At 33.9% G+C, this 72,089-nt stretch overlaps 1 protein-coding gene, 2 long non-coding RNA genes and 1 other non-coding gene across 4 annotated transcripts; 1 reads left to right on the forward strand and 3 right to left on the reverse strand.

The window, feature by feature from the left end:
• Positions 1-1,495: 1,495 nt before the first annotated feature.
• LOC140049413 (uncharacterized) lies at positions 1,496-19,083 on the reverse strand. The gene is made up of 11 exons (XM_072094292.1): positions 19,023-19,083; positions 18,729-18,800; positions 18,375-18,440; positions 16,682-16,816; positions 16,376-16,444; positions 15,951-16,025; positions 15,753-15,824; positions 15,570-15,629; positions 5,435-5,613; positions 3,593-5,296; positions 1,496-3,463 (listed from the first exon to the last, which is right to left on the reverse strand). The coding sequence occupies exons 4-11, from the start codon at positions 16,699-16,701 to the stop codon at positions 3,339-3,341; spliced, it is 2,304 nt and encodes a 767-aa protein (XP_071950393.1). The 5' UTR covers positions 16,702-16,816; positions 18,375-18,440; positions 18,729-18,800; positions 19,023-19,083; the 3' UTR covers positions 1,496-3,338.
• On the forward strand, positions 14,514-14,585 carry Trnad-auc (transfer RNA aspartic acid (anticodon AUC)). Its single transcript has one exon. It is a non-coding gene; the product is annotated as a tRNA-Asp (tRNA).
• Positions 19,084-27,421: 8,338 nt separating the features above from the next.
• Positions 27,422-37,238, reverse strand: LOC140049423 (uncharacterized). Its single transcript, XR_011845252.1, has 5 exons — positions 37,189-37,238; positions 29,260-29,331; positions 28,447-28,515; positions 27,822-27,899; positions 27,422-27,481 (listed from the first exon to the last, which is right to left on the reverse strand). It is a non-coding gene; the product is annotated as an uncharacterized lncRNA (long non-coding RNA).
• A 244-nt stretch (positions 37,239-37,482) lies between these two features.
• On the reverse strand, positions 37,483-45,719 carry LOC140050379 (uncharacterized). Its single transcript, XR_011845390.1, has 3 exons — positions 45,491-45,719; positions 38,020-38,091; positions 37,483-37,540 (listed from the first exon to the last, which is right to left on the reverse strand). It is a non-coding gene; the product is annotated as an uncharacterized lncRNA (long non-coding RNA).
• Between the last annotated feature and the right edge of the window lie 26,370 nt (positions 45,720-72,089).

Genomic DNA, 72,089 nt, shown 5'->3' on the forward strand with positions numbered 1-72,089 from the left:
ATCACTATAAGTAACCTTCGGGTGAAGGGTAAACATATTAAAAAATAAAAACGCACGTGAAATTGCGTGTTAAAAAATTAAAAAGCTCAAAATTAAGTGTTGATCAATTAGAGCATGAATTAGGACATTTGCGTGTTTAAAAAATTACTGTGCAAAAACACGTTTTTGTGCGCGCGATTCTTAGAAAGCATAAACAATAAAATTTATTGTAGAAATCACATTCTACTCACAATCTTTAGTACATTCACTAAATGTGAGTACATTCAGTCCATCCAGTTGTACGCACGTGCACCAAATATCAAATTGATACGCCTCGTGCTGAGGGACTAGTGCCGTACCACTCCGAGAATGTTTCGCGATGATAGCTGATCTGCTGAACGGCGACACATTAATACTGATTACACAATAATTATGCCTGACGAATAGTTTCTTAGCTATGGTTTATTGAAGCAAATAATATGACACCAATTAATTTATGTTTAACAGTTTTTTTTTAATATATTTCCTCGCACGTAACCAGTAACATGATCTATACGATATATAGATATAATCTGAAGGGTTAGATTAATGTATTATTATCTTAGCTTAAGGGTATCAAATATTATGAGATTTTGGTATGTGATAAACTAGAAGCTAGTAAATTATGCATTATGTCATTAGTCCCGAAACGTCCACTAACATTCGCGACGACAGTGCTACCAAGCAAGGTTTACATGCGTATGTGATACAGAATCTAAAGTCGTCAACTGGACCTATAATTGACGAAATTGAGTTCAACGACTTTACCAAATATGCCCAACCAAACACAAATGCATGCGCACAATAAATGGCGTATTGGTCAACTACCACTCGGACAACTACCACCCAGGCAATTAGTATAACTATTCCCCTATGGCAACTACCCTCTAGGAGAACTACCATCTAGGATAACTACCCTCTAGGACAACTATCCATAGGATTATCAATTCTAGGACTACTACCCTCTATGCACCCTATGAAAACTACCCCTCTGCCTAGAACAACTACCCTCTAGGACATCTATAAACCCTAGGACAACTACCAAATACAAACGATAAAATAATTAGCCAGAAGAGAGAAGTTCAAAACGTTAAAAAAAATGGTGAAACCGTATTGGCGTTTTTATTACCAAAACCCTGGCTAAAACGTCAATCTACAATATTGTAAAGAAAAACCATAACATAATAAATAGTATAATTTCACTGAAGTCACGCAAAATAGTAATAATAACCGCTATAATTAATAAAAATATTTACATATTTTTAAGTTAAGGATTAAATAATTGCTTTAAAATATGTGTTGACGTTATTACTAGCAATGACTAAATATATTTAATACACCATAACATTTTAATGAAAATAATGAGAATAATCAGAACAGGTTTGTAAATAAACTTAAAAAAACGTTTCCTTTTAAAATAAATGTTAAATTATACTATTTTTTAAATATGCTAACAAAAAGTATATATAGGCCTTTGTTTAAAATAAATCGATATATTATAGATTTTTTGTCAAAGTTTTGTTGTTGTTTTGTTGTTGGTATTTTTAGTTAACTGTAATACACAAAATACAGTATGAAACATACACAGCATTTTAAAAAACTCCTTTCCACTAACAAACATTATAAAGTAGGTTTTTTTTTAGAAAATTACAGCTATGGCTAATACAAACACATATATAAATGTTTCAAGAATTACCGTTTAATTATAGAATGGTACAACTCTTATTAATGTGTATTACTCTTGAAAATAGTATAATTTACATGATGATGTTTCGTAAGTACAAGAATGATATCAATTTCTTTCTATAATCTGATTAATTGCCTGTGTTATAAGAAGGCATATATTTAGGTATACAATCAAAAAATAATGAAACATAATCACCATCATACAGTGTTATTACCTCATTGATACATATTAATATGTCTATACATGTACATACATACAAATACAAAATGCAATGGTATACAACAACGTTGTTTACCAAACGTATGGAGTGAGTGAGTGGCTGAGCGGTTAAGACAGTGGAACCGTAATTAAGTAGCCATAACATCGGCAGGGGTTCGAGGCTTACTCGCTCCATGGTTCATGTGGTAGAACGAGTCTTCTCGGATAAGGACTATAAACCGTAGGTCCAGTGTACACATAGCTCATGCGCACTTTAAAGAACCTAGTACATCTTTCGAAACGAGTAGGGGGTTACCCCGGTGTACTAGTCCACATAATCACAGCCACTGTGCAAATTGGGACTGGACCGTTTTGGGCCTGTTCGTAGGGGTTGAAAATACCAGCTTATTCCCGATTTCCGTTCGCGTGATCCATTTAACTTTTGCCTCAGGCTACAAAAAATTCGAGGCAAAATGTTCACCAAATTTGCAGGTTATTTAAGCGATAATCCAATTATACTCGGCCTTCGAGGATAATAAATCTCCGATAGAGGCAATGTGTCAAATTTTGCTGCCTAGGCCCGTCATTTCTCCTACGAAGCTCTTCCATACACGCTTCGAGAGCGATCGTCAGCTGGTGCTGTCCTTGTTGGTGTAGACCGCTTAGTAGGCCTAGCTGGTCGGTGGTGTTTCCGTCGTGTAACATTGGGCTCAAATTCTTCGTCAAGGAGTAAAATAATGGTCGTCAGTTGAAGGCATATTTCGGCAGGATTATCGGCGTTAAGAGGCATAAGGTTTGTCGCAAGGATAAAAGGTAGCAAGTAATTGTTATTGTAAAGAAAGATCGCGAGTAAAAAATATACAACACGAAACTAGAGTGCGAAAATGGGGTCGTAGGTTGTAAAGACAACTGACCTTAAAACGTAATTTCTGGTTTGTGATTCGTCGATTAAGCATTTAAGCGGTTAAATATTCCAAGTACGAACAACGCTTAACTGAGTTAGTAAGAAGTCGAATAAATAAAAAATTAAAAATTAAAAAAAAAGGTATCAACGTTTTGTTTTTATTGACATTCTTGTTTACACTAACATTTATTATTCCAACTGTGATTAACTATTTGCTAGCTACATTTGTTACCAAATACCATAATACCAGGTGAAACTTTCTACACTAGATTAATTGATCCGATGCGTACTGTCCAATATTTTAACTTAAAAACAAAATTTAAATTTATCAATATCACAAAAAAAAAACTGTCCAAAAATGGAATATATTTAATTCCTTATTCATCACTATCTTTAAAAAATATTGAAAATCCAAAGTTTGTTTTTTTTTATTTTTTATTTATTTCTAAATCAAACCAACAACAAAACCAAAACAAGAAATATAAGAACTAGAGTGATAATATAAATATTACCTTAATATAAAAACCAAAGCTATATTATAACATTATTTTCCTCAGTGTGTGATTCCTCATGGTCATCATCATCGATCTGAAGAAGCAGTGCCCCACTAATCTGACGTCGACAAAAGTCTGTTTTAAGTTTCTTCAAAAAATCAACTGAAAACGAGAGCAAACAAATAATTTAATAAAAAGTACCCAGAAACTATTTGTTTTATAAGCAATTGGCTAAATCTGGTGGTTTGATAGGCCTATATATTCATTATATACATTCGCTTAATTCCTTACCAATTACGATCAGCATGATAGAAACATTCAGCATAATTAGAATAACGGGAGTTATCTTGTGTAGCAAACCAATGACGTCATCTCCATTGACATTTTGATCCACGTTTACAATCGCCCCAATGGATAGATTGACAACGATAAAGACAAGAGTCAACAATTGAAATCTTTGCTCGGATTTCTCTTTCATTGGCTGAAGGTACAAATGCAATACAATAAAGATGACAGTAAAAAACAATGAGTATGACAAACTTGATGACACGTCATCTTTTAAGTTGGAAATGAGTGCCAACAGAGCCTTGTTGTACAGCTCAAATGATTCCCAAAACCAAAATGTGTGCTTGTATTGTCCACAAAAGAACCTCACACCAATCATCCGTCCTTGATCTTGGTTTTCTTCATGTTGATCACAATGTACATGTAGACAGTATAGCATAAGAACTATTACCAATGGGAAGCCAATGATGTATGTTAAAGAAACGTAAACAAGTGTTTTGTTGACTTCATATGTAGATCCATTATTTTGGTCAAGATCAATCGAGTAGTCTGACGTTAGTACTGTTTTATTGACATTACCATCTTCTGTAACGTTATATAAACGAATTGACCATGGTCCAACCGCCATGATGTCTGCACATGTATTTGCATATGTAAGGTAAAGAAGTAGCATTGACACAACGATACATTTGTCACGTGTGCGGCTCTTAGTTATTACCCCATGACACGTATGCCACGTATAAAACATAAGGTAAATAGCGGACATAGTTATTACTATGAAAACAGGTGTGCAAATAGCAACTTGAAGTGACGAATATGCATTCCAAGATTTAAGTAAACATCTTGGGCTTAGCATACTAATATATCTTATGACGTCAAAATACTCAAGTATTCTACCAGCAAATTCATAGCTTTTAGGCCAGTGAATTTCAGTTACTTCTGACAGTATACCTAAAACCTGATAGAAGTTTATAGAAATTTTTAAATATGTCACAAATGAATCTAGTTTTGTTTGTCGCTGGTGGTCGGTGTTCCTTTGTTGTAATCTCCAAATGAGACATATAACTCCAATCGTTACAAAAATAACACACATAAATATGACAACAGTTAGGAGAGGGCCTTGGCATTTGTGACATTCGTTAAATAACTGATAATATCCTTTTGAACATGCTGCACAAAGCCAACCAGTGTATCCTTTAGCACAAGTGTCATTTAATTCCAATCCAATGCTACAACTATTATTTCCTAGAGGACACAGGTGAATTTGTGGTAATGGACCTTTGTATACAGCATATTTTAGTTGGTTTGGATCGTCAATGGGAAAATTGTAGTTTTTTAAATTATTTATAAATGTGTTGTACGCCGACAAACAAGAACTTTTGTTTTGTTCTTCATCTACAATACAATCACCAGGAAAATCCCAGGACCACCAGTATCCACGTGTTAGATTCATATATCCTTCATTACACGTGACGCCCTCCGGACAAGGCATACATGGACCAAACCGATCAGTTCTATGGAACTTGTCGAGGCAATAACAAGCATTTAGATTAGCAAATGCACTTGTATTGGTTCCAGATGGACACGTCTGGCAATCCGCGATAGAAGCTGCTCCTGCATTTTCTGAAAAACTTCCAATAGGACATTGTTGACAGGTCTCTCTATAATCAATCTTTCCCATAACTCCGCGTTTTTCTTGATAGAAGCCACCTGCAACGACGAGATAATAATGTTTGCTAAATTTAAATAAATATGTCAAATGTAAATATTATTTGCTATTTAACTGAAAACAATTTGATGTCATTTAAAATGTTGGACATAAATTAATTAATAAATGCCATAAATTACCTGGAGGGCATTTTTTACATGATGTTTCACGTTTCGACATTATTTTGTATGTTCCCTTTTGGCATGGACTGCATATTCTCGTTTCTGAATTACACGTCATACCAGTACCCAGATAAATATACCTTAATATCTCTTCAGAAATGTCTACATTGATGTCTGTATCTTCAGTAACACAAATACTAGTAAACAATAAATTATAATAACAATAAGTTTTGCAAAAATTGTTGTCTTAGTATAAACATAGGTACTATAACTGATAAATTGCAAAAGTCCGCAGTGACTTGTCTAAATTTATATCTCATCAGGAGGAACTCAACGCACTTGGAGCATTTAAACTAAGAGATAGTTCACGTACATGTACGGCATACATTTGGCGTATATATTGCGTAGCATACGCCTTTATGTGAACTAAGCAGTATCGTTATTAACGCAATTACGCCACGGCGTTATTAATGACAGCTATATACCTATCTTAACGTACGCCAATAACTACAGCGAATCTTGAATAATTTTACCTTATTTCAAGATATTCATAATCAATTCATGTTTTACTGTTGTATTGTAAATGTTATTGCTGATATAAAAACAACTGAGCTATTTAGCTGCTCTCTGCTCTTCGATCTGAAAGCGCATGAAATGTTTAGGGTGAAATAAAACATTCACTTTTTTTCACAATGTATCCCACTTTATAATTTATTACAGATTAATTCAAAGTATTAAATAAAAGATTAATTAAACCCTGGTGGATAAAAAAAGATATTATGGAGTGGAGTACCATCAAGGTCATGCCCACAGATGGTTCTCGAATAACAGTAATTTCAGCGTAAAAAAAAAATGGCGATTTTCAAATTTACGCAATGCTTAGTTTGTCCTTCATATGAACGAATAAATGAACACGGTGATTTATGTAGTCAACCAAAATAAGCTCTTCATCAGTGCAAGTGAAGGAATTTGTATAACGTCATAGTATAAGAGCAGGCAAGTGCTCCCTGTGTCGACAGGAATCAAAGAAATAAAACAAAAGAAGACAGGATGGAGTCTGAATAAGAGTAGAAAACAAAGAAGGTAGCTTTGTAGAGATATAAACAATTTTTGAATGAAACTAAAAAACAGCTTAAATGGTGGTTAATATTGAAACTTAAATTTTGGTAGTCAATGGAATAATTTTACAGATCTGGGAGTATGTTCCTAATGTTAAGTCCAAAAGGTTTTGTGGTTTTAAGTTGTAATTCCCAGTGGTTATCTTTGTCTTTGTGAGTTTTGTCGCTCCATTCGACATCGTGGTCTATTGCAATAACTCTGAAATTTGCTATCGAGTGACCAGCTGAATTAAAATGTTCGGCTACAGGTTGATCAAGATTTAATGTTTTGATAGCTGATCTATGTTGTGTCATTCTCATGCGAAGAGTATTTTTTGTTTCTCCGACGTACTGTTTGCCACAAATATTACAGTATATGAGATAAATTACGTTTTTGGTTAGACTATTCGTCGTCGACACCACGAAGTGACACTAACCTCGTAATTGATAAAAACAGCGTTTCGGAAAAAACGCGATTGAAGAAACGAGATTCACAAAACACACGATTTCGTCCTCAAAAAAATGTCACTAAGAATTTTAATTTACATACATACAAAGCTAGACAATCCAGCTACCCATTACTTTTATTTAATTTTAATCACATTAATTAATTACCAAGTAAATTAAAGTTAAACTTTAGTGTCACTTCGTGAAACCGAAAAATTCATTTCCCTACGTAGTTTACGCTTACGAAGTGACACTAACGCAGTTAGAAATACGCGGTGAAATCGAATTTGCGTTTCACGAAGTGACACTAACGCAGTTAGTGTCACTTCGTGAAACGCAAATTCGATTTCACCGCGTATTTCTAGTGCGTTGGAAGTGACACTACTGTGTAATTCATAGCTTTCCAATGCAATGATCTTACATCATAACATTTATGCATGGTCCTTGATAAGTGAACACTATTATATATACATTACAAACATGCATGTCTCTTTTAAGCCATGCCTGCACTATCCGACTTGCTTCATCTTCCATTTCCATCAAATTTTTGCTCAAGAACCATAAGTCTTCCTTGTTTATTACATGGCCATCTCATAAGAGATGGCCATTTAATGTATTGTTTTCATTGATTTCCCTTTTGATTCTATTCATTTTTCCATTATTTTAGTTTGTTAGTTTTCATAAATTCTATTTATTTTCATTAAATTTTTAATTGTTGTATGTTATTGTCTTTTTAAATTCCATTTTTGTGAGGTTCTCTCTATTTAATGATCACCTTCGACTGGAAGAACCACCCTAGTAAAATATTGTTGAAATAAATAAAATCAACAATTTGATGTGCATATATGGACACTTTGGCATAATATCACTCCATATTTGGGCACATCAAATTTTTTTGTCAAACTAGTTTGATAGTGTAGAAAGGGATAGGTTATTTATAAATAAAACAACCACATCAAATAAATCTAAAAACATAGTTTGACCTACTTTAACACTTTTAATAAAAACATCAAATTACATAGACATATAAATAGGCCTATCTGGAATGTACAGTAAGCATAATGTACATCTTCATATTTTTTTCCATATTATTAAATATTATTTATTTTTTCAACATTGAACGATTAATAATTCAGTAATACAATTGGTACTTCAGCCAGTATTAATTTATATAAAAAATTATTCTCTATTGTTATAAATTATTTTAATGATTTATAACAATAGAGAATAATTTTTGTAAAAATATTGTATAAAGTATTTAAAAATACTTTATACAATATTTTTACAATACATTAGTTTTTTCTATTACCAGTATGTTTTTTAATTTATTCAATCCATTGTTCTGTGATGTAAACATCATCTAAAATGCTCATATAACATAAACACTTGCTACAGGCTGCCTACATACACCTCCCCCATTTGTAAACCTTGAACTTGATACCTTCTCCCTTAAATTGATGTAGATAGATTGCTTGTTGATCGAACAACAGCAACGTACATCAACAATGGTGTAACCTCCAATAGTAACGTACACCAACAATGACGTAACCTCCAACAGCTACGTACACCTACAATGGTGTAACCTCCAACAGCAACGTACACCAACAATGGTGTAACCTCCAATAGTAACGTACACCAACAATGGCGTAACCTCCAACAACAACGTACACCAACAATGGTGTAACCTCCAATAGCAACGTAACCACCAACAGTGGTGTAACCTCCGGCTCAACTATCCCTCCAATAGTAACACGACTAGTAGGCTGTACCCTCTGGCTCAACTATAACTCCAATAGCAACACAACCAGTAGGCTGTACCCTCTGGCTCAACTATAACTCCAATATTAACACAACCAGTAGGCTGTACCCTCTTGCTCAACTATAACTCCAATATTAACACTACCAGTCGGCTGTACCCTCTTGCTCAACTATAACTCCAATAGTAACACAACCAGTAGGCTGTACCTTCTGGCTCAACTATAACTCCAATAGTAACACAACCAGTAGGCTGTACCCTCTGGCTCCACTATAACTCTAATAGTAAAACAACCAGTAGGCTGTACCTTCTGGCTAAACTATAACTACAATAGTAACACAACCAGTAGGCTGTACCCTCTGGCTCAACTATAACTCCAAAAGTAACACAAAACGACGAAAAAAATCGCACTTACTCTTAACTGTTTTTATAATTCTCCTTTTTATTAGCCAAGTCTAGTTTTTCCCTTTAACAGTTTTGGTTTTGATCTCTCTAACTTTTCTACTTCTATTTCCACATCTGCTCTCCGCTATTCCTTTATTTCAACTCCCTGTATATCCGCCGCCCCCTATATTATTATCACCCCCTCCTAAAATGATCGGTCCCCAAAATAATCACACACAAAAAAACAAAGCAACATTATGTAAAACATAAACGGCGAGACTACCTAGCTACTTATTGTTCGTAACGTAAGGTTTGTGGAGGTACAGGCGTACTTCCCTGATCACCGGGCTCCTCTGGGGCAGTAAGCAACGGGCCTTCCTTAGGCATCTCGGGCCGTTGGATTTCTCCGTCCACTTCTTCTGGGACTCGACTGTTGGTGTCTCGGTACCTTCGGCGACGGCTTCCTGTGTCACCCGAACCAACGAACTCTCTTCTCCTGGGGGAATATCCCAGAGGGCAATCTCCTCACCCTCATATGGCTTCATTTGGTCCACATGTACGAACTTTGATTTCTTTCTCGGTCCTTCTTGAATCCGGTACACCACCTCAGATAGCTTCTTGATAATTAGGTATGTCCCATGCCACTTACATTGAAGTTTCGGTGATCTCCCTACAGTTTTTGCTCCAGACCCATGCTCCCATTTTCGGCCAGAAATAACGCTGGAACAATTTTCCTGTCGTTTTAACCACTCATAAGTGTCCACCAGTCTTTTCCCCATGGAGCTCTTCGAGAACAGGAGACCGCATTGATTCAGGAAGCACCAGTCGCCAGGTTATTCCTTTACCATCGTCGGATTCCCACCGGCGATATAACACATCATCTCTTACTTCCAACAAGTTCCAGTTCTGCCAGTAACTCTTCTTGTAATCAGCTTGTAACCCGGCGATCTCTTCGAACTTTGGTCGGGGCTCTCTTCTCTCTAGGAATCACATGACCCATCGAATGACATCATCTGTCATCTGGGACTGTTGGATGTCTGCGTTCTTCCACGTCGGCTGAAATTGGACTAGCCGTAATGAAGACCTTCCTCTGGCTTCTTCCATCTCCACTTCTACCGCCTTCCAGGCCAACTCTTTCTTACTCGCCATCGTCTCGTCAATTCCACACGACACACACGGTTTTCTGGACAGCCCATCTGCATTGCCATGTTTTTAACATGGGACGGTGGACGATCTTTATCTTTCGCATCGTTATCCAACTCCACTTGCCAGTATCCTAAAGCCAAGTCCAGTGTCGAAAACCATTTGGCACCCGAAAGCGCATCTAAGGAGTTGTTGATTCTAGGGATTGGGTAAGCGTCCTTGATCGTAACTGAGTTCAGCCACCGGGGAGACGTCTTGGAAGCTAGCTAATAAAGACGCCACCTGCATGTGGTATTGCGGCTCTAAAGCGGTCACGCTTTGGCCTAAAAAGTCCTCCAGGTGTTCTGGGAAAGATCGCTGTCGGGGCTCAGCATCCTCCGGATGAGGGGTACGAGTTTCAACCTGGTCTGAAGATACCGGATACAGCTTTCCGAATGTCGTCCCAGCGCGTAGTATCCTCTTTTTGACACCTGGAATAAAGATTCGTAGTGGTAGTGCCTCCTGCTTTGCATTCACTACCGTTCTCGCCATAATGAATCCTTGTCCAGCTAGCTCTTCTTCACGATATGGCTCTATCAGGCCTGTCTCCGTGTTGGTAGGTTGTGTCTGGATTCGTCTCAGGTTTATGTGTTCGTGCCCTGGCAAGATAACCGTAGTGTCTCGTACGATTATGTTAGGTGAGAATCGTGTCTCATCAGATCCTAGCAGTTCGATCACACCTCTCCACCCACCTTCAGTTGTAGCCTACAAAGGTCTAGTGCCGCTTCTGTGCCTAGTAGGTAATTCATCCCTAGTACTCCCGAGACTTTTAAATCTGCGAACACTACTTCCGTCACCCTAAAAGTGTGGCCAACTTGTAACCCTACCCAGGTACGTCCTATAGTGTTTAAACGAATGCCGTCCGCTTGTTGGCATTCTCGTAAATCTCGTCTGAACTCCGGTCGGCATTCCGTCGATATTTCGTAGTACGATCGGGATGATAGTACTGTATCCGATGCTCCAGCATCAACTAGTAGTGTTGTTCTCGTCCCGTTGACAGTGGCTCCTACGTATAGAACTTCGCTAGGGTGGTATTTGGAGTATTCTGGTTTTTTTTTTCAAGTTGGTTTACTGTTTGGGTGGAGGTGTGGTTTGTGGTTTGTGCGAAGGAGTAGCTCCTCTTTTTCTTTGGTTCACTGGGCCTTCGATCTCTTCCAGTCTCTTCTCGACCCCTTGAGTCGGCTGCTCTTCATTTCCCGAATCCGTCACTCTGTTTCGGCACTGTCTGGCGAGATGGCCCTTCTGTTGGCAATTATAACAGACACTCTTACGCACTCTCTCCTGTCTTTCATCTCTTGTTTCCCATGGTTTACCCCGCCTCCTCGTCGTCTGTTGTTCTGTCGAGTGGGGCAGCATGCGTACCTCTACCTGTGACATCCATCTCTCCATTCTTTCTTCAAAATCTTCCTGCCTTTGGTGAGGTTCGTTTGTGATCGGCCGTAGGTATTTCGGGGTGCTCGTGGGTGCCGTTGCTCTTCCAGCTTGAGGAAACTGTCCATGGATAGCGCTGCTCCAAGGGCATCATCCAGTGTGGCCGGAGACGCTTTGAAAATTCCTTCTCTAATCTCTGCTCTTCCCACGGTGTCACCAAGGTGTCTTTTTGCCAACCGTTCTACTCCTGCTTTCGGAAATTCCGGGTATGCCAGGTTGGATAACTCTCGGATGGCCTGCCCGAGCTCATGTAATGTCTCGTTGGGTTTCTGTCTCCTGAGTCTCAGTTCCATTATGAAGTTTTCTGTTTTCTTTTCTGGACCAAATCTGTGTTCCAAGGCCGCTATCAGTTAAACATAGGTTAACTCTCGCTCTGGGGCCACAGCCAGTACCTTCAAGGCAGGTCCTTTTAGGCTGGCTTTGAGGAATGCTCCGGCTTGTTCCGATCCTCAATCCATCCGTTCGCCTCCACGCAGTCGCAAAAGTGTTGGAGATAATCACTGCAAGGCGCCTTTCCTTCAAACCTATCTGGGTGTATGACTGGTTTCTGGCATCAGAGTTTCTTTCCAACCCTCTTCTGCATCGCTTCCGCTCCGTGTCAACGGCCAGGGTGGGGTAAAGGTGTCAACTTCGGTCGGCTGCGACCTTCTTTTTCCTGTCGACTTTCCAACAGGGGACCCTAATATCTCCAAACTATCGGCCTCCTCTGTCCTCTGTTCCAAACTATCTCTCGCTAAAGGTGCACGTCCGCTACCACCAGTATTTCTCCTCCAATACTGGAGCTTAACGGCTGCGCCAGGTCCATGTCCGTCACCTCGTTCTACAGTCGGTTTATCTCCTCTGAATAGCATCTAATGACTCTTGTAATTGTTCGATCGTGTGAGTAATTCCTTCCGCAACACGACCAATCCCACTGCTGCCACAAATGTAACGGAAATCTGTTCTTGGGTTTTTTCCCTTTGGGGAGGATCTGTGGATACCACGGTCCACTCGAATAAAACAAACAATCAATTACAATTTCTGGAGTGACCTCCTTTATTCTTTTATGATTCAAAATTATTGGTAACAACCGATTAAAATAATTAATTAGATTAGTTTTGCTATTACGCCGGACTTGAAACAACAGCGTAACCACCAGTAATGACGTAACCTCCAATAGCAACGTAACCACAAACAATGGCGTAACCTCCAACAGCAACGTACACCAACAATGGCGTAACCTCCTAGAAATTGCATTTTATTTGCCAGGAATTTGTATGATTTATTTCTTTTTTATTTTTAAATGCGCCTTGAGCACTCTGGAGTGGTATGTGCGCTATAAAAATCTTATTATTATTATTATTATTATTATTATTATTATTATTATTATTATTATTATAATAGCAACGTACACCAACAATGGCGTAACTTCCAACAGCAACGTACACCAACAATTGCGTAACCTCCAACAGCAACGTACACCAACAATGGCGTAACCTCCAACAGCAACGTACACCAACAATTGCATAACCTCCAACAGCAACGTACACCACCAACAATGGCACAACCTCCAACAGCAACGTACACCATCAATCACGTAACCTCTAACAGCAACGTACACCAACAATGGCGTGATATCCAACAGCAACGTACACCAACAATGGTGTAACATCCAATAATAACGTACCCCAACAATGGCGTAACCTCAAACAGCAACGTACACCAACAATGGTGTAACCTCCAACAGCAAATACACCACCAACAATGGCGCAACCTCCAACCGCAACGTACACCAACAATGGCGTAATCTCCATCAGCAACGTACACCAACAATGGTGATTAAATTAATTAATTAAATTTCAGTATATCACCGGGCGGTTTAGAATTAATGTTCATTGCCTGATGTGTTTATATTATATAAAGTATCTCTTCGGAGATCCCGCCTCGTGAATAAAAATACTGAAAGATGAGGGCGTATCAATTTGATCTCTGGTGCGCGTGCGTACAACTGAGGACTAGTGCTGTTCCACCGTACCACGCCGAGAATGTTAAAGAGTCGCTATCCAATCGAGTTTGAACAATACCATGAAAGCCCCAGTGGTCTAATGGTTAGGACATCTGCATATCAAGCAGGCGGTCCGAGTTCGAGTCTCAGTTGGGGCGACTTTTTCTTATTCTCACAGATTTCCTCATCTTTATCGTTTCAAATTAATTAATTAAATTTCAGTATATCACCGGGTGGTTTAGAATTAATGTTCATTGCCTGATGTGTTTATATATATATATAAGTATCTCTTCTGAGATCCCGCCTCGTGAATAAAAATACTGAAAGATGAGGGCGTATCAATTTAATCTCTGGTGCGCGTGCGTACAACTGAGGACTAGTGCTGTTCCACCGTACCACGCCGAAAATGTTAAAGAGTCGCTATCCAATCGAGTTAGAACAATACCATGAAAGCCCCAGTGGTCTAATGGTTAGGACATCTGCATATCAAGCAGGCGGTCCAAGTTCGAGTCTCGGTTGGGGCGACTTTTTCTCATTCTCACAGATTTCCTCATCTTTATCGTTTCAAATTAATTAATTAAATTTCAGTATATCACTGGGCGGTTTAGAATTAATGTTCATTGCCTGATATTTTTATATATATAAAACTATCTCTTCGGAGATCCCGCCTCTTGAATAAAAATACTGAAAGATGAGGGCGTATCAATTTGATCTCTGGTGCGCGTGCGTACAACTGAGGACTAGTGCTGTTCCACCGTACCACGCCGAGAATGTTAAAGAGTCGCTATCCAATCGAGTTTGAACAATACCATGAAAGCCCCAGTGGTCTAATGGTTAGGACATCTGCATATCAAGCAGGCGGTCCGAGTTCGAGTCTCGGTTGGGGCGACTTTTTCTCATTCTCACAGATTTCCTCATCTTTATCGTTTCAAATTAATTAATTAAATTTCAGTATATCACCGGGCGGTTTAGAATTAATGTTCATTGCCTGATGTGTTTATATATACATATCATTAATTCTAAACCTCCCGGTGATATACTGAAATTTAATTAATTAATTTGAAACGATAAAGATGAGGAAATCTGTGAGAATGAGAAAAAGCTCCAACCGAGACTCGAACTCGGACCGCCTGTTTGATATGCAGATGTCCTAACCATTAGACCACTGGGGCTTTCATGGTATTGTTCGAACTCGATTGGATAGCGACTCTTTAACATTCTCGGCGTGGTACGGCGGAACAGCACTAGTCCTCAGTTGTACGCACGCGCACCTGAGATCAAATTGATACGCCCTCATCTTACAGTATTTTTATTCACGAGGCGGGATCTCTGAAGAGATACTTTTATATATATAAACAAATCAGGCAAAGAACATTAATTCTAAACCGCCCGGTGATATACTGAAATGTAATTAATTAATTTGAAACGATAAAGATGAGGAAATCTGTGAGAATGAGAAAAAGTCGCCCCAACCGAGACTCGAACTCGGAACGCCTGCTTGATATGCAGATGTCCTAACCATTAGTCCACTGGGGGCTTTCATGGTATTGTTTGAACTCGATTGGATAGCGACTCTTTAACATTCTCGGCGTGGTACGGCGGAACAGCACTAGTCCTCAGTTGTACGCACACGCACCAGAGAATATATATATATATATATAGATTCGTTGAGTCAGCAAATGTGCTCAATTGAAATCAAGAGCGAATATATATTTATGAATTAGATAGAACACGGGCGTCTATTTCACGGTGTTTCACGTTAAACGATCTTATATATATATATATATTATATATAACTCATGATTTGCAAAATATGATTTACGTTAGTACCTACCTACATTATAATTAACAAAAAATAAATAAGTACTTTACGTTTTTATATTTTTTTCAATACCATTCGGGAGTGATTGTAGTCCACCGCAGTTCAGATATCTAAATAAAGATAAGGTTGTATTAAGTACATGCGAGTTCAGTGACATAATGGAAAATGATGATACTAATAGTTTTAGATAATGAACAAGATAGTTACGAAATAATGTGTTTTTTTTTCCTTACATTGTTCCATTTTCTTTCATATTTGACAAAGCATTTTCCCCGATCTTGTCTAATTTATTGTCAAATAGATATCTGAAAAAAAAATGTCATTAGTTTGAAATATCTTTGTTTTGGTTAGGTTTCTAATTAATTAAAACGTCTATAACACAGATCAAAAATGTATTATTTTACTTATTTTAAAATAGTAACAAATCTCACATGTATTTCAGCGTTTTACCATTGGTTGTTAATGTTTGATAGGTAATGTTAGCAATTTCATTCCCATAAAGGAAGCTGGAGAAAAAAATAATGAACACATGAATGACTTTATCATTTAAGTTCAACGGCGTCATCGTCATAATCGTCGTCATCATCATCATAATCATCGTCATCGTCATCAGCATCGTCTGATATGTAAATAGCAGCTCTAAAAATTAAAAAAAATGTTTGCTCGCTTTACGTCAAAATAGCATTTACTATTCTTAAAATGTTCCAGTGCTTTTCTTTAAAACATACAAATGCTGCATGCAACTTTCAGGTAATCTATAAAAAAAAACACGGATAACTTTTTTCTATTGAATAGTGTAGAAAGTTATTTAACGTGCACTATTATGTACACGGGACCAATATTGTAATTAACTTACAGAAACTGAAGATTAGTTCCACTAAATGCCCCTTCTTCTATAGAGGTAATGCTGTTTCCCATTAGCATTCTAACAAAAAATTATTATAGATTAAGCATTGTTTTAGATAGGTTTGAAGACTAAAACATTATGTTTTAAATGAAGCTTTTAAAGGAATTATAACTTGTTTAGATTATTTTTCATGAGCAAGACATGTACACGTTTTAAATCCATATCTGAGAAGACGTTTTCCACCACCAGTATTTTGGTGAAGGAGAGTCTTGTCTTTCTTAAACATTCGTCAATCGAAATGATGATTATACTTACAGCCTCTCAAGGGATTCCATATCAGAAAAGATATTTTTGGAAATGTGCTGAATTTTATTTTTGTGTAATAGTATGTTCTGAACTGGAGGTATCCGGCCGTCTTCTAATGATGTCAGATTGTTCCAGCTTAAATCTCTAAAAGATACACAGTGCGTAAGAAGGCATCAAAATAATGTATTGCCGATTGTTTGACTGAACAAAATACGTAACTACTGTGGTATCATAATACTAACAAAAGGTCACTCATTAGATTATTAGACTTAAGTGGACTAGGTACAGGAGTTGACACTTAAGAATGACGGATCTTCAATTAGACTCTAAAAAGAAACATTTTTGCATTTGTTTTACATGTGTACTCATTATGTTAATTAATTCTAGGTGGGACATATATTGACTTTTGACCCTTTCTTAAGGGGTCATGGTACAGGATTTGGCACTTAAGAATGACGTTTTCTCAGTTAGGTAAATGTACTTATTGTATTGTCAAAAGTTTCATCGATGTACTCGACCATGCTAATTAAAATGCTAATTAGCCTCAGACCTTTTGTACTCGCAATGCTAAACAAATCTTCATAGGCTGCCGGATTAATATTAAAACAGTAAGACCTAAAGAGACAACATTTAATATTGGTAGAGCATTTCATAAATTTGCGATTAAGTGAGTTGCTTCTAATACACAAAGATATGAACTGACTATAAATGCATTCGCCTTTATCTTTCAGTATATTAAACTCTCTAAATTGTCCGGTGATAAATCAAGATATCAGGTTTGTAATTTTGTTTTAGTTATTATCCTTCCAAATTGAATATTATATAATTTGATTTTACGACTGTGGGTCACATGGCGTGCAATAGTACGAACTATTAAACGATCGTTTAATAGTACTTTTTCGTGTACAAAAAAAAACCTTTTTGCGTTTGGGAAAATATTTTGTTTATATTATTGATTTTGATGCCACCTAGTTCGTACTTTCGCCGCGATTTGAATGTTATGACTGGTTTTCCGCAAAGGAAGTACTTTTCTAGACAGATATATGTACTAATTTAGATCAAAAATGCACTTATTAGTTTTATATCATTTGTAGGATTTTGATTAATTAATAGGAACATCCCTACAAGACGTGGAATCGTCGGAAAAACATAATTAGCCTAGATGAGTAACAGTTGTCTGTCAAAGTTGCCTTCCAGCCTAGGCCTAGCTAGTACTAGCCTTGGCCTAGGCCTGTTGGTATTATGCTAAGCCTAGTCTAGGCGTTTTAGCCTTGCTAGGCCAAGGATTGTTCCGTCGTTTGTTGACAAAGTTAACACTAACGTAGGTGTGTTTATAAAATCCATATAAATATAAAATTTAATATAATATTATTAAAATCAAAATGTTACTGTTTTAATCAATGTGACTCAAATGTAGCCCTTAGCTTGGGCTATATTTTATTTGATTAACATGACATGAATCTATTTAGATGTTACATGAAACAAATAGTAAATGTTTTATATTTGTGTAATGAAATAATGGCATTTTGTGAATGATGAAGGGTTAAAAATTACCTTTCATCATTCACCTTAAGCTATTATTTGTACCATTACACTCATAAACATTCATTATTTGTTTACCATTTATTATGTATTGAATGTACTACCACCAGTTCAAAAGATTGTAAGTTACCAACAAAAGAAAAAGAACATAAACACTTACAGTAAAAATTCTATTCGTGAGTTAACAATGTTTGGTAGTTCCGTAAGTTGGTTGTTCGTAAATTGTCTACGTAAAGAATCATTTAATGCACTGTATTAATAATGACTTTTCCTTCTTTTACGATATCATAATCATTATAACGAATACGTTTAATTAATAAGATTATAATAATATCTAAAACAAATTCTGGTTTTACAGGTGTATACTAAAATGTGTTACTGTGGAGAAGTGAGACAATTTATAACTACAAAACTGTATATAAATCTTTTATTTTTGCATTACTGTTTATTTATTATAAAAAAAATGCTTATATAAGATTATTTTAAAATTGGTTTACGCATGCACCAAACTCACAGTAGACGGATAGTGTCCACAGCAACGAAGGCATCCTTATCTATAAATCGAATTTTGTTTTCTGCGAGTGAGCTATAAAAAAATACATAAATAACTTGTAAGAATACTTTGCATAGAATAATATACATTGGTTGTAAAACATTTGCTCCATCATCTTTCCAAATAACTATCGATAGTAAAATTAATTATGCCTAAATTGATTTCATTTTTTTTTTACATTTAGAAAAAAGCAAAATTAACCAAAAGTTAATTGATATTCGACGATGGTTAGCTTAGCAGTGAGGAAATACTTACATCTCTTTAAAATATTTTCCTTGAAAAGCTCTTGCTGGTATGCTCTGCAGACTGTTTCCAAATAAAAATCTAGGACAACATTATTCCAAAATTATAAACACATTTGAAGTGAAACTGCAAGCAAATCTTTGAAAGACCATGGCGATTGACTTAGGTTTCTTAGTAAAGTAAACACTATTATGAAATTTGTCAAAACGTCATAATTATGCATATATCTCGATTGCCTTTTATAGAACAAGATTTACTATTTTGTTTACCATACGAGCCATTACGATAAAATAAATAAAATTTAAATTAAATTAAATGCAAATACAAGTATATAGTCCAGGAGCTTATGTCGAAAAAAAGGCACTTGTAGAATGTTGATGTTAATTGTCGGCACCAACGTTTTTCTGACTCAGAAAAACTTTGGTGCCATTTTTTTCGACCATGGCAAGTGGCCACCATTTTGAAACCTACGTTTTTTTTTTACCTAATTTAAGGTAAAAAACTACATTTTATGTAAAAATTAATATAAATACTCATGTTGTATGTTTACGAAACAAATATAAAAGTATTCATTTTTAGTTAAATCCCCAAGACCTGAAAATGTTGTCGTTTTGTAAAAATAATGTAGATATACATATAATTTTAAAAACATTAAACCAAGTCTTGTCTTAAATGTACGTTCTAAGGTTAATTATGTTCAAAAGATAACGGTAACGTACGAACATCGTACGCTTGCTATAATGCTTAGCCCGACGTTGTCTCATTGCTGAAATAATTTTCTTTCCTTTTTTTGGCAGAATCCGTTAATACAAAATGGAAGAAGACCTGGTATTTTCGCAGAAAAGTTATGGTTCTCTTATTTGTTTTCACGATCGCTGACCGAAACTGATCGCATCCATATCAACATGAAAATATCAATGCCTTGTGGGATTTAGCGGGCCGATTAAATTATTAGAATCAACTTATTTTTCACATTTTTAACAGTTTAAAGACGAAAAAAGTTATAAAAATAGGATCATATAGTATTTATTTTTACATAAAATGTAGTTTGTGACCTTAAATTAGGTCGAAAAAAAGGTAGGTCATAGGGCTTTAACACATTGTTACAGTAATAAACTCACTTATTTTAAACTTGAAATAATGTGTATAGCTATATTATCTATAGACAAAATTTAAACTTTCTAGAAAATGGTGTGATGAATGTAGAAACTATATGTACAGCTGTACTAAGTATAAAATATATATATATAAATAAAAAATATATATAATATATATATATATATATATATATATATATAAATCATACTGTAAATTATAGAAACAGTGCTCATATTCGGAACATGATCTCATAATCGCGTCGAGCATAGCTCATTGGCGAAAGTTCCATATTTTTTTTTTTAGTTGTATGACAAAATGTCTCTGGCTGGATTCGAACCTGCAACCTCTCGCTTACAGGGCGAGTATCATACCACTAGACCACAGAGCCATGTATGGTATTATCACAGATTTTCACCCACCAGATACATTCTCTCATACAACAAACGCCCTCACAATCAGTGGAGGCTTAACAAGTCAGAATAAATTCCAACTTTTAATTCGCAACGGTTTTTTTAAATAATATTGTGTATATGTAAATCAATGATGTTGCGTAGCACTGTGTAAATTATATATAAATCATACTGTAAATTATAGAAACAGTGCTCATATTCGGAACATGATCTCATAATCGCGTCGAGCATAGCTAGCTCATTGGCGAAAGTTCCATATTTTTTTTTTTTAGTTGTATGAAAAAATGTCTCTGGCTGGATTCGAACCTGCAACCTCTCACTTACAGGGCGAGTATCATACCACTAGACCACAGAGCCTCCACTGATTGTTAGGGCATTTGTTGTATTAGAGAATGTATCTGGTGGGTGAAAATCTGTGATAATACCATACATGGCTCTGTGGCCTAGTGGTATGATACTCGCCCTGTAAGCGAGAGGTTGCAGGTTCGAATCCCGCCAGAGACAAATACGGAACTTTCGCCAATGAGCTATGCTCGACGCGATTATGAGATCATGTTCCGAAAATGAGTACTGTTTCTATAATTTACAGTATGATTTATATATATATATATATATATTGACTTTTTCTCATTCTCACAGATTATATATATATATATATATATATATATATATATATATATAAATCAATGATGTTGCGTAGCACTGTGTAAATTATATATAAATCATACTGTAAATTATAGAAACAGTGCTCATATTCGGAACATAATCTCATAATCGCGTCGAGCATAGCTCATTGGCGAAAGTTCCATATTTTTTTTTTATTTTTTTTTTAGTTGTATGAAAATATGTCTCTGGCTGGATTCGAACCTGCAACCTCTCGCTTACAGGGCTAGTATCATACCACTAGACCACAGAGCCATGTATGGTATTATCATAGATTTTCACCCACCAGATACATTCTCTCATACAACAAACGCCCTCACAATCAGTGGAGGCTTAACAAGTCAGAATAAATTCCAACTTTTAATTCGCAACGGTTTTTTAAATCTGTGATAATACCATACATGGCTCTGTGGTCTAGTGGTATGATACTCGCCCTGTAAGCGAGAGGTTGCAGGTTTGAATCCAGCCAGAGACATTTTTTCATACAACTAAAAAAAAAAAAATATGGAACTTTCGCCAATGAGCTATGCTTGACGCGATTATGAGATCATGTTCCGAATATGAGCACTGTTTCTATAATTTACAGTATGATTTATATATAATTTACACAGTGCTACGCAACATCATTGATTTATATATATATATATATATATATATATATATATATATATATATATATATATATATATATATATATATATATATATATATATAATCTGTGAGAATGAGAAAAAGTCAATATATATATATATAAATCATACTGTAAATTATAGAAACAGTACTCATTTTCGGAACATGATCTCATAATCGCGTCGAGCATAGCTCATTGGCGAAAGTTCCGTATTTTTCTCTGGCGGGATTCGAACCTGCAACCTCTCGCTTACAGGGCGAGTATCATACCACTAGGCCACAGAGCCATGTATGGTATTATCACAGATTTTCACCCACCAGATACATTCTCTCATACAACAAATGCCCTCACAATCAGTGGAGGCTTAACAAGTCAGAATAAATTCCAACTTTAATTCGCAACGGTTTTTTACATAATATTGTGTATAATATGTAAATCAATGATATGTTGCGTAGCACTGTGTAAATTATATATAAATCATACTGTTCGAATCGAATCGAATCCCGCCAGAGACATTTTTTCATACAACTAAAAAATAAGGAACTTTCGCCAATCATGTTCCAAATATGAGCACTGATTTATGAGATATGATTTATATATAATTTACACAGTGCTACCCAACATCATTGATTTATATATATATATATATATATATATATATATATATATATATATATATATATATATATATATATATATAAATCCAAATGCAAATTACTGAAAAAAATGACAATGCTGTGGGTATCAGTGGCTGGATCTCAATGGAGATACAAAAATAAAAAGCGAAAAGCTAAATCAAAACGATAAAGTAAACAGCCAGAAAAGTTAGCAGAGCATATATATATATATTCATATTGGATGTTTGTGTAAATTTTGCTAGGTTTTTGGTATATATCTTATGTTAATGTTATTGGGCGCACTTGAGTTTTGTATGGCCATGTCTTTGTTTTAATAAACCAGAATAAATACATTAAAAAAAATTGTAATCATGGGTTGTATCAAAATTTGTGAACATCAAGCATAGAAGCAGAGAGTTGGTTTTGATAATACTTAAACATAAATATTGCTATTTGGACCTTTGGAGCTTGTAACTTTACTATTTTAAGTTGTTTAAAGCATATATAAGATGGGGCTCGGAATGGAGTGTATTTATTCTATATCCTATACTTATTAAGTTTGACTAGTAGTTGATTGCCTAAATAATGTTGCAGTATTGTGAATATGAATTATAAAGGGTAAGCAACGTAGGGCCTACATTTAGGAAAAAATGCTTATTAACCTTATCCATTATTCTAATTGTGTTTGATATGTTTTAAAAATATAATTATTTTTCAATTCTCTTCTCTTCTCAATTTATTAGAAGTCAATATGACTCTTTCCTAACTGTAAAAAACATTCCACTTGTTTATGCCACTACAAAATACATAAAGAAGGCAGAAAACATAGGCCCATAGTAGACTACAAGGATCCATAGCATATTGAAACATCCAAGACTGTTTGCTTACATCCTTTCCCCATTAGTAGGAAGCACACAATATCACATTAAAAATTCGAAACTTTTAACACAACAATTAGCAGAAGTCATAATAGAAGAAGATGAAATCTTCAATTCACATGATGTAGTATCCTTGTTCACCAACATCCCAGTTGAAGATTCACTATCTGTCATAAGATCTAGACTTTAAGAAAATAGTGATTAAAAAATAGAACTCAATTAAACATCGATGACACAGTGTATTTAGAATATATAGCCTACCACACAGCTCTATTACAGCAATATAATATGGGGAAATGAATATAAAACAATGTATTAAAGAATTCTATTCTTTAATCCATGATACAACAAACTTAGAAAAAATAAATAAATTACAAAAACGTATAGCTAGAATGATTACAAACTCACCGATGAGAACAGCCTCCAAACCACGATTAACAAGTTTAAAGATGTTAAATATATACGATAAAAATATAATTCAAATTGCAAGCTTTATGTTCAAATATCATCTCCAAGAACTTCCCATTCCTATAAACAACCTGATTGATTTTTAAATCAATTTAAAAATCCTAAAAATGATCGCTTAAAGACATTAAGAAACGCAAATAAGATATATATTCAACACAGTAGACTAGAAATAAATAAAAGATCAATTTTCATTGAAAGACCATCTTACTGGAATAAACTCCAGTCTACTCTAGAACAAAATCACATGACCTCGCTCCCTATGCTAAATTACAATATTAAAAAGATGATATTTGAAACATATTGCTATACGGTAGCTATTAATGCTACTGCACAATATTTTGGTTAATCTCACTTTGTTTGTTTTTCTCTTTCTGTCTTAAAACGTCATTTTTTGTTAATGTAATGCGTCTGTCTATGTTTTATGTTTATGCTTGGGAATACAAAGACAAGCCATTTTGACTTCTGTGTATCTTAACCCATAAACTATGTAAACTGTTGAAAATTGAATAAATGTATGGATATTTTGTTTAATTTAGAATTCCTAGAACAAAAGCTATTGCCACTGGCAGCACCAATTGGATGTAAACCTCGTCTTTGGAAAAGGTATGTTGATGACATCCTAAAAATAATCTAACAATATTAAGTGGATACTTTAACGAAACACATAAATTTATCTGACCCAGCTGTAAACATCAAGTTCACTTATGATAACCAAATACCGTTGCTTGATTCTCTTATTGTCCGGCAACCTAATCAATCTGTAAAACTACTCGTATATAGAAAACCCACTCATACGGACCAATACCTTCATTTTGAGTCTCACCATCCAATACATCAACATAATAGGGATTGCAAAACACTTTTTGACCGTATGAACGCCATCGTTACATAAAAATGAGGATAGATAAACAGAAGAGGGTAACATTAAATAAGCACTTGCCAGATGCGGATATCTTAGTTGGTCATGCAAAATAACAAATAGAATTTAAACAAAAGGAAACATCACAGATACAAAAAAAAGTTTATTTGTCATATCTTATGATGCAGGTCTATCTGAACGAGTTAGTAGAGTGTTTAAAGAGTGTGGCATTAACAACGCCATAAAACTTCATTCTTCACCTCTGCCAAATACATGTCCACTCCAAAGCTCGGATTGATAAGACTAAAGTAGTTAACTGCGTATACGAAATTCCTTGTACAAATTGCGAACACACTTACATAGGTGAAACGAGTCGATGCGTCGGTATAAGATTAAAAGAACACAAAAAAAGAAACGGAAAAGGTAACACAACGGAGAACAAATTACGCTCGCCAAAACTACAGAGAATCGAAAAGAGAATTAGTAAATCAGTCTTAGCAGATCATGCAGCCCACTCCATTCATGTAATAAATTGGATACCTACAGTAGACGCATAAAAGAGGCAATTTGGAGAGAAAGAAGACAAGACACCATCAATTAGAATGACCTGGCCCTATAGGTCTAATTACAGGTAATCATCCTTCTAAAGAATTGTTCGTGAAAGGAACATCGAAAAACCGTCAAGAATATATCGTATCGTATGATAACATAAATTATTTACACTATATTGAGTACATACATTTTTCTATGATTTTAAATAATACTGGAAGCAGAAAAATTGGTCTATAATTAGCGAGTTGGTCTTGCTATAATTTTTGATATTTTAATAACATTTAAAGTTTATTATAAATTAGAGATATTAACTTTAACTGGTGTAACGGAATCATGGCCACTATCCTTCTTAAAATCTACATTTAAAATAATTGTACAAACTTCGGTTACAGGATTTAAAAAGAACGAAATTGGAGATGGAGCAGACATAATTTTAAACTAGATTTGAACTCGTCACTACGAACGAGTTAGGTTATCCGCAGCGCAAACGCCACGTGCACGTCATACGTTAGAATATTGCGCGCAAAAAAACGATTATGCTATTGAAAAAATGTTATTGCGCTCTCTATTTTGCGTCACGTCAAAGTATATACGGTATACACTGTATTCTGTATACGTACTACATACAGTGCAGAATAGGTGAAAATAAAGGACCCAAGTTATTGACGCTTTTGGACATGATGACGTCATCACAATTTAAAAAATGGTAAATTATGCGAAAGATAATTGATTGGCCTAGACAATATAACAAAATGGGGGGAAATGGAATACGGATAAGTGGAGATGCGCTCTATTAAATGTGATGAGCTATGCGAAAGAGACAAAAATCCTATATCTTATATTTGGGTGGCCATACGATGACGTCACAATGTCCGGTTAGCAATATCAATGCATGATTCGAGAAACACAACTCATCTACTTCCAGAATATGTAATTTTAAAAAAGTTCACCACATAGTTTAGAATTTATGACTGGTTAAAAAAAGGTCTAATTTTGACGATTTTTTGAAGTTTTTCATCAAAAACACGCGCAAATTATCCAATTCTACGTGCTCGTGTGACGTGATTTTAAGTCCAAATTGATTGAAAATTTATAAATTTACTAGAAAAGGCTGAAAAAACAAAAATCAAGCAAAAAAAAGATGTTTTTGCGCTACGTGCGCACGCGCGCGTAAAAAAATTGCGCACGCTTGGGAATTTTTGAAATGCGTGCGCGCGTAACTTTTTGTAAAACAAGCTATTTTTAATCCATAGAAAGTTTGCGCATGATATGACTTAAATTTTCACCAAGTTTCAATACAAAATGACTTTTAGTTTTTATTCTATGATCAATCATTGAAATTCACAAAATCGCGCGTAACTTACGCTGCGCGACTCGAAATTTGAAAATAAAAGTTTCTTGCACATCTACAGCTACATATCAATCTTATGAAAAAGTTATACAATCATATGTTGCCCAAAATTAGAGATATGCGACCAACAAAATTCATGGAAAGAAAGAAGAAAATAGAAAAAAAAAGAGAAAAAAAAAAAGATCCTGACAATAACAAGAGGTTATCCGCCAAGTGCGGATAACCAAAAAAATATTTAGAATAGGAAGAAATTGAGTTAGAAATTTGTATACCAATAAAGAAAAATATTTATAGAACCATTCTCGTTCATCGGTAATAACTGCATTATCACATAATACAGTATGGATTTGATCTGAATTTATATTGAAACGACATGCTTTCAATTGTTTTGGATTGTTCAAGTTTAGATGTGTAATGTTTTTTTTGTAGTTCGACAAACTTGTTAAAATAATAATTATTATTATTATATTGATTGTATTCACGCTTATGTTGTGGGCTTCGGGATTGGATATTTTTTTTTGTATAGTTGATGATTGCGTTTACTGCATTTTAAGAAGCTGTATGACATAAATTACTGTTTGATTTTGCCGTTTTTCCAATTATTAGTTGGCTTAGAATGCTTAGAATGAATACTATAATATTTGTTTAAGAACATTTGAAAAACAAATTCATGATTAGAATCATAGATATCAGATATTTTAGTTGGTTAGATTAATATAAAATGAACTGATATCATTGATTTTCAATGACTGACTTGCAGTGAGCTTTTGAAGATGAACAATTGTATCTCTCTGCTGAGAGAATATCTTTTATTTTCATTACAACAGTACAAAAATATAATATGCCGATACATAATATACAAATATACCTACATGCTTCCGGTTGTTATGTTTTTGAAAGTTCCAGTAGATATTTTTTCCAGATTAGGATTGTTTGAGACAAACCTATTAAAAAATATATAAGATATAATTGTTATTTACATTATACAAGCCTATAACACATTTGTTTAGATGTTCCTTGCCCTATTTTTACAACGTTCGAAACGTTTTATAATTTACAAGTGCATCGTTTTAACATTGACGGTGCAATTATTTGGCATTTCCCTGTGTTATTATTTTTACATTTATGGGTATAAAGTGTTGGAGTCTGCATGTACAATGTATTGATGTTTCTTGGCATGTTTATTGTAGTTTCAATTTTCGCGATTGTAACAAGGGCCTTCAAAACAATTGTTTCTTAAATTAAATTACAGTAAAAAGTTAATAATTCACAAATGTTACTTACACTTCAACAGTATAATCTGTAGCCAGTGCAAATGCATTTTCACAGAGCACTTGGATTTCGATGTCAAACTGAATCCGCCTACAACGTTAATATATCTAATTAATATATATATAATTATTCATGGTGTTGTTCAAACTCGATTGGATAGCGACTCTTTAACATTCTCGGCGTGATACGGTGGATCAGCACTAGTCCCTCAATTGTACGCACGCACACCAGAGATAAAATCGATACGCCCTCACAGATTTTTTCATCTTTATCGTTTCAAATTAATCTAATTTTAGTTTATCACCGGACGGTTTATAATTAATGTTCTACAGTATACCTGGTGTGTTTATATACCCTACCACCGCGTATATATGGTAGGAAAGTACAGTAAAGGTATAACACCATCTCTTCTTGGCCATTTGGGATCAGTATAAAGTAACGTGAAATATTTTCAATTATTATCGTTAGTACTAATAAACCATGTAGGCAATGACAAAAACTACAAAATTGATAAACTCAATTTTTAGGAATTATACAGGCCTTAATTGTATGATGTTCCTAACTTAAATTTGTCTCTTTTTTTCCATGCAAACCTTTCAATTACATTGGAACACATTTTTTATTTCAACAAACTTACAATAAATTTAACTGCACATTTACAAAAGTGAAAGGTTCAATGCCAAGTATATGGTTTTCCGATATGTGTCTGAAAAAAAAAAGTTATATCATTTTTATAAGTAGTAGTGGTGGTGTTGGTAGTAGTGGCAGTGGTAGTGGTGGTAGTGGTGATAATGATAGTGGTAGTAGTATTGGTAGTAATGCTAATGGTAGTAGTAATAGTGACAGTAGAGATAAGTGGTGGTAGCAGTGATAGTGGTATGAGCGGTAGTAGCGGTACCAGTATTAGCGGTATAGGCAGTAGCGGCAATGGAAGCAGCAATGGCGGCAGCATTAGCAACAAAAGCAGTAGCATTATCATCAGCAGTATTAGTAGCAGTAGCAGCAGTAGTAGTAGTAGTAGTAGTAGTAGTAGTAGTAGTAGTAGTAGTAATAGTAGTAGTGTAGTAGTAGCAGTAGTAGTAGTAGTAGTAGTAGTAGTAGTAATAATAGTAGAGTAGTAGTAGTAGTAGTAGTAGTAGTAGTAGTAGTAGTAGTAGTAGTAGTAGTAGTAGTAGTAGCAGTAGCAGCAGTAGTAGTAGTAGTAGTAGTAGTATTAGTAGTAGTAGTAATAGTAGTAGTAGTATTAGTAGTAGTAGTAGTAGGAGTAGCAGTAGTAGTAGTACTAGTAGTAGCAGCAGTAGTAGTGTTGGTGGTGTTGGTGGCGGCAGCAGCAGAAGCAACATCATTAGCAGTAGAAAAAACAGCATTAGCAGTAGCAGTATTAGCTATAGTAGTAGTTTGCAGATTTTCGTTATTGTTAAAATACGTTAAAAAAAATGTATTCACTTACAAATGATTTACCAAATTGGAGCCTTTAAATGTAGTATTTTTTAGTATAGATATACTGTTGCGATCTATATTTCTATTCCAACAGCAATACAAAATGAATTATTATAAATAATAATATTGTTCAAATAGCATTGTTATATTCGATATGTGTCAATTTCAATTTTTCCAAATACTTTTTGTCAAAAACCAAAACATTCTCATTTAGTTTCGAGAACGAATGGGTCAACTGCAATAACTATCGAGTAAGAACAATTCTCAAAACCATTATGTTTTATAAAAGCACAAACATGACAGCCAGTTTTGCCTGACATTAATACCAACATTCTTGTCTCTCATTCCTACTATAATATCTATCACAGTAGTTTGTTTATAGAAAACATTATTAACTGACAAATTCCCATCTTCACAACCTTGAAACCCACTATAAAGTATAGGTTCTATACTTTGTTTCGGTTTATTATTTTTGGCACATTTTTATGGCATTTCATACGTATAAACTTGAGCTAACTTCACAGTCTATGAAGACGCCTACTAGTACGGGTTATTATGTCTTCCAGCTCGATATTTGTGCCAAAATAAATTTTTTTAGCTAAAATTGTTATTCTTGAGATGCTGAATCCAAAAAAGTTAGGTGCCATATTTTTCGACCACTCCTTCAGCCGCCATTTTGTATTTCAAAATGGCCGACGTTCCACACTAAACTTGGTCATCCATGGTATCATTGGAAAGGGAAAGTAATACTGATTATTTTATTCCATTACATCCATATGAATAAACGTATAGTTACATAGTTATTGCGAAATAAACAAATCACGTGACCAATAAAGGTCAAAAGGTCAAATTTTTTATTCTGAATACCGTTTACTAATATCTATTCTATTTTACTTTGTTTATTGTCATAATTTTCCAATTATGTAAATAAATTGTTTTTAAATGTTCCTTGTTGTTTTTTCATGCTAATTACTTTCTTATTTACATACAATCTGTCCTATTGGTATATAAGTACTTTAGGCGTTGTTTTCTGTTCTTCTTCTGATGAAAATAGTTTATCGAAACATGTCACATTTTAAGGCAGTTTGCCTATTCATTAAATCGCTATACTCATTTTAACAATGACAAAAGTAGTCTCCTTCGTATTAAGATAAATACGGTTTTTCTTATTGGTTTTACAATTCAATCAAATGTTTGTTTGATTTTCATTCTACTTTGTTATTGTCCATTTATATGTTTTATAGTATATTATATATTATCTTAGTACTAAATAAGTACCGTACGGTACTGGATTACACTTAACTTCAATGTCAAGTTTCCGAGTTATTTAATTTAAATCAAAATAAGTCCGTGAACAAAGGTGAAGTAAACTGTTGTCAAGTCACATCTTTGTTTTGTTTCGTTGGATAGAAATTCTGAATATATTTTATTTTTAGTAGTTTACATTTCTGTTGTTCGTAAAAAGAAAAAAATGCTACGGGTCATGGTATCATTTGCGTAGCGTTCAAAATCATTTGTATTTTTGTCAAAGCGGGTACCACACAATATAAAGCCATCTGTGCACAATGCCAATGTTAATCGGCATGCCTTTACCTTTGAACCTCAGATGAAGTGCAGCAGCAAACAGAATGTTTTCATTTGATATTATTTTATACAGTGAAAAAATCTTAAGAATTAAAAAAAAAAAGTTAAGATCAATTAGTTTTCCTCAAATAAAGTTTACACGAAATAAAGAAAAGTCAGTGTCCTACTGCTGCCTTCACTACCTTTACAAACTACCAATCGATATTGTAAAGAAACGAATTCGGTGTTTTTAACGTCTATAGGTTCCCTTTGATTTTTACGTATGGTTTGTGATTATCGCAATATAAATCCTAACTATACGTTGTTATTATTAAAAGTCACATAGAATAATTAATCAAACTATACTTGTTTGTGGTAACTTAATCAATCAATCAATCAATCAATCAATCAATCGTTCGATTTATATAGCGCCATTCCAACATTCATTGCTCATGGCGCTGTAAAAAAATCAGAAAAGGTGACTTTTGAGTAGTGACAAAGTGACTCAATAATGATGTGTGTTTAATGTTCAAGGGTAACTTTAAGAACTTATCGGAAATAAGTGAAACAAAATCCGCTTTCCAGCAATAATATTCAAATTAGTTTGAGAAAAACGAAATCTTTTAACTACAGACACTTTATAAATATGTACCGTATGTAACGATTTCAGTTATTGAATTCCCTTTTATAAATTTGTATTTTAATTTTTTTACTTTTACTGCATTTCTCAGTTATATTTATCAAAAATGCAGTGGGGTTTTTTTAAAGAGTGAAGTACGACCACACACCGGTAGGAGATGGAATCGGCCTTTCAGTCATCGGTGCGTTTTGAATTATTATTATTATTTTATTGTTCTTGGGCATGATCCTATTATATCCATTGTTGTTAGTATTTGTATTCTTATGAGTATTAGAATATGCCACCGATTTAATTTATATTCAATAAAATTATGTTATCATCTGAAACGGTGGAAGATTATTCGACTACTTATACACAGTATAGATAAGCTGTTTTCTATGCTTCCTTTATGGTCACACAAATATCCAATATATATAATATAAGAATGTGTACATAAATTAATTTAAATAAGCAACAACTTTTTTATCGATTTACTTTATATATATAGGCCTTACAACATGTAACCATGCTATTGGCAGAAAACCATGTTTGAAAAAAACATAGACGCCATGCTGCACTGGATATAGTTATAAATAAAACTACATTAACTAGCAGAATTAAGACAAATCTAAATTACTTTCCAAAGTTACGTTTCTGTTTCTGCTGTAGTAGTTGTATGAACTTGCTCAAATAAAAGGTACTAAAATTAATTACTTTACCTCCAAATCATGTTTGCGTCGCAACTAATTTACCTGCAAAGCAATGGTTGTTTGATCTTGTTTTTCAGATATATTTCAGATAATATTTCAGATAATATTTATTTAGATAATAATGAATGAATATATACAAAATAGAAAAAAGATATTAAAGTGAACATAGATAAAGCAGTAATTGGTAGTCATTATTATCATGGATCCCTTCTAGAAGTTAAAAACTTGTCTCGTAGGGACCCATAACAAAACACATTACTAAAAAAATAAAAATAACCTAGAATATATAATTATATAATTTAGGATAAACAATTACAGTATAATAACATAACTAACATCTTCTTTATAAAAATTATTTAAATTATATTTCAATAGTTTCATGATAATAGTTTTTTACGTGCAATGCGAAAACCGGGCATATCAAGGATCTTGATAGTAAAACTTATCTTATACTAAAGTAGTTTCACACACTGAGATTGTTATTATAACCAGATAAATTTTACCAACATTTGAATGAATAAAAAAAAACGTATTTATCTTTAATACGGAGGAGACCTTTTTTATTGTACATTAAAAAATGTATTTACATAATTGGAAAATTATGACAATAAATAAAAGAAAATCGAATAGATATTATTTAAACTGTATTCAGAATTAAAAAAAAGCTATCCTACGATACCAAACAGTAAATTATTTGAGAAAATTAAAATGTTGACCTTTTGACCTTTTTGGTCACGTGACTTGTTTTATTGTTAAATAACTATGTAACTATGCATTTTTTTATATGGATGTAATGGGATAAAATGATCAGTATTATATTCCCTTTCCGATGATACCATGGATGACAAAGTTCAGTGTGGAGTGTTGGCCATTTTGAAATACAAAATGGCGGCTGAAGGAGTGGTCGAGAAAAGTGGCACCTAACTTTTTTGAATTCAGCAACTCAAGAATAACAAAGTTAGCCAATAAAATCTATTTTGGCACTAATATCGAGCTGGAGCTAGTTTTCCTTACATATGTGACTGTACTATACGTGATGCGCGTACACTTGAGATGATGCATACGATCTGGTAGAATAGTTTCATTCACATGTGTTTGGCTAGTCACTCAAAACCTTTTGATATTCATATTTTATATAGATGCGTTCTGTTACGTTCGCCGACATGGAAAGACATGCGTACGTCTGAATACACATCAGCTTTGTCTACAACATGTATGTACATAGCGAATTGCACAATTCAGTCATAGTGTACCGTATTACGGCAATCATACGCTTACACCCAACTAGATCGGGTTACCCAGAAAGTGTATTTATGTGAAAAGCCACAAAGGTTTGATGGGCTGATTTTGTAGATATATTATAGCTAAGATTCAATAATCAATAATGCTGCCGGGTCCTATCCTGTAAATTTTCCCTGGGGACACCAAATAGGAGGGGTAAAAATGGATTCAATCATGTAAAAAGCGACACGAATAAAAGTTGTTGGACATCGTCCCATATATATATATATACATACAATGTTAAAACAGCAATGACAACAACTTTCACCTAAGTTGCCCCAGACAGTAGCCCAACAATTCCCGTTGGGCCATACAACATTTAATCATGCGAAGAGCCACACGACAAAATCCCTTTTACATTGTAACTATTACCCTTTGGGATAAACGGAAAAACCATTGACATCAACATTATAATGTAAGTTGACCCAGAAAGTATCCCAACAAATTCCGATTCGCCCCTACAAAATGTACTAACTCGAAGAGTCACGTGGCTATTTCATTTTACATTGTAACTATTACCCTAGGCTTTGGGATATACGAACAAACTCACGACAGCAACTTTATCTTGTAAGTTGCTCAAGACAGCAGCCCAAAAATGCTGTTGAAGTATAATGTACTGTATGGCGTTACAATGTTCTACCATATTATTATCATTATGTGCAATTTATTGTAGATAAACATTTGAACAGACGAAGAAATAAAAGTGGGTCGAACCCATAACACACAAGACAACAACAAACATAGGATTGCCATCCAAAAAAATGCCTCGTGCCATGCATACACTGAGTGCCTTTTCACCGAGACTCTGAATTGTTCAATATATAATATATTTGATATATTAAAATGTATGGTTACCTTCCTTTTTGTATCGTCGATATACGTGTAGCCCTACACCAAAATATGGTCTCTGCAGCTAGGTCTATAATGTTCACATATTTTTTGTAAATTGATTCCTTGGCCGGAATCCTTTTTGGTTTTTCATGATTCATCGACAGATTCCATTTCACTTGAAAACGAAATGTTTTGTTAAAATAATTGTCCTTCCTTTTTAGCTTGTTGTGTTATGGAATTTTGTTTGTGTTGTCTTTTTGTTGTCTATAAATGATTGACCTTGAAAGGCCGTTGCGTGTAACAAACTTAACTAACTATAATCTAGATATATAATATTTTTACTCGGGGTACCCGAGTCTAGTACTTACTCATTTTCTCCTCCACCATCTGGACACTATTGAGTAAAAAGTGCGATGTAGTATTGAGCTGGGATTTGGCATGAACATACTACAGGGACATGTCCTCAAAGCTATAGAGCCGGATTTTTAATTTTTTGTTAATTAATTTGTTTAATTAAGAATCCACAATGTGTGACACACACCACAGCGTTATGTAGTTATATGGTTATATGCGGCTTCTTGGCGTAGTGGTTATCACGTTTGCTCAATACGCAGAAGGTACCTGGTTCAAGCCCGGGCTAAACCTTTTTTTTAAACTTTATGGTGAAAAGTACTGTATACGCAATATGATAATTATACACAGTATATCTTATTATTATTTTTTAAAATACTTATTTTGTGTAATCGGTAATTATCACTTTTACACATGTTTATTTTGCTTTGTGCTTATTACCATTTATTTGTAATTTAAATGGATTAAAAAACTTTCTGTAACCCACAATTTCAATGTAAGAGGTTTCGTAGTGTAGTGGTTGTCAAGTCTGCTTAACACGCAGAAGGTCCCGGTTCGAGCCCTGGCGAAACCTATTTTTCTTTAACTTTCTAACTGTATACGTCTGTATACAGCTTCTTTCGCTGTACCCCGAGTATTGCACATTCGTGCTTGTTAGGATTGGTATTATTGCATTGATCCCGTAATAAAGCATCCTTTCATTGGATATAATTAATCAATACCGGCAAATCCCTTCATAATTCGAAGCTTGATGTAATTTGCCCAAGATAAAATGACTAAGCTGTCCGCGTAGTTTATTTACGGCTAAAGTACTAATAAATACAACAAGTTTTGCATGCTCTAACGGGGCCAAAGGATTTGAAAGTAGACCAAATGACCCACCGGTGATCTAAAAGTAAAACCATTTCTAGAACATGATTAGTATTTTAATTTGAAATACGTTTAAGATTAATAACGCATACTATTATATTTAAACTTATTTAATTTACCTTTACAATAAATTGTGTTTATAAAACGCTATTATACGTCTTCCATAGAAAAGATATTTTGCATGGTAAACAATCGAGCAAGAATAGATATCATCTAACTGAAGACCGACGTAGTTGGCGATCCATCATTGCATTTCGAGGAGCCGTCAGACATGTCTAACATGATTATATCGGTATATTTTGTCAAGAAAAGATGTTTACCGTGCCTCATTTATGTGATGTAATGTTCCAAATCCTTAAATCTGGTAAACAATTATTTTAAAATATCCTTTTAATTGGATTCTTATATACTGTATAGGTATAGATGAAATCACCAGAACGTATGTTAAAACGAGAGCTTTCGTTATACTGGATACTCGGCCGTACCCTATATAACTAGTTGAGTTGTTGGTGGGACAATGTTAACTTGTATGACTTAATTCTAATACCTTGTTTGGAAGTACGTACAGAAATTAGTCAACCTTTCGACTAATCGCATTGAGAAACTATTTCATTTTAAGATAGTTTTTTTAAAACGCACCAGTTTACAGCTGTAATTATAGACATGTCAAGGAGAATCCGTATTGATAAAATCATGAATACTGTAAGGTTAATATAATTATAAAGTGTAACTAATTAGATCATTTGGAAGAAAATTGAGAACCAACTAAATACGACCACAATCGTTTATATACGCAGGCATATGGTATTTTTTTTTTTAAGAGAATGTTACCTTCGCTACAGGTTTCAAGAGTGAAAGAATATGGTATAAATGAAATGGAGTTTTTTTGTTATCATGATCAAAATACTATCTCGAAAAGAAGCCATATTATCTTGAAAAGTGTGCATCTTTTCGAGATTTTTAAAACGTCCATGGTTTCAAAAATACAGAATACCTTTTAAAAACAAAAATAAACTAGAGTTTAATTGTCACTTTGACGAAGTATAAGTATATTGCTGTCAATGATATTCGTATATCCCAAAAGATAATAGTTAGGCTACAATGTAAAAGGAATTATGCCATGAGGCTCTTCGCCTGGATTGCCAACGGGCAACGAGCTACTTTTGGGGAAACTTACAGGATAAAGTTGCTGTCAATGGTATTTGTGTGCATCCCAATGTGTAGCAGTTACAATGCAAAAAGAATTAGCCGCGTGGCTCTTGACATAAATAACACCATTTTTGAGTGGTCACTTAGGGCTAATGTCTCGTGCAACTTACAGGATAAAGTTGCTGTCATTGCTGTTTTAACATTGTATACATATGGGAACGATGTCCAACCAATTTTATCCGTATGGCTTTTCATGTGATTAAATCCATTTTTTACCCCTCCTATTTGAGAAAATTTACAGGATAAGACCTGGCAGCAATATTGATTATTGAATCTTAGCTATATATCTACACAATCAGTAATAATTGTATAATTCTACTGCAGACTCTTTCAACTTTACATTTATCTAGTTCCGTTGGATTGTAAATGCTATTAGGTAGTAATAACACCTTTATCATTAGGTTAATAATGGCACAATACCAACATTTTTTTTTTAATGTAGGCATATAAAAATATATTTTCGAAAAACTTGAAAAATCGATTCTTAAATCGATGCTAAACTTACACAGTACTAAGATGTGGAAGGTCATTAAAACATGTCGATACTTCTGTCAACATGTTATTCATTGCATATCTAGGAAATTAAAAAAATAAACATAAATTCCAACAAAATTTCCGATTCTGTCTTTAATTATAGCACAATTTAAGATTTTTTTAAACAATAATTTTTGTTTCAGTAAGGAATAATTAAATGTTTACTAGGCTTACTCTGACTAGTAATCAAAATAATTTTTTAAAAAAGATGATGGTTTTAATACATTACAGTTAGTAGTTGGATGGTATACTATAGTACTTACACTGAAGCAATTGTCTTTGGAAACTTTGGCAGACTTGTTAGTGAGTTATTAGCAAGGTTTCTGTAAACATTAAGTAAATTAAGTGGTAAATTATTCTATTTTCTTTGAAATAAGCGCATACATGTTTGTGTAATGTATGCCACAGTCTATTTTAATAGGAAGTATTTAAATATAATTACTATTACAGCGTGATGGTAATTATGTGAAAGATGTTGCTAACCACTCTAAAATCTTGAACGTAAAATCAGACAAGGTATCATTGTAGGACATTATTCTTTTCCCTATGGATGATGAATGTGTAAGGATGAGCAACAGAAAAACGATGTCAATCAGGGAATTTCACTCTTCAATCCAGTTTGTGAGAGTGTCGTTTTTAGCATTGTTAACAATAATTATGATCTTTCTGTAAATCATATCCTGAGTAATGGACACAGATAACATTGATAAAATAATGTATCATTAATAAATTAGACATATTTAAAGGAGCAAAACAAGATAAAAAAAAACCAAAAAAATGATAATTCATTTTGAAATCTTACATTGAAATAAGATCCTGTAGCTCTAACAAGGCATTGGTGTCGATTTTCTTCAGGTTGTTATCGCTTAAGTAACTAAAAAACAAGTAGTTATGTTATGTTAAAACTACTAGTTTATTTTAAAAAGTGGAGTTGTTGGTGGGGGTTATGATTCTTTGCTACCACCCCAAGGGTCCTGGGTTCAAGTCCCGTTACATGTCAGGATTTTTTCTAAGGACCAAATTACAACTCCACTCCCAAAGACTTGTAATAAGACTTTGTTTATGTAGAGCATCTTGTGTATATGTTTGTCTTGTGACCCTCTGATGGTTCCTAATGATCAGCATTTGCTGGATGGATCACCCTCATTAAATATGGTTAAAAAAAAATTAATTAACAATAAAGTAAAAGCACCAAACATTAGAGAAATACATACCCGTACCCTCTTTTTCCCCAAAGATATGTATGCAATTCTCTCTATACGTTTTTAATTTTGGCTTATATTAAGAAAACAATAAATATAGGCCTAATGTGTTCTATAAGTGTAAGTTCTTGACGGAAGGATGCGCATGCGCAATATTGTATATGGAATTGGGACTACCGTATCCGGGCAATTTCTACCTGAATTATAACCTACACTAACTACATATTGCATCTCACATAACACGTACATAGTTAGGAGGCCAGTGCAAACTTTGTTACCAAATTACATATTTAATATATTACAAAGTTTATATTATTATTACTTTTTATATGTTATTGGTGAATAAGCTGCAGGGGCGGTCGCAAGACTATTTTAAGAGGATTTCCCAAACAGGGCTGTAGACAGGTTGCTGATAATGAAAGTAAACTAGCAAACAAGATTCGAAGACTTTCCGATAACAGATATTCGTCCAACCACAAACCCAGGCCTAGCAAAGACAATCTCAAAAAATCTCTCCAATCGAAAGATAAATCGAATAATACAAGGGCTTAAGCTACATTTGTAGCAATAAGAAGAGTAATGGAGACTTTATGTAAGTAAAAATCGTGAATAAACTATACAAAACCAGCAAACAAGATTCAAAACTTTTACAACTTCAGAAACGCGTCCAACCACCATGAAGCGCCCTCTATCTGTCTTACTGTATTCTAAGGAATGGTGAGATTTTTCTTTTTTAGATTGTCTTTCGCTAGGCCTAGGGTTGTATAAGCAGGTTAGGGCATGGCTTCCAAAAGCAAAGATCAAGGTGCCAGGCCAAAGCCTAGATCACGTAATGCAGGAGGCACAGTTGATAAAACGGTAGTTGATATCGAGGGTGAAGACGAATGTGGTTCATGTGGTGGCCATTTTATGTCTGGTGGCAAATCGGTTTTATGTGGACTTTGTAAGCTATGGTTCCACATAGATTGTCAGAAAATTAATGAAGCCAAATATAAGTGGCTATCCAAAGATGACTCATCCATTTTTTGGTACTGTAGGAGCTGCTCAGTCTCAGTAGGCAATTTCATGGGTCTTATTAATAATGTTAATGAGACACAAAAAACCATGATTAAAACAATTGAAGCAATTAAATCTGAGGTAGAGATCAATAAAGAGGATATTAAAAAGTTATCCCAGTCATCTAGTGTTGTTAATAATGAGGAGGTTAAGACAATAATTGAAAATAGACTTAAGGATGAAAATGAGAGATTGAAAAGAAAATCTAATTTGATGCTATATAGAATAGATGAGTCCAAGAGTAATTACTCAGATAGAAGAAAAAATGATGACCTCAGTAAATTGACAGGTATTTTCGAGGATATTGACCTAGAGGTCGAAATGAGAACATTTTTCCGGGTGGGTAAACACAGAGAAGATGGGTGCCACCCTATAAAGGTAGTTTTCAAGGAGGAATGTATCAAAAGAGATGCCTTTGAAATTGCTATACAAAAAAAGTGCGCAGTCTAGTAAGTAATGATAGACCAATAAAGGAACGTGATGAGTATAATAAACTTAGGGACATATTGAGGGATAGGCAAAGCAAAGGGGAAAAAGACTTGGTAATTAGAAGGGGGAAAATAACTCGGTTTTGTTCCCAAAGCACTACCCAATCGGAAGAGAACACTGCCTAACAATGTAAGTTCTACGCAGTCAGAAGATGTTAATGATTTTTTAATGTGTTTTATACAAATTGTGATTCCCTTCTAAATAAGAAGAATGAGCTTCTGTTGCGTTTATCTTCAGAGAAAGTTGATATCATTGCTTTGACTGAGATTCTACCAAAGAAGTACTTTTTTGAATTGTCTATAGAAGAGTTTCATATCTCTGGTTTTCAGATGTTTTTGCCAAATGAAAAGCTTTCATCTGGTAGAGGAGTTGTTATTTATGTTCGAAATGGGATGTCTGCCACTCCGGTTTTGTTTAAAGATATTTTGTTTGAGGAATCCATGTTTGTAGAGATTAAAGTCAAGGATCGCACTTTTTTAATTGGATGTGTGTATAGAAGTGACGCCGGATCTAGTGTCAATAATTCTGCTTTGTGTTCTCTGTTTAGAAAAGTGGCATCCTTTTCTTGTTCTGATTTTATTATAGTTGGAGATTTCAATTATAGGAGTATTAATTGGGAGCTAGGATATGTGACTGGTGAAGATGGTAAAAATAGTCAGAATTTTTTCGACACCATTATTGACTTATTTTTAACTCAGCATGTACGAGACCCAACCCGTTACAGAATAGGAGAACAGGCCAATGTTCTGGACCTGGTACTTACATCTAATGAGGATTCTATTAGTGAGGTCCTTCAAGCTCCACCATTAGGTAAGAGTGATCATATGGTACTTCAATTTAAAATTCCAGTTAATTTAATCAAAGAAGAGGTGGTAGAGGTCAGAAATTATTTCCATGCTGATTATGATAGGTTTCGTGGTTTTCTTGATGGTGTCGATTGGGACACTGAGTTATTGGATAAGGACGGGTTACACTCGCACGGTTCTTTTGATGAGATCTTATCTAGAGGTATGGAACAGTTTGTTCCAAAGTGTAAGAAACACTTGTCTGGAAATGTTAAGAGACCTTTGTGGTATACTAAGGAGGTTGATAAGTCTATTAAACAGAAGAATAAATGCTGGAAACAGTATATCAAAGCAAAACGGAAAGGGCATGACTGTGCTAGTGTCAAATGGAACACGTTTATTAGAGTAAGGAATGATACTGTCAATTTGATTAGGAGTTCTAAAAGCATCTTCGAAAATAAGATTGCAAATGAGGTTAAAGTCAATGAAAAGTCTTTTTGGCGCTATGTAAATTCTCAGTTAAACACCAGATCTGGTATTCCTACTCTTAGAAATGTTGAAGGTAAACTTGTTGTAGATGACCAAGATAAAGCCGAGTCTTTTAATTCTTTTTTTAGCAGTGTCTTTTGTAAGGAGAACTTATCGAATGTTCCGAATCTTGATAAAAAGATTGAGGCTTCTTTGTCAGATATTGAGTTTAATGTAGAAGATATTCATAAACTGTTGTCTAACTTAGTTATAGATAAGTCAGCTGGCCCTGATGGCTTTCACCCACGGGTTTTGATTGAATTAAAGGATCAAATTGCTTACCCTCTCAGTCTAATATTCACTAGATTATTCATTGATCATAAGGTCCCTCTATCGTGGAAGGAGGCAATTGTAATACCTATATTTAAGAAAGGCAAAAAGGAAGACCCGGCTAACTACAGACCGGCTAGTTTAACGTCGGTCATAGGGAAAATGATGGAAAGGATTATTAGGGATAAACTTGTAATGTATCTTGAGAGTAATGGTCTTTTGTGCAATGAGCAATTTGGATTCAGACAAGGTAGATCATGTGCATTACAACTACTTGAGGTCCTGGAGAGTTGGACTACTAACCTGGATAACCATGATAGCTTTGATTGTGTCTATTTAGACTATAAAAAGGCCTTTGATAGTGTGCCACACCAAAGGCTTCTAGTCAAATTGAAAGGTTTTGGTATTACGGGAAATCTACTAGGATGGTTCTCTAATTATTTGTCAAATAGAACACAACGAGTTAGTGTCAATGGTCAATTGTCATCACAGGCTCCAGTATTAAGTGGAATTCCACAGGGTAGCGTTGTGGGCCCAATCTTATTTTCAATCTTCATTAACGATTTACCTGATGTTGTCGAATCTAGTATACGTTTATTTGCAGACGACACCAAGTTGTATAGAGTGGTCAATAACATTGATGATGCGGATTTATTTCAAAGAGACATTGACAGTGCTTCCCATTGGTCTAATGTTTGGCAATTGCCTTTTAATGACACTAAGTGTAAGGTATTTCATTATGGTCGTGATAATCCCAATTTCTTGTATTCAATGGCTGGTAATTTACTACATGAGGTAAAGCAGGAGAAAGATCTAGGTGTTACCTTTGATCCTAGTTTAATCTTTAATTTGCATGTAGCGGATATTTGTAAAAGAGCTAATAAGAAACTAGGAATGATTTAAAGATCTTTTAAATTCTTGAATAAAGATGGATTTTTGAAGCTGTATAAGTCTATTGTCAGGCCAACGCTTGAATATTGTAACACTGTTTATAGTCCTATTAGAAAACGAGATCAGGATGAAATAGAGAAAGTCCAGCAAAGAGCAACAAGATTGATTCCTAGGTACCGTAATATTCCTTATGAACAACGTTTGAGAATTCTTGGTCTTCCTACCATGAGATATCGAAGGCAGAGAGCAGATATTATCCAAGTTTTTAGGATTGTTAAAGGTTTCGATCGTATTTCGATCAACACATTTTTTGAATTTGATCTAGAATCTCGGACCCGTGGACACCCATATAAACTCAAGTTTAAAAGCTCTCGTCTTAATATTAGGAGGGACACGTTCTCCAGGAGAGTTATTCTCTTATGGAATGCTCTGCCTACGGATGTAGTTTCATGTGCTACGGTGAACTTGTTCAAAGCAAAACTTAACGTCGCATGGTCTAACCACCCGCTGAAGTTTTCACCCTATATAGAATATGATTTTATTGCTAAGAGGGGCTTTTAAGCACTGAGTGCTTCGCCTCGATCCCGTAGACGAAAGTGTACGGGAAACAAGTAAACAAGTAAACACTGAGTTTTTGAGCAACACAGGACCCCTATTGTTGGCATATGGCGAATTGTAAAATGACACCGCTTGGTGACCGCAAATGGCACTCTCGCACGTAAAATTCATGATAAATGTCACATCTAGTTCGCCGAAAATGTCATTCTATAGTGCGCTAGCAAACAAAGGATTGTAGACTATATTATTCCGCTGGTAATAAAACATACGTACGCGATATTTTGTGCGTTCAATGCGAACGTCAAGTCATTGATGAAGGTACTTATGGTACAGTCATACATTCTAATAACTGTAATCGACTAATGCAAATTAATTATTAATTTGTTTAAAAAAAATATGAAGCTGCTGCTATAAATATATTGAGCAAAACATTAACTTGCATTATTTTGAATTAAATGCTATATATATATATATATATAACCAATATTTTCAAATTTCATTTTCAATTATCCACTATAAACTGTACAAGTGTTGCTTAGACCACCCTTCAAAATAAAACGAAGAACATTTGCAGACAGAAGCAAAATTTGCTCTGCTACCGGATAACGTGTTTCAAAGTTCAGGATGTCGATAAATTACTATTTCACCTAATATTTACGGACGTGCGGAAATGAAGATAAATAGGGTACTACACGCGTCGGAAATACAAACTATACGTACAATGATTTGGCCTTAAAATATGGAAAACCCAGACAAAACACAATAATCGATTGGCAATATGCCTAGGGAAACGATATGAATATATTTCATTTGTCGATTTTATTTTACGCAAAGTTCATGTGTGAATGCTTGATCCATTAGAGGGTAATCTGATGGCGCTAGTAACACTAGGAGGGTGAAGTCTGGTAATGTGTAATGATAATTTAACAAGCCAGAGATGAAATAAAATCACGAAAACATTTAGCTGATTGTTGTTGTGTTAGTCGGCGTCAGAAGTTTATCGACCGACATCACATATCTATTTCTCATGTGTAGTAGAGCGTTTTTATTGAATAATTTTGTTCGTAAGTTCATTTTAAGTAAATTGAAAACCAATGGTTTATTCAAATTCAACACTGTAACTAATCCCTCACTATTCAATAATTATATTAATATACTATACTATTATATTGTTGAAAAATGGATTGCGTGATATGAAAATTGATTGACAGTAAAACGTAACAAAGATACGTTTTAGTCTGATTATTAGGTATCCATACAGTGATGAAGCTGAAGTATTTTGTAGCGTTCATTGTAAAGGTAGTTAAAATCGTTGCCATTACTTTTTTTTTACCAATTTTAACAATTAACCTAACAACAAAACATTCAACAATGATAAAATGCCCTGCAACTCTGTAACTACTTTACGATTAAGCATATCAAGGTCCGGGTCCCTCCACACCCCCAACCCTAAATTTTAAAAGAACCCTTTTTTTATTATTTTAATCTTTTTTTAATTATGTGACATATTTGTGTGTATGTTTGGATACACAACGGCAAAAACGCAAGCAAACAGCAATACGATCGTAGCAGAAACACACGCGATGAAAAATAGGATAACATAACATGCTTCAATTCCCGATGAAGTAACTTCCGTTACGGTAATAAATTATGTACATTAATTATTATTATCAATTATTAATGATTTTAAAAAGTTAGAAAAAAAAATATGAAGCTGCTGCTATAAATATTGAGAAAAACGTTTAATTGCATTATTTTTAATTAAATGCTAAATAAGTAAAACAACAATTTAACTGTATATAAAATAATAAATATAACTTTGAAATAATGATGGAAATTTTGCAGAAAGAAGACAATTTTTCTCAACTACCAGTATAAAACTGTTACTACAGGAATGTACGGACGTATACGGAAATGTAGATAAATAGGGTACTACAGTACACGGAAAAACCAAAATTATGATTGGGCCTTAAATTATGGAAAACCTCCGGCAAAACGCAATAATTATGAACAAATTGACTAACCCTATGATTAGTGTTTGTAAGCCTCTTTTTGTACCTTTTATGATAAGGAGAGATACATTTCCCTGCTCTCATGACGCCGCACCACAAGCAACAAGTCAGAAAAAAAATTCATTTTGCGCATGCATTTACAAAAAAATACGTCGACCGCCGTTGTATATTGTGCTAGGTATAGTAGGTCTTTAGTGACTGCTGGTTAAATATTACGGTGCATTCTGAAAATTTACAAATATTCTCTTCCAGACTGGACTTATATAACGTTATATGAATATTGTATACGATGAAATGGGACGTAAATTTTTATTTAGTGGCAGAAACAAAATTTAGTATGAAATTAAGGATGTTGCCCTGGTCACTAGAGCAACAACCCTGGGTCCGCCCCTGAGCTGAAATACATGGAATTAAGTTTTATTTACTTACTTTTTGTTTACTAGATTTATGAAATTCAATCATAATTTAAAATCTAAACTTACAGCACCAGTGTATTTACAGGAATTCCAACTGGCCATTCATTGAGTCTACGGTTCGTACAATTCACTATTCGTGTTCTTTCTGTGCATTCACAAACTGCATTCACTTTAGTATCATTACTACATGCAACCTCAAAACATATAGATGATTCCACCAACAAACAAAACGATAAAAAAGTCAATAAATTATGAGACATCATCTTAAACATTTTTGCAGATAAATGCAAATGTAGACTGCCTCTACGGCAGTTATAGATTGTGAGAAACTTTACAAAGGACAATGCTGTATTATATGACGCAATACAATTCAACCGTTTAAGGTTTTATTTGTGTTTCTTTATATAAAAGTATGTTTTGAAACAATTCATTCACCAATACGAACAATTTCCGGGTTCAATGCATTGGTTGTGTTCTAGTATTATTGGCTGCTCTTTCAATACAAATACAAACAGACGTTAAGACAACAACACAATGTGTGTAACCTCGTGATGTTTTGTCATCTTAACGATCCTAACCATTGATTGTGCCATTATATAATACAATGTAGGACTTGATTTTAGAAAATGAAATGCAAAATAAAAAGAAAGTAAAACAAAATTATTGGTTGGTTTCAAATTCATGGGTTGATTAAATAAGGAAACATAAACAACAAAAGCAAAAGCATGCTATGATTTGTTTGTTTAGCAGAGATGTTAATATTTTAAAGGAATGGATTATGAATTCTGATGACGATCAGTGCTGTCTAAAATAAACAATTAAAAAGAATATATAACTTATTTTAAAAACATGCTTTACCTAAGTATATTGTTTAAAGTGGTATTGTAACAAACTACCCATAACACAAACCATTGTAGTGTCGTACAGTTTATAAATGGGTTATTTAGTAAACACATCCTGGCAACGCCAGACTCATGTAGAATACGCATGCGTGCAGGACACGCTGTTGTACCCAAAAGCAATGGTAAAACGCGAATGGTTGTGGACATGCGTGAGGCAAACAAAGCGATAGGACGCGAGAGGTACTTAACGCCAACGCTAGATGATATAATTTGCAAGCTAACAGGCGCTACCGTGTTTAGCAAAATCGACATGAACAGCGGGTACCAACAACTACTTCTGCATCCTGATTCACGCAACATAAGTACATTCTCTACGCACAAAGGACTGTATCGTTACAAGCGATTATTTTACGGTGTCAACGCTGCGCACGAGATCTTCAATGAAAAAGTAAAAAACATGCTGAGCGGAGTACAGAACCAACTCAACATAAGTGATGACATTATAATTTTTGGTAAAGACACTAAGGAACATGATGAAGCTTTAAATGCTGTATTTGAATGTTTGCGTGATTCTAATGTTACAGTAAACAAAGATAAATATTATTAAGAGGCAAAAATATCATTATCCCCCTTAGCTTAAGACGTAAAGTTGTTGACCTCGCTCACGAAGGGCACCAGGGGATAGTTAAGACAAAGAATTTATTGCGTTCTAAGGTCTGGTTCCCCAAGTTAGACAAACTTAGTGAAATAGTTGTAAAGGAGTGTATGTTGTGCCAGGCTGCAACTCCTCAGTCAGTACGAGCCCCACTCAAAATGTCTGGTTTACCACAAAACAGATGGGAGCAGGTTAGCATAGATTTTGGTCATGTTAACAATGAATATAATTATAATGGTTGTAATCGATGATTACTCACGGTTCCCTGTTGTCGAGCTCCTAACTTCAACTTCAGCAAATGCTGTGATTCCGAAAATTGACATGCTAGGGGTTCCCAAGGTTGTCCGGTCAGATAATGGCCCACCCTTCAACAGTGATGCATTTGATAAATTTTCAAAATATCTTGGTTTCCATCACAGGAAAGTAACTCCATTGTGGCCCGAGGCCAATGGTGAAGTCGACCGCTTTATGCGCACGTTCAAGAAAGTATTATATACCTCTGAACACTGGAAACAAGACATGTACGTCTTTTTAAGAAATTATAGGGCGACCCCACATTGTACAACGGGTGTTTCGCCAGCAATGGCCCTCTTGGGTATGGACCTTAATATTCGATTTCCATCTCTTAAAAGGGAGGAGAGTAGTAACGATGAGTCACTACGACAAACTGACAATCGAAACAAAATTAAAATGAAGTATGATGCTGAAAAAAGGAGATGCATATCAGAATGTAATCTCAACGTAGGTGACACTGTGTTAGTAAAGCAAGAAAGAAAGAACAAATTTACCACACCTTTCTGTAAAACACCTTTAATCATTGTACATAGAAATCATGATCTAATTACAGCTAAACACCCAGATGGTAATAAGATAACCAGAAACTGGTCACATTTTAAAAAGGTGAATCTGCCAAATAGGGCACATGTAAATCCAAAACCGGTTTATAATGATGATACTGTTGTAGTGGGACAAGATCCGATCCCACAACAGACACGCAGATCTTGTAGACAAGCAAGACGGCCTCAAAGGCTAGTTGAGGAATAATGCTATGCATTAGTCCAGAAAGTGAAAGCGTTAAGTTGTTTGTATATAGTAGTTAGCAGTTTGTAAAAAAAAATGTTTAAACAATAACTCTTATTTCAATATCACAGTGTGCATTTTAAATCTAGTAGAAGGGAGATGTAGTGTCGTACAGTTTATAAATGGGTTATTTAGTAAACACATCCTGGCAACGCCAGACTCATGTAGAATACGCATGCGTGCAGGACACGCTGTAGTACCAAACAGCATGTAATAAAAAGATAGAACTGCAATTTATAGTGTCTACCGAATCGTCATTAAAGTCATCGTAAACAATATTACAACCATCTAAAGAATATTAAGCCCAGGCAGCAATAAATGAATTAATATAACGTTAATATATTAGCCGACTCATTCATCAACATTTCATGTAGTTCATGAACATTTGAATCAAAGCACCATTGTCTTTTTTTATGCACCGTTCGCCTGTTAATCAGTTGAAACAACTGGTTTGCACACGATACGCTCGTTTGAGTTCAAACAATAATTATTTCAACCATCCACTTTCCAAACAGCAGTTTTTCGTACCGAAAGTCTTTTCCTGATACGTGTTAAAGGCCAGGTGCGGGCAAAAAAATTCTATTGAGCATACATTCCAATAATTATCGATCTATAGTTTCCCCTATGTTTCATAATTTTTGGGATTGTATTTGTGTTACACGAGCTTGTTGAAAATAAGCACTTTCTTATCAGTGGGGGGATAGTTCAAATTACACAGTAAAATCTCTATTCTTTTGTACACACATTTTGTAAATAGAGAGGCATTTTAAAAAGCTATGAAAAATAAACGGTGTGGTAAAAAATGTTATCAGATGACTAAATATAGGTAATATAACTTGAATTTTACATTTCTGGTATTTTTATTCAACTTCAAATTTTTATTTTCATGCTATAGCAAAAATTATCCACCGTATATCCACCATCTTTTTTCACTTGCTAGGGAGTCACCAGACATGTTATTACATTAGGTTAACAACCTAACTACTGAAAAAAAGTCTTCCTGGTTTTTATGGAAGAATTTTGCCAAATTTTGTTTTTGACCATATTAAGGGAAATTCATGTTTTTTTGTCTTGATTTCTGTTACAAATATTTGATTTATGTACAATTAACCAAATATTATATGTAAAATTCATTCCTGTACCTGAGCTTTAAAGTGGTTCCATATTAATAACCTACTTTTTATTGGCCAGTTTTACACACTGTTCGTTTGTTCATGATTTCATGTCAATAAAATCCATCATGATGATATACTACAGTTGTTGTAATGTATTCGAGGATATAAAACTTGTCCATGATTAAAACAATGGATATAAATTAGAAAAATATTCCTTGCCAATTGCGATAAAAAAGAGACAATAACTTACAAATCGTATGGGTTCAGTATCTTAACAACAAATAACAAGTTCGATTAAAGTATGACGAATGAGGGCGTACTTTATTTTATGGAAGGCCATTTTTATTTGGACATTTTTAAACACATATCTGTATATTATATACTAGTTTAAATTTGGATTTCTTTTTATGTAATGTATTTAATTATATATTTTATTGCAAACTAAACTTAAATTATGCTATAAACAGTTAATTACCATTGGTTTCATAGCTTTTTTAATATATTATATTTGTTTACGGGTGCTAACGGCGTATCGTAATTTCGGCCACGTTCCTTCTTCGAATTCGCGGTAAAAAAATCACGACATGATGTGGTAAAAAATTGCGTACAGACGTTAAATCCCAGATTTTGCACGAAGCAACATCAAGAAATGATCTTTCCAATATATTCTGAACTAGCGTGAATTGAATTAGGGTAAGAGGTTATGCCACGGTGTGGGTGATTTTTGACTGGACTAAATACAATGAATACAAATATTAATTAATTCATTAAAATAACCAATGAAAATAGTATGTTCGTTACAATATTATAGAGAAATGATGAGATGAGAAATATAAATGTATTTAAACAGCAATTGGAAGTTCGTGTTTCTAGTTTTAGTGTTTATATAATTATGATTATCCACGTCAGGATATGTAGGCCTACGGAAGCTAGCTATAGCCATTTTCTCTTATCTTCTTCAATCATCTCTTTCATTCAAATGAATATGTTATATCTTATTCCTAGCCATCTTTTGTTTCAAGTTTATTATAATTTATAATATCGAATTTAAATCTTACCTTTGCCTATTATTTACATACGGCTTTTAAATTATTCTCAAAAGATATCAACATACTGGTAGTTTAGGACACCCTGTTGAACCGTGAAATGTGCAAACAACCACATTTGTGCAAACGTGACACATCTTCAAATGTGCAAATTCATAAAAATTCATAGTCACTAATGTGCAAACATCACGCCGTTAAATGTAAATGTCTTTGTTGACCGATTAGAGGTACCCTATTGAAGATTGAAACCATGCCTTTATTATAGAATTGCATGATATTTATATATATTTTGTCAAATTCGTAAGGATACTGATAATGTACATTAAGGTTTTTATGAGAGAGTTATATTTAGGCCTAATGTTTTTGTTATATTTCATAGAATAGGTAGGGCCTACTTATCTACATTATTTTATTTTATTTACGTAAAATGTGGTTTTTCTTCTCGGGCTGATTTTCAATATGTTTCTTTTTCGTCAGAGCGGAATAATAAACATTGTAAACATTTGGCCTGCAAAGTTGTCATGTTCAAAATGAGATCAGTTCAAGTGTAATTAAAAGATATATATTTCAAAACAAACAGACAAGTTAGTATATTATGCAATTAAATCCTTTATTCTGTGTATAAGGTTACAAAGTAATTAAACTAGTATTATTCAATCAAGTCAGTGCTTTTTTTTCATTGAAAACATGTGTCTGTTACATATTTTTATTTTACGTTGTTTTATCCATTAAAATGTGTAAGGAATTCATTTTAAAATGTGCCTGTCTGCGTAATATTCAAAATAATTTTACATTTAAAAAAAGATAATCTGTTCAATGAAAAGCTTAAGGTATTAACTTTAAAGACATTTTGCATTTTGATTGAAATCTCCATTCTGTGTAATACATTTTTATAATATTATGGAAAGCTCATTTTACAAAGAAGACACTATACTACACATGTACATAAAACACCAACAAATCAATGCTATTCTTCCCGGCCCGGGGGAATAAAGAGATCACAAGCAAACTTATTATATACGTACACTATGTAATAATCTGGGTATTAGATTTGGCCATCGTGAAGGGATAAGTAATACGTAACGTGAGAGTTGTATTTTTTAAAATCTTTATTTAAGATGTATTGTGCCCCAAAAACATGAAAATGAAAATTAATTAAATCAGACTTTGAATAGGTTTTTGTAGTTTTAATAAAGTTAATCCCTTCCATAAAAATAACAAACAACAAAATAATGTTTTCTCATATAAAATGACAAAATAAATTGTTACATTCTACCAAAAATCCATTGACTGCCAGCCAATTCGACCAATTTTGTATATAAAATATTTTTTTTCAGGTAAAAATACATTATTTTTTTTCGATTCAATTTTTGTTCAAAGTGGATAATTATCATGTGAAATTAAAATGGCACATTCAACAACAACAAATTGAAACATTATTTTTTTGGAGGAAAACACAATCAAGGTCAGTTAAAATACTGTACATACATATCAAAATAATACTTAAATAGAAAACATTTGAGCAAAAGAACAGAACTTGATCACAATGATAGCCAAGAAAAGTTTCCTTACTTCCACTATTATAATAAGTAATTATGAAAATGTCGTTTTTAAATACGACAATTCAATACAAACTATATTGGAACGTGTTGGTTATTACTTCTTACTACCATTGCTAGGATGATTCATTGCGACGGCGTTACTTTTACTCACTACAGACGGTTCACTCATGGCAGTACCATCCGTGTTGATGTACTCGGCTGCTAAAGTACATGTTATCTGAAACAAAACAAATCATTATAAAAGAACCTCTAAACGAATCCTAGTTTTATTATTAGAGGCTGTGCTGCGGGGTAGTTGTCCTTAGAAAGGAAGTTGTTCCTGATAAAAAAAAATCTCAAAAAACATCGAGCAGATCTCTTCTTTAAATTTAATTTGAATATATTTTAGCCGCGTGCAACGCGACTCTACAGCTCACTGTGTCGGTCGGTTGGTCGATCGGTAATCGCTAACTCAAATTTGAGCACGCGAATGCGCTACAGGATGTATATGGCCTTGTTAATATTGATTTAATAAATATGCATTTTTGTATGTATTTAAGTTATATGTATGATTGATTATTATGTCAATGATGTTTATGAATTTAACACCTTTTTAGTCGCGTGGACGCGACTCTATAGTTCACTATGTCGGTCGGTCGGTCTGTCGGTCTGTCTGTCGGTCCGGTATCACTATGCGTGTTATCGCTTTTCTGTACTTTTTGAACTGTTTTGATGTACAGAAAAGATTTAAAGTACATTACTTTTTGAAAGTTCATTTTTTTCTGAGAGCACGCTACTTATGGCTGTTGGCCTTGTTTACTTTACCGGATTGCTTTTGAAAAAATAAATAACTTCTCGTATTTCGCGGATTTGCGTTGAAAACTCAAAAAAACCTCAAGCAGATCTTTTCTGTTTTAAAATGAATTTTAATATAATAATTTTTAATTAAATATGCATTTTTTTTTATTGAAGTAATATGTATGACTGATTATTATTTCAATTATGTCTGTAAATTTAACACCTTTTTGTGTAATTTTTTTTTTTTGTATTGTGGTTTTTATTTAGTTTGTTGTTTCTTACCAGTGTAATGCCAGAACCAAATACGCTTCTCAGCGGTTGAGTGCCCAATGTTACTGAATTACCATGAACCGCTGAAAATGCAAAGCTGTTTCTATTATCTCCTTGCGCATACCATTTCACAGTATACGACATATTGATGTAGTGCTGCACATTGAATCTACAGATAAACTCAGTGTCACCTAAGCTTGTCTCCAATGTTGGCGAAATTGGGTTTACAGGAGGATTGTCTGAAAAAACATTTTATTGGTACATTTAAATACAAATAAAAACAAATGTAATTTTCTCCCTTACATCTGCAATGTTTTGTTTTTAAATTGTTTAAAGGTTCACTTCAAATCTGGAGTGGAAAACGACCTCTTTTCTTACCCCAAGGTTCTTTTCACTTCATTATGATGATAATAATACATACATTAATCAAAACCTCAGCAGCAGCTGGGTAGATCATATGAAAAATATATCCCTTTCTAAAGAAACGTAAAATAGTTCATTTGCAAAGTAAAACATATTACTTATTAACGAGAATACTTTGTATTTATTTTTGTTCTTGCTTTTATGTTATTAATTGTAAATTGCATTTATGGGTGTTAATATTTATGCAATTTTTGTATATGCCTGTGAGCAGGGGCAACATTATAACGGACTATATGTCGTTCTTTGGCTAAATGAAACTTTGTTGTTGTTTTTTTTTTTGGTAAATAAATACATAATACTATGTTGATGCTTGCTGATTTTATACTATGTTGATGCTTGCTGATTTTAGTGGAAATAAATGTGGAATTGATTTGATTTATACAAAATAAAGATAAACTTACGCATGCAGTTAGGCGTGTAACCATTTGATGAACGTTTTCCTTGGGAACAAGGAACCTCTTTACCTGTAAAACGTTTACCTTTACATCATTCAACAGTTTAATAATATTATTGTATACCTCTACAAATATCGTTTTTTGAAAACGCCTAAAATGTAATGACTTAATATTATTATTAATTTGTCGAAATTTTAAATGACGGAAAAATTAATAATTGATTACGGGTAATAGTCTAGCTTTCAAGTATATTTGGTTGAACTTATGTCATACTAATTGTATAATATATTATATAAAACTGATTAAGCAAATGCGTCAATAAATGATACAAAAAATGTCCCGTGTTGTCCTGTTTGTTTTTTTTTTCATTTTCTATGGGCTGCCTTATACAAGCTTTGCTTTTTAGGAATGTTGCCCCTCTTATTTTAATAATTTTTACTGTTAATTTTTATTTTCTATGAAAGACAAGAGAAATAAATGTTACTTTGATTGATTGATTGATTGATAGGTTGTACCTGCACAAAATCCCTCATTACAATTAGGAGGCTGGAACAACTTGTAGACATAGTACCCATTACAGTTTTATATATTAATGGTGCGTGTGTCTGTACAGCAGTTATCGTCTCCATTGGTACTTTCACTCGTGCATACTTGTCTTGTTGCAATTCCTTCTTGTGGACTTGGATGATTACCTGCAGAATCATACAAACAAAAAAAGTAAGTTACTTGTAAAATGTCATACACTGTAGGTCCAGATATATTATTTTTAAATAACTCTTACAGTATTGAGTTAAATGGGCATAACTAGAAAGTAGTACTTCTGCATCATTTGTCATTAGTTTCGTGTTACTATGATGTACGGTTTACGAGTTCTGAGGAATTGAACATTATCTAAGGTCAAAGGTTAGATTTTATATCTAAAATCTTAAAAGTTTCCGATACGTTCAATTCAATAAGTTCAATTTGAAGTATATATCCTTTTTTGTATAAATGTGTAAACTCTATGTTCACTTGTAATCTTGTATCTAATTTTAATTTTAATGTCCCAATTCGTAGACTTTGTTCAAACTCAATGTTGCATGTACAATTTGTCTGTAAATAATGTTTGTATGAATATTCATATTCATATTCATTTATTATCCAGAAAAAATAATACAAAAACAATACAAAAAGCATATATTACATAGAACAACAACAAGCAGAGAAAAAGCGCAGAACACTATCCTGGCGGATTGTCAAAAAGCAAAAAATATCGCTATAAAAGACTCTCCTGATAGTGCTGGTGGCAAAATAACATTAACAAGGATAAACATTTAACAACCCGGTAACATAGAATTTATATAAAACAGAATAAAAATTGCAATCATTATAAATAAACATGTCTGTTATATATACCGGAATCTCATCCCACATCCGTGGAAATGAAATAAAAACAGAATAAAAAAAAGCATTAGTACGAGACTTCTCATGTCTGAAAACAAGTTTCTCACTTCTACGTTCAACAGGTTTAGGTAGCAAAGCACCATCAATTAGGAAATCTGTACAGAGGCACTTCACAACAAATTTAACACGGATGAATTTAAGTCTATTATAAATCGTGGGTAATTTTAGAGTCCGTAACCTTTGTTCGTATGACGGCCGCATGTCATAATCCATGTGAAAAAAACGTGGGAAGCATGATCGTGTAAAGCGTCTCTGAACAGATTCAATCTGATTGATGGTGCTTTGCAGAAATGGAAACCAGACAGGTGAAGCGTATTCAATTACAGGCCTAATGATAGACTTAAATAATTTAGGAAAAACGGTCTGATCATTGGTTCTAACACACCTCTTTGTGTGTACAGCATAGGTGCATTTGGTGGGCGATAGAAGCATCCGATCAAGATCTTACCAAGCTTACATGTAATCTCAGCCCATACAATTTCCAGGTTGTTGTGTTTAAACGCAGTTGTTGTTGGTTTACACGCATCACTGATGACCAGCATCACTCCACCACCATGCCTATTTCGATCGTTCCTGAATATCTGGTAACCACTCTCTATATATTTGATAGAATTTGTTGTTTGTAACAACTGTGTTTGTCAAAATCCTGAATTAGATATATTTGATAGAATTTGTTGTTTGTAACAACTGTGTTTGTCAAAATCCTGAATTAGATATCTTTTTTGTACCTTTTTAAAGTTTGTAAGTGTATCGTCCATGAATTAGTTAACAATGCTGCCAATACTTTTACTTTTTTTTTGTTTTATTTTTATAAGTGTGATTTTATATATATTTGTCTTGTCATCCAATTGTCAGTCGGCAGAATGTCATGACGGTCGAGTGCATGTCGGTCAATTGTCTGTCGGCGAAGTGTCCTGTTGGCTTTATTGTCATTAAAATGTCATGTCGTCCAAATGTTCTGCAGAAGACAAATTGTTCGGTCTGCGAAATGTGAGTACGCAAAACATCCGATAACCTACCAAACAACCATATCGGCTTGAGAACACTACATCTACCCGTCTTAACACACTCTATTGGCATCTCCCCACCGCCTACTCAGTAAAACGATACCAGTAGTCTATCAGTCCAGTGTAACATTTGAGGTTTTTGGCTTCAGCAACGTAGTTAATACTTCGCCAAGGTTGATTAACATCAATATATGCAGTACAAGGGTTATCTAAAATTAATGTATAGATAGATGTGGAGCAGCTCTCTTTTTTTTTATTGTTAATCTTCATCTTTCGCTAAATTGTTAAAGAACTATGCGTCAAATGTACGTATTATTTATTTTCATAAACATAATTGTTAAAATGTTATTAAAAAGTAGGAATAAACAATTAATGTTAGATTATGTCATACTTGTTTTGATATTTCTTTTTTTTAACTCATAACATTGCTTTATTCACTTTGATAATCATTTTTTCATAACTGCCTTTCAGATATCAATTCAATTCACAACGCATAAACATAAATATAAAACTCGTATGCGTACGCAAGAACGTTGAGCTTCAACATTTTAAAGTTTTCAAAATAAATGTCTGATCAAATTAAAGCATCTTTCATAACATTTTGAGCGTTTGAATCTTTTTTTTCACGTCACGGACGCATTTTTTGCGCATAGCACGTAAGTTGCGTTAAGTTCATTTTTCAATGGGAAATTTACTTTTACCTATTCTGCACTCTATACACAGTACATACTTTATAATATTCTATTATATAATGGCAGAACTCAGCATCACTAAGCGTATAGAGTATACTGTATGTAATTTATTCATATTAGCAATTTAACGTCTGGATTGGAGACTAATAAAGGAGTTCTACAAGATGGCTGAACATTAGCACATGGTCTGATTTCTTAGTGAAATACTTAGTGTTATCATTCATTCCCAGAGCACAATATATAACATTGGCGACGAGAATTGTGGATAAGTGAACTCCGTGAATATTATAAGTAAGCAATAATGTCTAAATTTGACATATCGATGGAGTATTTTGATCCAACCATACAAGAATGGGCGAGATGGATCGCCAGGTTTGATAACTACTTAGTGGCGGCGAACGTGACTGCTGACGTAAGGAAGAGAGCACTACTGCTACACTTCATTGGCCCAGGTAACTTTAACACATTCGAAATGCTACCAAATAAAGGTACTGACATACGTACAGGCAAAAGAAGCTTTGAAAAATTACTTCTTACCATCATCGAACAGTGAATTTTAAAGATCGAAATTTAGAAAGTTACAGCAAAATAAAGGTGAGCGCATTGACGTGTATCACATTAGACTACGTGAACAAGCTGATAAGTGTGATTTGATTTCCATGATATTAGTGGAGAGATTAAATCACATATTATTCAATCGACAACAGATTCTAAGCTAAGAAAATTTGGTTTGAAAACGGTTGGATGTACATTAGATGAGTTACTTCTACAGGGTAGGACAAATGAACTAACAACTAAACAATCAAATGAAATGGAGAACTTTGATAATACTAGTAGTAGTATGCCTAGTCGAAGTGGCGAGACTAAGGCAGGTCATTCAGTTAATAAAATAACTCAAGCGAAGCAATGTAATAAGTGTGGTTCTACACCAGGCTATAATAATAATAATAATAACTAGAATTTAATTCGTCACTTTGACGAATTATAGGTGATCATTTTTATCATTTTAATAAAATTAACATTTTTTAAACATGCATGTACGTTAACATACGATCGTTAAAAGTTGATGTACGCCATCCTATGACATGATTGCATATACACTTATAGTGCTGAGTTCTAACTATGTGTCATATAATATGTACAGTATATACTGTATATCTATACATATACAGTGTAGCATAGGTGAAATTACGGGACTCATATCGTGTTCTAATTTTTTGGTATGATGGAATTTTCAAAATAAACTCGAAGATGACAATTTCGAAAGATAATGAATTGAGCAAATAAATATAAGGATTGGAAGAAAATTTGACACGTAGAAGCGCAATGCGCGGTCTTTGAAATTTGTATAACTTTGACTAAAGAAATTTAAAAACTACTTTTTAACTTCAACTGGCCATATGATAACATCACAACATCCGATAGGCTTAATTTTAATATGAATTTATATCTACATTTCATCAACTTTCATAATAACTTATAATCTTCAAGGTCACCTTTAATTCTGAAGAGCTATAAAATATTCAAATGTATGGTGTAGCTGAAATTACACGACCTACGTTATTCAAGTTTTTACGCGTGATGACGTCATCAAAATAAAAATGTTGACAACTCATTAGAAGAATAATTAATTGAGCAAGCACATACTAAAAGTTGTGCGAAAATCAGGCTCAAATAACGGAGATGCGCTCTAATGAATGTGATAACCCACACAAAAAGAAAAAAATTCCTAATTTTTAAATTCAAGTGGCCATTTGATGACGTCATACCATTTTGTACGTCTAATGTGTATATACATTTGTATCTACAACTTATTGGCTTCCATAATAAGTTAAAAAAATTGGGGTAGTTTATCCATCCTGTAATTGGCGGGTTACTCGCTGTTGGATGACTATGAAATAAAATAAAAAAATAAAAATAAAAAAAATAAAAATTGTTTGAGTCTGATAAGAACGGTATTACAGGAGAAAAAGTTCATATTAACATGAAACAAAATGTTCAACCCATATATTGTAAAGCTAGATTTGTACCATATACAATGAAATCTAAAGTAGAAAGAGAGTTGGTTAGATTAGAAAATGAACATGTACTAACGAAAGTAGAAAAATCAAATTGGGCATCACCTATAGTAGTAGTTCCTAAATCCGACGGTACTGTTAGAATCTGTGGGGACTATAGTGTTACCATAAACCAACATGTGACAGATGAAGAATACAGCTTACCCAGTGCTGATGATTTGTACTCTGAACTTTCAAGGAAACGTGTATTTACAAAGCTTGACTTATCATATGCGTGCACACAGTTGAATATTGAGGAAGAGGGTAAAGAGTTTGTAACTATAAACACACACAAGTGTTAGGAGTTGTTACCTACCACACCACTTATTCCTTGGAAATGGCCAACTAGACCATTCCAGAGAATTCACATTGATTTTTGTGAGAAGGATAAAGATAATTTCTTAGTGTTAATTGATAGTCACTTAAAGTGGTTAGAGGTAGTGCATATGAAAACAACCACAAGTACTAGAACCATTGAGGAACTAAAACTAATATTTGCACGTTTCGGTTTACCCGAGGAAATTGTTTGTGATAACGGTCCTCAGTTTTCAAGTACAGACTTTGAAATATTTTACCAAAATAATGGTATAATGGCATTAACGTTTTCATCTGTATATCATGCACCCACTAATGGAGCTGCCGAAAGATCGGTTAGAGTCATTAAAGATGCGTTAAAAAAACAAGTGATTGAAGGCAAAAAGGATAATATCAAAGTTAGACTAGCTAACTTTTTATTCAGATACAGAATGACACCTCATACAACTACTAAGTGTACACCATCTGAATTATTTCTGAAAAGAAATTTAAGAACAAGACTGTCATTAGTAAATCCTAGTTTAGCGGAACGAATAGAATGTAAACAATATAGCCAAAAACTCCATAAAGATCCTAAAACACAATCAGAAAGAATCTTTTCAGTGTCAGACAAAGTAAAAGTGAAAAACATGAGAACACAAGGTAAAGGACAAGACAAATGGCTAAATGGCATTGTAATAAAGTTATTAGGTCCAAGAAAGTATGAAGTTAAAATAGGACGATTGGTTAATTTTAATACATCTAATCAAATGATGTTGGATACCACATCTGATGTAAAGAGAGAGAAAGGAAAAGGGAAATAAGATGTAATCATTATATAGTTAATTTAAATCTAGAAGATCTTGTTTTTGTTATATGCATTATGTTTATTGTTACTTAGTTTTAGAATGTTATGTTAGATAGCCATACTATAATTAATACTGTATTTTACAAAACCAATACCTGTATCACTTGACTCAATTTTAAAAGAAAGAAGTAATGTAATATATTCATATTAGCAATTTAACGTCTGGATTGGAGACTAATAAAGGAGTTCTACAAGATGGCTGAACATTAGCACATGGTCTTAGTGTTATCATTCATTCCCAGAGCACAATATATAACACTGTACATCAGACCATAGGATGGAATACTGTACTTTATCAACATTTTGCTCCTGTTAATGTAATTTATAAGGTTAAATGTGAGTAAAATTATTAACAATGATCACTTCGCAAATTTGACGATTTAAATTCTATTTGTTAACAAACAATTTTTAACATGTTAAAGATGGTTTGTTTATGCTCAGTGTTTTACCAATACATTATGAGTGTTTTGAACTAAGATTACCGGCATTCCATAAAAACTATGTTGCCAGTGATCTACGATTACTAAATTTATATTGTACTTTTTTAATTTTTGTCATAATACATTTACATAAGTGAAAATATTATGGTTATAACATAGAAATAAAATATGTTAATTAACAAAAAACACAATACAATACTGCATGACTGTAAAGGGTTTATAAAACTTACCGTCAATTAATTGTTCACAGCAGCTACCTGTATACGGAAAAGGACAATCCACACAAGAATCAGATGATGCTGTTCCACGTATACATCCTTGTGAACAAACGCAAGTATTTTGATTTTCACAGGTTTTGTGTTGTTCTGATAAGCCATTACATGTCATACCTCCACAGGACTCTGGCGTCATTACAATACGGATTCTTGTCTGTGTACCATTTCCACAAGTTACAGAACAGGATGTCCATTCTTGCCAATCACCCCAAACGCAAATAATACTTTCACCAGAAGGCTCACTACACGTTGTGCCTCCACAATACTCTGACATCTCCACACATCGTGTTCTTGTCTGTGTACCACCACTTCCACAAGTTACAGAACAAGCTGTCCATTCTTGCCAATCACCCCAAGCACAATTGACTGGACTGTAACCAGAGCAACTTCTCTGTTGTTCAGAAGGCTCACTACACGTGGTACCTCCACAATACTCTGACGTCTCCACACATCGTGTTCTTGTCTGTGTACCACCACTACCACAAGTTACAGAACAAGCTGTCCATTCATGCCAATCCCCCCAAGCACAATCGACTGGACTGTAACCAGAGCAACTTCTCTGTTGATGAGAAATTCCAGTGCATGCAGAACCTCCACAGAATTCGGATCTTGCCTTAGTACGTACTCTTGTCTGTGTCCCACCACTACCACAAGATACGGAGCATGGCGACCATCCTTGCCAAGTACTCCATGAACAATTAATAATAGCTTGACCTGAGCAACTTTCGCTATCTGAGGCATCCCCACTACTACATGCTGAACCTCCACCTGACGCTGCGGTCACCACACTTCGTGTTTTAGTTCGTGTACCGCCATTTCCACAAGTTACAGAACAAGCACTCCATGGTTGCCAATTACTCCAGACGCAGTTAACGACAGGAGGTGACCTTCGCCGCCGACGTCTACGTCATCGGAAAAATGCATCCACACAAAGTAGCTGAACAACAAAAACACATAAGAAGAGCATTCCTAGAGAAACCTTCATCTTAAAAAAACAAAATCACAAAATAATTATCAATATACAGTAATATCAAAATCATGGCAACGTCTTTGCTATTTTTACCAGTGTTTAGAGTTTTTTCGTCATTAAATTATTATATAGTTTGCATAGTATTTTTATAATTAATAGTTTATAAAGATAGATAACAAACTTACTCGCTATTCAAGGAAATTGGTTAATTAATAACTTCACAACAACAAACACAAACAACAAACAAAGCAAAATTTGTATTTGTATTATTGCATGTTTAATTCTATTAACAACCGAGCACCGGATTATTTTAAAACTATTGTACAGGCATGCATTTTAAATATAATATCTGGTTAATTGTACATAAATCACATATTTGTAACATAAATCAAGACGAAAAAACATGAATTTTCCTTAATATAGTCAAATACAAAATTTGGCCAAATTCTGCTATAAAACCAGGAAGACTTTTTTTCAGTAGTTAGGTAGTTTAACCTAATGTAATAACATGTCTGGTGACTCCCTAGAAGGTAAAAAAAGATGGTGGATATACGATGTATAATTTTTGTGATGGGATAACATTTTTTACCACACCGTTTATTTTTCATAGCTTTTTAAAATGCCTCTCTATTTACAAATTTTGTGTCCAAAAGAATAGAGATTTTACTTTGTAATTTGATACATCAAATCAAATCAAAATTGTATCCATACAGATAAGAAAGTGCTTATTTTCAATCGCGTACCATCTAGGACATGCCCACGGATTGTTCCCGAATACATAGTAATTTCAGCGTTAACAAACTGCCGATTTCAAATGTAGGCCTACGTACCATAGGAAAATGACACATGTCGTTTACAGGAACGAATAAATAGACACGATGATGTATGTACACAACTAAAATTAGCACCATGGGAATTACTTCCGAAAGAGAATCTTGTCACAAAATGAGACCAATTGTTTGAGTCTAATTTAAACAAACTTAATTTGTGTTTTGTATGTTAACATAACGGCTGAGGGATGGGAAAGAGCATGGGTGCAAAGAGGAACAATTTTTAAATATATTCATTATCCATTTAGTAACAAAATAGTAATTGTTTTCATGTTTTACAAATAATATACCCCTAAACACAGTAAAACATTGCGATGTAATACTTTGTTGAAAATGTCACCGTCATAGTCGATTGAAATAGTACAGTACATGTAACGATACATCACTACAACGTTTATATATTTTTTAAATTACAGTATTAACGTTAATAAGCTACTGTCAGTAATAGTTTATATGTATATATTCATATAATGTAAAATAACTTGTGTAAACCACCGCTATTCGGGGCAAATCATAAAGTCAATAAATATTAAATTATCTAACTCAATTTAATTAATAATGCCTAATGGTTTTTAATTATTTCTTAGAGTCAAATCATACTTAAGTTGATTCCTACCCACCAAAGTTGTTCAGCGTTTAGGGCATGTGATCCTTCGTTCCGTAGGCCTATACTCTACAACGCTACTCATGCCAGTGAGGGGAGGGTGGTGCTGTTGGTGTTTTAACTGCAATAATAAAGTTTTGAACATAATAGACGGCGACCGAAAATGCTATCTCATTATCGCTACCTATATCCAACATCTGCAGCACAGATTGAAAAAAATGGATCGAATTTCTGATTGGAGTGTACTTGCCTTTATAACGCCTGAGGGAATAGACACTTGTGGAACAGAGATTGTAATGTTCCATTCATCGGAAACTAATACATTTTTATAAACGTTTATTAAATCTATGAAAATAGTATTTTTTTTTTTTTAAATCGGCCTGTCTTCAACATTATGATGCTGTACTCGAGCTTTCTAACTGGTTTTCAACTATTAAAAACAATTATCTTAGGAGGAGATAGGAAAATGCGAAGCATCCTCGTATTATTGTGTGCGGGTATTTTTCAAGATAGACATCCATTATACAGTGTATGCCACGATCGGAAAACACCCCTATTTGGGGAAAATCGTTGAACCTTAAATTCGTTTTAATTGTCAATAACTAGTTATCTAACTCAATTTTATTAGTGGTTAAAATCAGTACAAAAAGTACGAACCAACTTTATATATCATCCAGTAAACATTCTAGAAGTAACATGCGATTTACCGAATTTATTATTATTTTACGTAATTTTATATATAGAAGCTCGTGTAACACAAATAAAATCCCAACAATTATGAAACATAGGGGAAACTATAGATCGATCATTATTGGAATGTATGATCAATAGAAATGTTTTGCCCGTACCTGGCCTTTAAGGATTTCATTCAGCTCTATAATTGTAGTAGGCATGGTCTCAAGTCTGGAAATGATCTAACCAGGTTAGAGGACCACCATGAAAGGCGTGTCTCAGGGGACATTACCTTCTCCAAATTTTGAGCAAGTTTCTGGAACCCTCTGCCAAGAGACTTAAGAGAATCATCCTAATAAATGCCTTAAAACATACTATTAACCTACTCCTATGTATTAATGTGAAGCGCTTGGATCAATTTGGAAAGACGCTATACAAATCATATTATATTATTATTATTTATTTTTTTATTATCATCAGCCATATATAATGGTGTCCAGTCAACGTTCTGGAACCACCGCCCAAATTGGCATATATTTAAATCAGTGATATGGGTTGAATGGTTTTGGTTGTACAATTTAGCGTCGGTATAAGAGTAAAGCAATTAAGATCACTGCTACCTTTATTGGAGCCTTAATTGTAAGAATACTAAATTGTTTATACACATTTGTAATATAATTTAATCTAGGGTTGCCTCTCCTCGGGTAGGAGTTGACACAACTTGTTTGACATTGTTACCAAGTAAAATAGTTCTTAAGTCTTTTCTGTTGAAACCCCGTAACAGTGTATATCAAAGTGTATATTCATAATTTTTTTGGGTACAATTCTAACAGTCAATATAATACCACAAGAAAGTAGAAATAACGTTTTATTCTGAAACAAAACCCTGGTACATAACGGCAAATGCAAATATTTATTTTCAACTACATACTTGGAATAATTAACACAAAAATAAACAAAAGACACAATGGTCAGATTAAAGCACAATGTAGATCAACATATTTTAAAGATTGAACTGTTTTCGAATTGTCAACAAATTACATAGGCTACACAATTAAAATTTCACTTGTAAAAAAGGAAGTCACTATTAAAATTATCCCAGCCTGTTTATCTACGACAACAATTTCACTTTTAATGTAATGATTGGTCGAACTTTTTACGGTAATTAAACCTGATTAAAACAATTAGTCAAGTAAAAAGATAACAAACTGATTTTCAGATTCGGAAATAAAATTGTTGATAGTGTAACAACGGTGCACTAAAAAGAAATGTTTTTTTCCTCAAATGAATTAGTCCGAGAGTAAAATATACATACACTTTTAAAAAGTGTTTTGTTTTACAGATGTTCAATTTTGAAGATAATATTACGATTACACATGTACACAGCTCGAGTATGAATCGTAATGGTAAAGGAAAGCACAAGTTTAAAAGATAACAATTTGATTAATAACAATACGTTTTTTCAACCAAATTAGTTATTTTGGGAATAATAGGTTTATTCAAATGTATTGACAAAGATGAATGGAACAGTCCAATATCTAAGCATAAATTCTGCCATGATATATTCCGAAATAAACCATTATGTAAATAAACATTCAATTCAAATGAGTTATTTTGAGGGATTTTTTAGGGATCTAAAACAACAATTTATAACAAATAGTTTTTAGCTTTAGCCTAAATTTAGTGTATCCATGATTTTTTTCGCCGATGCATACAAATTCAATTAAATTCCACTGTTAGATGATGATAGCCTATAGGAATACGATTAAGGGTTACATATGGGTTTTTTCGGAATAAGTTATGAGCTAGCTTTCTGATTGTTATAGGCGACGAATGCGCAAATGTCTTTCTGTGTAGTACCTTTTTTAATAAACGTACATCGAAATACAAATACACATTTTAACGCAGTTGCACCCCCAAGTCACTGTAATTCTGCTACGTGTATTTCAATTGACCATGATAGTTTGAGCAAGTGGATTTAATCCATGAAAATTTAGTATGTAGTGTAGAATAGTATCTTACTAATCAACTTTGCTGTACTGACAATCCATTCTATGTACAATAGTGTGGTTTCATTTACTGGCGTGTGGAAAATAGGTTAAAAATAAACAGAGGATATTTTTAAATGTTATCTTTTAAGCTTATTGTAAAAGAAACAACACTACATATTTTGATCCTTATTTGCTTTATAAGTATACCGTTTATAGACAAATATTTATTTTCAACATACAGACATTCTTATAGGCCTACAGTAGTTTACTTCCTTTTACATAACATGACGGGTTTCGTAGGGAAATTACCTAAAATTGTATTTTATTGTTATAAATGTTCATTTTAATACAATAATCTATACAGTTTTTTTTTCAAACAATGTATTTTTGTTATCATCTGTTTACATATTATCACTGTGCGCGAGTGCAACCAAAATGGATATAGTAGCGCACAGTGCTGAACTAAATCCTATTTATTATCACTGTGCTCAAGTACCACCAAAATGGGTATAGTAGCGCACAGTGCTGAATTAGATCCTACTTATAATCACTGTGCGCAAGTACAATTACAATGGGTATGGTAGCGCACAGTGCTAATTAAATCCAACTTAGTATCACTGTGCTCAAGTACAACAAAAATGGGTATGGTAGCGCACAGTGCTGAACTAAATTCTTTTTATTATCACTGTGCTCAAGTACTACCAAATTGGGTATAGTAGCGCACAGTGCTGAATTAGATCCTACTTAGTATCACTTAGTCTGGGCTCCAGACGGAGTTTTGTAAAAATATAAATATTTTTCCACATATGGCGTTTCATACGTGTATTACTTGAGTTTGGATACTCTGTCTGGGGAAACACGCATAAGTCACGTGGTTTGACACCAAGAATTATTGGTGCATAAATTATCCAGTTGACTAGTTTCAGCCGCATGCCATTGCCTACTCAGTCGTACGTCGTTTTAAAGGGGGGTTCCGGGTTTAAAATGAATAGTAAAAAATGTAAAATATATTTGTTTGTCTCTTGAACGGTAAAAGTTTCAATTTATATAAGTGCCCAGTGAAGCAGAACGAAGGCTGTGAAATGAGGCCAGATTACAAGTGCAGCTACGGCAAAATCACACTGTGGTTACAGAATACGAAATTCGTGAAATGGTCAATCTTCCGACGACTCGTTATCATTAACCATATCAATTACTTTTGTAAAATTATACTTATCTTATGTAATTTTAGTCGGTCTTCCCATTTATAAAATCAATTTTCTATGAAAATCCATCAAAACAGTGAAAAATTAGATAAGTTTGCACTTTACGTTTGCCGATTTTCGCACTGACTTAGGGAAAGCCTTCAAAATCAATGAAGCGTAACGTATACAATCCTGCACCACCTGCTGAGCGAGGAGAGCGAGACGACGATACACGTGCTCTCTCTGCCCATGCCTGGCATCGTCACGTGATAAGCAGATACAGTATACAATACCAAACTGGTCGGGTCGAGTATACCCCGTCTATATCACAACATGAACGATGTACAGTATTTGATTGAAGGTCGACTCAACCTACCGGAATGGTATAGATAATATAGCTCGAATGAAAGAGTTGGAATATTTGTAAACATAAGTACAGTATTGCTAATTTTAACAAGTGTAGCCTATAGTAAAAGGCCTGGTAGTATCAATTCGCATAGGGTCTACTACACTAGCTAGCTCAATTTTTAACTGGGCCGGATCGGCTAGGCTAGGCTAGCTAGGTCTCCTTCCTACTACCGGTCTACTTGCTTGATGCAGTATCCGCTTTTTTGGAGAGTAAACTAACTAGGCCTACTTATTAGACGTGCGGACGGCGATCGGACCTTGTTTCGCCTCAATATTTACAGCCGATTTTTGTAGAACGTTTTAGGTTTAGGCCTAGATTGTTTAGGAGTTTGGTTTTGATAGGATGGGTTTGGAATCCACTGAGTTTTGTTATTTATGGGCCAATCGTTTAGTAATAGGCTAGCTAGGCCCATGAATGATGGCCCCAATGCAATGTTTTAATGTAGCCATCGTGGCATGGAATCCCTAGTCAGAAATGGCTCTCACCCCGGCATGAATAAAATGATTTAGGCTAGGCCTAGCCTACTAGTACGTGAAGCCGATATACGATCTGTACTATTAATTCGAGGTATAAAAATAGTATAATTTATGACTCCGTTATAATCTGTACTAAATTTTGTATTTCATTAAATGTCAAATAAATATATGCTACTACTGTTATTATTACACTTTAGGCCTAGCTTAGCAAATCTACAAAAAAATGTATTTCACAATGATCGGGTGGTCATCGTTTGACAGAGGAGAGAGAACATAACGTACAAGCTTGACGTCGCGAGTTTGGAATCCACTGATGACGTGATTTTGTGAATATCTCATGAATATTAATGAGCTTCCCTAAGCTGCTGAAAAACAGACTTTCCATGAATTTACCCTAAAATGTATATGAAATTTAATTTTTTTAATTTCTCGTTATTACTTCTTCATTCTGACATGTCTATATTGTTATAATGTTTTTTATTTAATAAATAAACGATATTTAAAAGCAATTTTAAACCCAGAATCCCTCTTTAATATTCATATTTCAGAATTTCAAAGACTCAACATCTAAGACGATGCGCATGCGCTATGTTACGTTTAGACAATGTGTACTTGGGTACATTGATGAAAGTTTTTGAAGGCTAGAAATGATTGTATATGCATATTAAGTAGTAGTCTGGTAAACATTTGATGAGATTTTTCCCAAGAACATGAAAACTCGTGATGATAGGCTAGCTTCTCCGCAAAATCAAACATTGAATGGATCATTTATTATGTGGAGAAAATTTGATTTAATCCCACCCCAGACCCTGTCCTGTTCTGTGTGGTGGTGTAGCCCTGTTGTGTGCCGGTCGGTGGTGGTATGTACTTTATTGGCGTTTTATTTGGCAGGTCATACGTACGAGTTGAGTAGCCCTACGAAGGAGGCCTAGGCCAGGACTAAACAATTAATAAACAAAACAACTTGGCAACACGATTTTAATTTCAACAGTTGTTCAGTCTCGATCGTACAATCAGCACTGTACGTACGTACGTACTCGATCTTTTTCATTTACGTACTCGATCTTTTTCATTTTGAAACAAAATTATCATTGGTTGATTCGAAATCCATATTTACATACCGCCCCGCCCCACATATACGGTATGATAATCTACGTCATATTCTTATTAGTCCATGGGATTTAGCTAAAAAATTACCCTTTTCTCACACAAATTGCAAGAAAAGGTTTTTTTGATGAAATGTCTTCTTTAGACCCTACTGAACACATTTATCAACGTTAGGACATTTTTCGACAACGGGAAGTAGCCTAATTTGCATAATTAAAAATGGCCGCCATTTTTAATAACGTACCCTGTATCTTGGAAACCGCTAGTCACAGATACTTAAATTTGGTGTCAAAATCGTTAGAATATATGTTTTTATATTCACTTTATTCAAAAAGTTTGTCCAAAAATGAATGGAAGTGCTATTTCTAACATTATTGACCTTTGACCTTGATTGATCATATCTCAGCAACCACTAATCGGAGATATACAAATTAGGGCTTAAATTGTTCAGAAACTACACATTTATATCCAGTCTAATGGCATGTTTTTGCACAAAATGGCGGATTCTAACACTATTGACCTTTGACCTTGATTTATCATATCTTAGCAACAACTAATCTGAGAGACACACAAGATGTCTCAAACTGTTCAGAAACTACATATTTATATTTAGTCTAATGGCATGTTTTTGCAAAAAATGGCCGATTCTAATATTATTGACCTTTGAACTTTGCACTACATAAAATCGCATAACTTTGAAAATATTGTACATATGAAATTATTTTTAGTGTCAAATTGTTCAGAAAATACATGTTTCTATAGAGTCCAATGACACATTATGTCCAATAATGACCTATTGTATGGTTATTAACATTTGAACTATATTTGAAAAGGATTTTTAAACCCGGAATCTTCTTCATGTAGGCTAGGCATTCATTAGAACATGTGATTTGGCACTCTAAAATGTAAGAGTTGCAACGTTGACTTATTATGTTTAGTTTAAAGTAGGCCATTGGTACATTAAATTTATAAGCATAAACTATTGCATTCATCCATAAACTGCCTACAAGTTTACACGTTTGTTTATTTTATTTCTTATCGTCTTCGCAGCTGAAGCTGAATTACAAGATATTTATATTAAAAGCATTAAAATTGATGGTTAAAAAATGGTAAAAATTAAACCACATAGAAACATGGTACATACACAATACATTCACGTAAAAAAAGTACAAAAACAAATTATAAAAGGTTAAAAACTATACACCACTAGTAGTCGTACTGTATATGGTTATTGAAATAGATAAATAAATTCCATAAGAAACTGAGTTTTTTACTGTATACGGCGAAAATATTGCAAGTGGTGGTCAGCCTAATTATGAGTCTCGATAGCCAATTAATTAAACTAAACTAAATATGTTGCATTAATATCGATCTTTTAAAATTCCAGTTGTCAACAATGCGTCTATTAGTAGGAAAGGCCTTCTTAATAAGACTATGTTTCAACCTAAAAAATGCCCTCAAGAGTGATGCTATCCTTAACAAAATATAAACTAAATAATCTTTAGATATTTGTTTGTTGAATATGCCATTTAATGCCAATTTAATTTGATCAAAAAATAAATTACTAACTTGAAAAAAACTTTAATAAACCTGCAAAATGACATGGCCTATTTAAAGTATGTACAATATATCATAAAAAAACCTACATATTTGTTGGCTCTGTTAACAGTGTCAACATCAACTTTCTCCTGAGTAAGATGTAAGACCTAATTTAAAATTTATTAATAAACCTATAATGTATGTATACATAGTCTAATATTTTTTTTTTAACGTGAATATTTTCAGTAACTAAATTAAATCAACTGGTTACATGCACTTTAAATTACCACCATATTCTAAACAAGTAGTGCCAAATCACATGTTCTAATGAATTCCTACATGAAGATTCCGGGTTTAAAAATCCCGGTTTCAAATATAGTTCAAATGTGAATAACCATACAATAGGTCATTATTGGACATAATGTGTCATTGGACTCTATAGAAACATGTATGTTCTGAACAATTTGACACTAAAAATAATTTTATATGTACAATATTTTCAAAGTTATGCGATTTTATGTAGTGCAAAGTTCAAAGGTCAATAATGTTAGAATCGGCCATTTTTTGCAAAAACATGCCATTAGACTAAATATAAATATGTAGTTTCTGAACAATTTAAGCCCTAATTTGTATATCTCCGATTAGTGGTTGCTGAGATATGATCAATCAAGGTCAAAGGTCAATAATGTTAGAAATAGCACTTCCATTCATTTTTGGACAAACTTTTTCAATAAAGTGAATATAAAAATATATATTCTACCGATTTTGACACCAAAATCAAGTATCTGTGACTAGCGGTTTCCAAGATACAGAGTACGTTATTAAAAATGGCGGCCATTTTTTATTATGCAAATTAGGCTACTTCCCGTTGTCGAAAAATGTCCTAACGTTGATAAATGTGTTCAGTAGGGTCTAAAGAACACATTTCATCAAAAATACCTTTTCTTGCAATTTGTGTGAGTTAAAAGTCTAAATCCCATGGACTATATCGGATGTTTGCGGTCTGCAAATCGATTTCTATACGTGTTTCACAAGTCTGTATTTTCAGACAAAAATCGCGGTCGAAATGAAAACAAATAAATTTTTAAAAAAGACAATAAATACAGATTTGGGGCAAGTCTAAGTATCACTGTGCTCAAGTACAACCAAAAAGGGTATGGTAGCACACAGTGCTAAACTAGATCTTATATAAAACCACTGTGCTCAAGTACAATCAAAATAGGTATGGTAGCGCACAGTGCTAAACTAGGTCCTATTTATTATCACTGTGCGCAAGTACAATCAAAATAGGTATGGTAGCGCACAGTGCTAAACTAGGTCCATATAAAACCACTGTGCGCAAGTACAATCAAAATAGGTATGATAGCGCACAGTGCTAAACTAGGTCCATATAAAACCACTGTGCGCAAGTACAATCAAAATAGGTATGGTAGCGCACAGTGCTAAACTAGGTCCTATATAAAACCACTGTGCGCAAGTACAATCAAAATAGGTATGGTAGCGCACAGTGCTAAACTAGGTCCTATATAAAACCACTGTGCGCAACTACAATCAAAATAGGTATGGTAGCGCACAGTGCTAAACTAGGTCCTATATAAAACCACTGTGCGCAAGTACAATCAAAATAGGTATGGTAGCGCAC

The sequence above is a fragment of the Antedon mediterranea genome, chromosome 1 (genome assembly GCF_964355755.1).
Source record: "Antedon mediterranea chromosome 1, ecAntMedi1.1, whole genome shotgun sequence".
In the NCBI taxonomy this organism is placed as follows: Eukaryota; Metazoa; Echinodermata; class Crinoidea; order Comatulida; family Antedonidae; genus Antedon; species Antedon mediterranea.

Excerpts from the sequence above, each read along its gene's own strand:
- LOC140049413 (XM_072094292.1), bottom strand. The coding sequence starts at position 16,701 with ATGGAATCCCTTGAGAGGCT. Across the intron at positions 5,614-15,569 it reads ATTGAAAAAAATATAAAAAC|TATTTGTGTTACTGAAGATA; the intron begins GTAAAGTACTTA and ends ATTGTTTACTAG. Across the intron at positions 3,464-3,592 it reads TATCATGCTGATCGTAATTG|TTGATTTTTTGAAGAAACTT; the intron begins GTAAGGAATTAA and ends TCTCGTTTTCAG.